This window comes from Lepeophtheirus salmonis, chromosome 6 (genome assembly GCF_016086655.4).
Source record: "Lepeophtheirus salmonis chromosome 6, UVic_Lsal_1.4, whole genome shotgun sequence".
Lineage (NCBI taxonomy): Eukaryota > Metazoa > Arthropoda > Copepoda > Siphonostomatoida > Caligidae > Lepeophtheirus > Lepeophtheirus salmonis.
Window position 1 is genome coordinate 649,527 of NC_052136.2, and position 72,089 is coordinate 721,615.

General features: G+C 32.7%; 5 protein-coding genes and 1 long non-coding RNA gene across 8 annotated transcripts in view; 1 reads left to right on the forward strand and 5 right to left on the reverse strand.

The window, feature by feature from the left end:
• Positions 1-8,320: 8,320 nt before the first annotated feature.
• LOC121119278 (uncharacterized) lies at positions 8,321-10,150 on the reverse strand. The gene is made up of 3 exons (XM_040713912.1): positions 9,921-10,150; positions 9,058-9,492; positions 8,321-8,825 (listed from the first exon to the last, which is right to left on the reverse strand). Exons 1-3 carry the CDS (start codon positions 10,148-10,150, stop codon positions 8,321-8,323), a joined length of 1,170 nt encoding a protein of 389 aa, XP_040569846.1.
• A 3,000-nt stretch (positions 10,151-13,150) lies between these two features.
• kin17 (kin17 DNA and RNA binding protein) lies at positions 13,151-14,614 on the reverse strand. The gene is made up of 2 exons (XM_040715015.2): positions 13,682-14,614; positions 13,151-13,612 (listed from the first exon to the last, which is right to left on the reverse strand). Exons 1-2 carry the CDS (start codon positions 14,484-14,486, stop codon positions 13,242-13,244), a joined length of 1,176 nt encoding a protein of 391 aa, XP_040570949.1. The 5' UTR covers positions 14,487-14,614; the 3' UTR covers positions 13,151-13,241.
• Positions 14,615-16,019: 1,405 nt separating this feature from the next.
• Positions 16,020-21,444, reverse strand: LOC121120747 (uncharacterized). Of its 3 annotated transcripts, XM_071889276.1 has the most exons (6): positions 21,006-21,369; positions 20,462-20,667; positions 18,453-19,117; positions 18,229-18,365; positions 17,108-17,488; positions 16,020-16,452 (listed from the first exon to the last, which is right to left on the reverse strand). In XM_071889276.1, exons 3-6 carry the CDS (start codon positions 18,922-18,924, stop codon positions 16,321-16,323), a joined length of 1,122 nt encoding a protein of 373 aa, XP_071745377.1. In that variant the 5' UTR covers positions 18,925-19,117; positions 20,462-20,667; positions 21,006-21,369; the 3' UTR covers positions 16,020-16,320. The 3 variants fall into 3 exon arrangements, with proteins under 3 accessions (XP_071745377.1, XP_040571534.1, XP_040571533.1); XM_040715600.2 differs by lacking the exon at positions 18,453-19,117 and having other exon boundaries at positions 21,006-21,444; XM_040715599.2 differs by lacking the exons at positions 20,462-20,667; positions 21,006-21,369 and having other exon boundaries at positions 18,453-19,402.
• Positions 21,445-21,928: 484 nt separating this feature from the next.
• Positions 21,929-23,269, forward strand: LOC121120748 (p21-activated protein kinase-interacting protein 1-like). Its single transcript, XM_040715601.2, has 2 exons — positions 21,929-22,216; positions 22,283-23,269. Exons 1-2 carry the CDS (start codon positions 22,004-22,006, stop codon positions 23,174-23,176), a joined length of 1,107 nt encoding a protein of 368 aa, XP_040571535.1. The 5' UTR covers positions 21,929-22,003; the 3' UTR covers positions 23,177-23,269.
• Positions 23,270-27,697: 4,428 nt separating this feature from the next.
• On the reverse strand, positions 27,698-40,866 carry LOC121120750 (uncharacterized). The gene is made up of 5 exons (XM_040715604.2): positions 40,462-40,866; positions 39,985-40,180; positions 31,935-32,124; positions 31,647-31,855; positions 27,698-27,794 (listed from the first exon to the last, which is right to left on the reverse strand). The coding sequence occupies exons 1-5, from the start codon at positions 40,626-40,628 to the stop codon at positions 27,786-27,788; spliced, it is 771 nt and encodes a 256-aa protein (XP_040571538.1). The 5' UTR covers positions 40,629-40,866; the 3' UTR covers positions 27,698-27,785.
• A 9,427-nt stretch (positions 40,867-50,293) lies between these two features.
• The window catches only part of LOC121120749 (uncharacterized), a 22,269-nt gene continuing 473 nt past the window's right edge, over positions 50,294-72,089 (reverse strand). The window contains exon 2 of the long non-coding RNA XR_011780691.1: positions 50,294-51,155. This is a non-coding gene — a long non-coding RNA (uncharacterized lncRNA). The remainder of the gene's footprint in view (positions 51,156-72,089) is intronic.

Sequence of the window (72,089 nt, forward strand, 5' to 3'; positions counted from 1 at the left end):
TAAATGAACCAACAACATTTTTAAGAAAAATACAAAAATTGACAGTCTTAAGGACTTATGGGTCAGTCTTAAAACTGACCAGAACCGAATAAATAAGGATCAACCCAAAAACACTACTCACCCCTAATATTAGAGTCGAGTAAAACTAACACATTAAATAATTATTCGAGTCGACACAACACTATAATGAAGTTTACAATTTTCTATTTTATTTTTGACGATAATAAATGAGAAAAAAATACATAATATTACCGTGAATTGCAGGAACTTTCATGGTTGGAAAAATCGATTTCTGCTTATCATGATTATTCTCTCTCTTTCCTAATAAATCAGATAAAAATATATTCATCAGTCCAATATACATATAGTGATACAATTCTTTTTATTTTGGGCATGTTAAAAAAAGAATCCCAAAAATAAATTGCTAATCCTAACAATTTGAAGAATGTTTTGAAGGGGATCTGCTTAGCCCTCATGACGTTTCATTAGATCAGCTCTGACAAGGAAGTATGGGAGAAGGAAATGAAAAAAGACAACGGCAAGAATTACTCCAATGTCTATCCCTAATTCTACTCAGAGTCTAACAAGGGCTTGCAATTATATAACTCCACAACAAATCCTTCAGGTGACTCTTCTTCTTTTATGAGTACACACGAATGTTTAATCAGTTTTTGAATATAATTGACTCCATTTAGGAAAGGATGGTCACTACTCAGGAATTAAATAATAATGACAACTGCTAAGGAAAGAAAATTCCTTCTTCAGATTACCAATTTAAAAAAAAACCAAATATTCAAATCAGATCATCAAATTTTCATAACTTTTATTTTGCTTAATAATAAATTTTGGAAGCAATGTCTTTTTATGGAACTCATTAGTTCTTATAGCAGTATAAGATTATTCCGTAGAAGATTTGGAGGAACTTATGTATTTTTAAGCATAGAGCAGTCACTTACGATGACACAAGTAACTATCACAGACCTTGATGGGAAGGGGGATCTACACAATGAACGATCCTTCCATTAAAGGAGACGAGTGAGGCACACAAAGACCAGATCCCTTGAAAAGAACATGAATTGAGTATCAAAAGGCGTGTGGCTAAGATATCAAAATGGAAAATATGAACTCCTAGGGAAAATGGATAGATACAGATCCAATGAATTGCAATACAGGCGGAGGAGGAATTTTTTTAAGGTAATGGAATAATAAAATTAATTATATTCAATATTGCACTAAGGTAAGCGGCAAATTATAGTCTTTAATAGAGGGAGATGTTGTAGCACAATTACTAATAAATATGAATAAAAAAATAAGATAGAAAACACATAACAACCGTTTTCCTTTTCTAATCTCAAAAAAGTAATTTATTTGACCAAACGACGTATATTTATACGCAGCAACAAATCCTTAATTTACTATTGATAATGAGTATTTCGTGTGGGTACAATTTATTTTTCTTGACAATGAAAAATAATTATTCTATTCTAATGTATCGCTTCAGAGAAGGAACTAAAATGAAACTTTTGAAATTCAAAAATATAACTATAAAATTGAAAATTTTGATCCTACAACATAACTTTAAAATTGAAACTTCTAAATCCCTTTACAAATAGAGAGTGTCGTTAAAAAAAATCATTTTCAAATGGCTGTACAAGTCAAAAAAGGCCTTTGAAATTAAAACTTTACAAACGTAACTTATTTATCAAAACACAACGGAATATCAAATTAACAGGTAACCCTAAAAATTGAAAGCCCTAGTACACACGCTAAAATAAAGTTTTTGAAGAATTTCACATTTCATATGACTTTAAACTTGACTTTATCAACTTATAATGTTATCTAACTATTGCTTCAAGCATAAAAAGAAATTAATGAACAAGACATTCGCAAGTTTCTTCTTATTAATGTGGGTTACCATATCTATCAAGATTTTATAAATATACGTGTATAAGTTTGGATTGGACCCAAGTGAGGAAAAGAAAGAGTTATCATCCTCCATTCATTGAAATTATGAAGTCCTTTTGTTTTTAAGTCAAATCTGCTTCGTCTCTTACTCTAAGAAAAATATTTCATTTATAAGAGTCCTCCAGTTTCCTTGATATATATAACGTAGAAATAACTTATCTCAATAACAATTCCATTTTTATGGTGGAGTTTTTGATGTATAATCTATATGGATAATTAACTATATAGCCTTGACCCTTAATTTCGTTATTAATTGTGTGCCTCTTTCGTCATTGGAACTAGTAAAAAATAATTCCAGACTCCTTAAGATAATTTGCCTTTCTTTTCTCGATAGTTTAGTTTACATTTTCAATGCATATTCTATTCTGCTAATAAGTATACTTATTTCTGTATAAACATGTCTCATTTCATTTTGTATATGTACTTAGTGTTTCCAAAATTAAACGCGGTAATTGAAAGCAAGCACCTCACCTGATGTCTCAAAGAAGATCAACTCGTGTAGATGAACACTACACTTCTCCCCTCCCTGTTCAAAACTACAAACTATAAATCTTTTCTAAAAAACATATAATTTTTTTTGCACTAAATAATCGTACTTAAAACTAGGACACAATAAATTTTAAAAAAATAATTAAAAGCTATGTATGTAGCTTTTATTCGATTAATTGACTGCTTAGTAGGTTTCCTTTGTCTACCAGAACTAAGTAGTCTTCATGTTTTCCAGAATTCTGTAGGGTCCCTCATACAGAGTATCAAGGGGCCCCTAATAGGAACGTTCGTGATTAAGGCATTTTCTGCAACGCGTAACTTTTTCTCCTCTGATGAGACTCCTCGACTAATACCCGAGTGATGATTAGCTTTAATATCATGATTAACTAACTTCTGCCTTCCCAATACGTCAGGGAGTGAAGTAGAACAAATATCCTCACCATACATCTTCTTTGTGAGAGTAACTCGACATCGAGGAGTTGTTCTCAAGTCCCATAATACCCTTAATATAGCCGTGATACAATTTTTTGTGATTTTCGGAAAGCCAAGATCTTAATGCCTCTGTTAGCGTTCTATCTGGCCTTTCGACCAATCCATTGGCCACTGGGTGGTAGGAGGTGGTATATTTGCAGTCAATTTTGAAATTCCTTCACATACGTTTCCAAAAGTGGGAGATGAACTGTCTGCCTAAATCTGAAGTTACGATAGAAGTTATCCCAAATCTCAATATCAATCCCACTTGAAATGCCTCGTCCACGACAGGAACTGTTATATTTTTCTGAGGCACTGCTCCTAAACATCGCATATTTCTATTGATCATGGTCAGTGAATACCCCAATTCATTAACTTGGGGAAAAAGACGAACTAAATCCACGTTAATGTTATAAAACTTTTTAACCGGCACATCCACAGGTGCAGACTTTTTGTTCACATGAGTCGTGATTTTTGCCATAACACATGTATTGCAACTCCCAACAAAAGCCTCACGTCATCCTTGAGACTTTTCCAATAGTTACAGGAGGCAATTTTTCTTGTTGTGGCTTGGACGCCTCTATTGCTCTCATTATGGACTTTCCTAATGATTTTCAGCATTAGTGATGATGGGACGACTGGTTGAGGGACTGGATTGCGCATATCACAATTTTTTTTGGAATCCATTCATATCTTGATGCTTGTCATTTTCATCCAGTGGCACACCTTCCTGCTCCTGAATCGTCAAGAATTCCTCCCAATCCATCACGTCGATTAGAATGTTATTTAGCCTGGAAAAGAAATATGCAGGAACATTTTCGTTACCACTTATATGCTGAAATTTAGCACCATATTCAAAAATGTCAGCAAATATCAATAAACTTTGTTTGACCAAGTAGGATTCTTAGAATTAATAGCATCGACTAAGGGCCTATGGTCCGTAAACACAGTAATTATACATCCTTCAATGAAAAATCTAAAGTGTGGAAGGACCTCTCTAACCTACAGGAGAGCTGTTCGACCTTCGAGAGGGAAGGTCGAATATCGAGTCTGCGTTGTACTTAAAGCTTTACTAAATAATCATAATTGGAGGAAATTGCCTATATCATCTTGCTGTTCCAGCACTCCGCCAATAGCTTTTGTCTGACTCGTCGACAATCAGAAAAAGGTCCCTCTTAGGGGAATAATGCCCAAGGGTAGCAACACTGGAAAGAGTGTCCCGTAATTTGAGGAACGATGAGTTGCCACTCTTTTTTTAACTTGGGTAACAATTTATACAATGTCCCCAACAGTGCCCCCAGGTTAGGAACAAATCTTCTATAATAATTAACCATCCCAATTAACTTATGCAAGTATTTAACTTTTCTAGGTCGATCAAGCAATCTCATCTGATAGAGTTTTTCTTGGATGGGACGAATACCATTTCCACTGATGACATGTCCCAAAAAAATTAATCCTTGCTTTGCAAAACTCACTTTTCTCTACACTATAAGCAAGATCATTAAACCTTCAAAACTTGAAGAACCTGCTTGATGTGATTGTGATGCTCTCTTTCTGACATCGAAGCCACCATTATATCGTCGATGTAAGCAGATACGAACTCCATCTGTCCAAATAACGAATCAATCAATGGTTGGAATGTACCAGAGGCATGATGTTGTCCAAAGGGCATCAGCGTAAACTGGTACGATCCGGCTCATGTAGTAATAGCCGTTTTCTTAGCGTCTTCGCTCGACTTATGAACCTAATAGTAGGTGCGCTTGAGGTCCAATTTGGTGAAGTATTTGCGACCTGAATTTGTAGAATTGGGGATCAACATCGGAGTAATTCTTGAATATGTCCTTGATTATTTCCTTATTCTTTCTCTTCTCCAAAACATTCTTCAAATTGTCAGGGAACCATGGTAATTTTTGGTTGTTGTTTTTTTAACATGCCCATTATACACACGATTTTCATCACTCTATATGAGGGTAAAAGCAGTGATTTAAATCGTCTGTATTTTTTATTTCGCCCCTTTCTTTGGAATTGGTAGTCTGAAGAATTGATTTTCTCTTCCTTAGCAGTTTTCATTATTATTTAACGCCTGAGTAGTGAACTTCCTTTCCTACTAGATTCAATTATACTCCAAGCCTGATTGAAATTGTAAGTATTTGTTGGAGTCAGAGTAGAATTGGGGATCGCCATTGGAGTAATTTTTGCCGATTTCCTTCCCTTCCTCCTCTCTTGTCACAGCTGATTGTTGCTTATCTCATCTAAAAGTAAAACATTCCTCAAATTGTCAGAGCTACCATTTTTAACATGCCCTTTACACACGCAAATTTCATCACTACCAATAATTTATGGTAGTAAGATGCACATAGTACAGCTAGTTCTCAACATTAACTCCAAAGCAGAGCTGTGGACTTGAGCCAAATATTCTCGAGTATATTTATCTTTTTTTAACCCAAGTCACATGACTTTGATTTTAGCCTGATTCAATTGAGTATAATTAATACTTGTGATTAATGTCCATGTTGATATATTTATCACGTCTAAGAATATTTACGTGACTAATAAACAAACTAGCACTCCTGGGTATTTAAAAAAAATAAACTCTTGCTTCCTAAAAAGATGTTCCGTTAAGGGAATTATCAATTAGGACATTTCATTACGTTACCATGAGATACAATTTGAATCAATTGAGAAACAACACCTCTCCTTTTGCAAAAAAAATCTTGCTATAAAAAATGTCTATAAAAAAGAGTTTGGTGTCGTTCACCTTTTTAATCGTTTAGTTCACTTTAATTGTTTCCTAAATCCGATGCAATACCCTTTTTGAGTTCGTAATACGTCAACTGCTTAAAGGATACAAGAGTCAACTTATGAAAATTAATAAATTAATAGCTAAAAGGATAATACAAAAAAAAAAAAAAAAAAGGAAATATACTCTTTCACAATGAGCTTTTTTATCAAACGGGAAAATTTGAAGAAGCAAAACATATGGTAGACAGTCTTTTGTATTTTTCTTGTTGCCAACTGTTAATTATTATTTAGAGAATACTTAATAATTATTATGTAAGTGAATTGATAATCTTACCAATGAAAGAGTATGAACTGACAGGAATTCTAAACGAAAGTCTTAGATTAATAAAAGTTAATTTAAAAATCAATATCCTTTTTTGAGTTGATAATACGTAAAGTTTACTGCTTTAAATCATACAAGAGTCAACTTATGAAAATTAATGAAAACAGCTTAAAGGACCTTCATCTTTGTTTATCTAAAAAAGTGAGACACTTCTTTATTTCATAAAATGAATCGTTTCACAGATTAAATACATGAAATTTAGGAAAAATAAAAAACACTCTTCCAATTATAAACTAGAAAAAAACTCTCGCACACTCTAAGGTCAAATTTTATAAAACTCTAATATAATACCCTGGGTTTACCACTTTAACCCCTGCTCGACGGTTTGGTAGAGCAAATTTTGAGTCACCATATCTTCGATATATGCATAGAAATACATTTTCTTTTATTCAAAATGCATATGAAATTATGCACGTTCTTTAGAATACACTTTTACCATGAAACGACATCTGAACCGTTTGGTAGAGGCCTATTAAAAAGAAAAATAGAGTGTGTGTGTATGTGTTTTTTTGGTGAGGACGTTAGAGGTATCTCGGTAGTGACGAGTAGTGTTGTGACGGTCCTTATTTAGATCTAAAGACTATAGTGCCGTTCAGTTCAGTCCTAAAACTTATAAAGTTCGGTCCTTGGTGACGTAACTCAAATGCACATCGGAGAATCTACAAAATATAGTCTTTCCCAGAAATAATAAAAATAATGGATAGCGAAATTTCTGTATAATAGTTTATCAACTTATTTTTTTAAAGTTATGTCTACAAAAGTATACAAATCTAATTGGAGATATGTACAGAATGAAGAAAACCAGAGTATACTTATTCCAAAAGTAGAACCCAGATTGATTAAATCTGCGAGTAATTAAGTTTCTTTTTTATGCGTTAAGTAATGTATCTTAGTTAGAAATTTATAAGTTCCTGTTGTTGGATCGAGATAATTAATAGCAAATATATTGTGTGGAATTAAACGAACGGACCACCTCTTCTTCTGACACATTCTGGATCATAACGAAGTGGAAATCGCTGCTCTTGCCTAGTATTTTGCAAATGATTCTCCTTCAATCCAAGAGTCTTGTCCAATATGAAGAGTCCATCATGTCTAATGATATTGTAATTAATAACGGAGAATTAAGTGATTAGCACTCCTTCTCTTGGAACCACTGTCGTGTTTGTTTATTTTTCTTTTCTCTTATTATATATTATATTGGTGATAGATATTATATCAGTTTAAAAGAAGCTAAAACGATTTACTATAAATTTTTATTAAATAATAGGTAAATTTATTTTGTAAAACCTACTTATATACAACATTTTTTGTTTATGCCTGTCCATTTTATATAAACATAATCAAACCTGCACACCCTTTTGACACTCTTGAAAATGCATCATATAATTGACCATTAAAAAATACTGATTTTGGTAAATGTAAAGCAATTTTTTCGAATGTTAGACCCTGTGAAATATTTATTGTCATCGTCGATACTAACTTGTCACGTTCCTTCTTCAACCCTAATGAAGATACGTACTAAGATTACCTCGCTCATTCTCTTCCTAATTCCCTTTTTTAATTTGTATTTATTACATGTTCTACCAATTTCTTTTATTACAATAATGGGTTTTTGGATTTTTTTTTTTTTTTTGTGCATTTCCGAATCAACAATCCAACGCTTAAAAAAAATTTTGAGGCACGGGGAATCGTTCAATTTTTATGAAAAAATCAACTTATTAGCGAAAGATCAAACTTGCCCTCCAGAGCCCAGGAATATGTTCTGATAAGAATTTAAGATAGCCTTACGGACGTAACTTGAAATTCTGAACAACTTTTCTTTATGTTACAAGTCTGTATTTGTCTCCGTATTTAAATAAATGCGTTTTTTGAGGAGTAGTTCTCAGATCCAATAAGATCCTGTTCAGTGCCTTTATCCAATTTTCCTCATTCTCCGAAAGACGAACCCTCAAAGCCTCCTTCAACGTCCTGTGTGCTCTTTCCACCAAACCATTGGATTGCAGATGATATAGTGTGGTATATTTATTTTCTACTCCCATATTACTACACATGTACCTCCTTACTTCAGAGATGAATTGTCTTCCCAAGTCTGAGGTAATTATAGATGGCATCTAAGATGGGACACCGAATCGGGACACCCACGCTACTTGAAATGCATCTCCACTGGAGCAGTAGTACAGGTGTGAGCGTCTAAAACTGAACAATCCTTTAAATTTTACGGCTTGAGGGCTTGAGGAGGGGTTCCCCTGTAAATCTTAAGGACAAGATCTTTCAGAGCACATCTGTATTCGAAAGAGGCACTGCTTCTAGCCATCTAGTCCTTCTGTCATTTATAGTAAGCAGATATCTCATTCCATTTACTTGAGTGAAGGAGCCAAATAAATTGACATGAACATCGTATAATTTCTTGTTAGAAATATCAACCACTGACGGCTTTTTGTTCACATGGGCTGTGATCTTCGTCTTGGCACAAGTATTAAAATCATACACGAACTTTCTTACATCTTCTTTTAAATTCTCCCAAATATCGCAGGAAGCTATTTTCCCTGTTGTGGATTGTGCCCCTCTGTGACTTTCACAGTGAACTCTAGCTATAATTTTAGTTACCAACGAGGGTGGTACAACTGGACAAGGGACTGGATTACAAATATCACAAATTACGTTGAATCCATTCACATCACGATCTTGACGGTGTTCATCTAAGGTCACATCTTCTCGCCCCTGAAGTGACGAAAATTCTTCCCAATCCACCACGTCGATTAGGATATTGTTGAGTCTAGAGAGAAAATATGCAGGTATATTGTCTTTGCCACTGATGTGATGTAACGTGGCTCCATACGAAACATCGATGTACTTTTGATAGGCCACGTAGGATTTTTAGGGCTTGATGGCGTCGATGAGTGGCTTATGGTCCCTATAGACAGTTACAGCACGTCCTTTGGTAAAATATTTGAAAATGACGCAGGGATTCTCTAACACCAAAGAGCTCTCTTTCAAATGTAAAGTACCTCCTCTGTGTAGGGTTCAGAGCTCTACTAAAGAACCCTAATGGGAGGAAGTCTCCTTGGCCATCTTGCTGCTCGAGAACGCCTCCAATCGCTTGATAAGAATCATCAACCGTTTGTAAAAGCTCCCTTTCCGAAGAATAATGCTTCAAAGTGGTAATACGGGAGAGGGTGCTTTGCAATTTGAGGAAAGCCTTGTTGCACTCTTCAGTCCACTCAATCTTGGAACTTTTAACTTTAGGGATTAATTTATATAGAGGACCTAACAACTCCCCCAGACTAGGAATAAATCTACGATAATAATTGTCCATTCCAATTAACTTGTGAAGGTCCTTGTCCCTACCAGGTCGATCAAGCATCTCGATTTTCTTAAGCTTTTCTTCAATGGAACGGATACCCTGTTGACTAATTTGGTGCTCAAGGAACTGGATCTCCGGTCTGCAAAACTTGTTTTTTCCATATTGTACACTATTATCTTTTAAAATTGAAAGTATGTTTTCGATGTGTTCATGATGTTCCTTTTTGGAATGAGAAGCTATCATGACGTCGTCGATATAGGCAAAAACATAGTCCAAACAAAGAAGGAATCCATCAATCTTTGGAAAGTATTGCAGGCGTTGCGTAGTCCAAAGGCATTCTTGTGAATTCATAAAGCCCTGAGCACGTGATTATTACAGTTTTCTTGAAGGGTTCGCTTGACATTGGTACCTGATAGTAAGCACGCTTTAAATCCAATTTAGTAAAGAATATCCCAACCTCCGATATTTCTAATAAAATCATGAATATCAGGCATCGTATTACGGTCTGGAAGGATCAGGGTGTTCAACTGCCGGTAGTCACCAACCATGAGCCATGCACCATCCTACTTTGGTACCAAGTGAATTGGGAAAGACCAATTGGATTTTGACTTGCGTATAACTCCAGCCGACAATAGTTTAGAAATTTCTTTCCTCACTATAGTCTCTTTCTCAGGAATTAGACGGCGAGTACATGAAAAGCATGGATTCCATGTTATGAAAATTTCGTGCTGAACTGCATGACGTGGCTCCTGACAGAATTCTTTCTCAGACTGAGGAGTGGGATATCGAGCTAGCATTTTCCTGGCAATGACATACCTTTCTTATATCACCAAAGAAATAAATTTGTTCTGTTGCACTGAACATAGTTCCATGTTAAAAGACAGTTTAAAATGGCTCAAGAAATCGGCACCAACGACACGATACACAATATCCGCCACGACAAACTCCCGCCGGACATTTCCCACGGGATCGATTTCGACCCATAATTTCCTGGAAACATGTGTTCTCACAGGAGTTCCATTCGCGGCAACGACCTTGAATTACGTCTCCCAGAGAAGAGGTTCCTCGGAACGTTGGACCGCTGGGATCCAGTATCGACGAGGAACTATAAATAAATAAAAGAACATTTCTAAAAGGTGAGTCCATGCAAGGTGAATTTATGCTTAACGTCGGGATGAGGACCCGACGATTGGTTAATTTTTTGGAGTGATGAGCTTTGAACAGGTTTCAGGAGTTTCAAACTTTGTGACCTTTTCGCTCCATTTCCTATAGTAGAAGCATTCCTTTTTCTTATTAATTAGGTCATGGAGACTTAAATTCTTGATAGTATGAAGTACGCCTGGACCTTCAACCATAGTTGTTTGATATTTGACGTTCCTAATGAAATCCGCCAAGCTAAGATGCGAGAACTGGACCGATATTCCAGCCCTTCTGCTTTCGGGGAGACTCCTCACGAGTATTTGTTTGATTATAGCCCCGCGGACATCGGGAACATTTGAGAGGTAATCCCTTGCCAGGCTCACGATTTCATCAATCGAGTGGATATGAGGCGCTTCAATGAGCTGGAAGAGCCTTTCAATTTTATCCTGGGTGGCTATTTTGTGCTCATCCAAGACTTTTGCCTTCAGATCGGAGTTAGGGGTTGTGCTTAATGCGTCTTCGCTCTCATCATCATAAGGGTCCATGACTTTGTCATCGATGGCATACAATAAATGATGATACTTCTCCCATTCTTCCTGTACTTGGTATAATTGAAACTGAGCTTCGATGCGACGGAACCAAGCTCTAGGTTTGGTCGGCCAGAGTAGGTAGACTTTGAACTGCCCTACATGGTGTATACACCCTATCTAAAGAAGATGGAAAAATACTCATAAATGACTTAAATGCATTCGTTCAAAGTTACAAGGCAACTAATAGTTGACTTTGTCTACCCAATGAATACTTAAACAACTAAGATATTATTGCATAATTATAATATGTTGAGAATAAAAAATATGAATTAGTAAAGGATGTAGGAGGAAAAGGAAACTTTCAAAAATGATCCCTGTTTCTGTTTAATCAGTTATTTTAAAGGTAATCTAATTTTTTTTTTTTTTTTTGTTTTTTTAGTTATAAGAAATGTAAATAATATAATCAATAAAATTTGCCTAATTATCAACTATATTTAAATCAAGTCCATGAACATATTTACACCTAAACCAATTATTATCAAATAATAATTTAATGAAAAATTATAATTTTTTTATTAATTTATACATATATTATAAACCTCCATAATATTGAAGTCAAATTTTAGCAAAACATGTAGAACATAATACAACTCTTGGCCATAGTCAATGTGTGGGTCCTCCACCTAATAATTTTTTCACTACTACATGGAGCAAAAGTATTTCTCATTTGTTGCAGGATTCAAAGGGGATTATTCAACAGTTAATTTTGCGCCTTCTCATTCCTGTAATTGACTGTTGTCGAATCTGGCTCCCTCACATATTCTATCATGTAATCACAACTCTGATTTCACCATATACATATTTTTACCTCCAAAAAGAGCCTAATGAAGGAGGGTTTGTCCCTGGAAAAATATCATCATAGAATTCTCAGAAGCAGTTTTGTAACCTATTTGGAACCTAAATTTTATGTATTCATTTCATTCGAATTTAGAAAAATCAGCAATTTTCACACAAACCTTGGCAAAATGAGCAGTTTTTCCCAAGAAGGCCAAAGTGAACATTTTTTGAGCGATTACTCACAAATCCTAAGCTTAATATGTAATAAATAATTTATAACATATTTCATACTTATAAAATTCTAATTTATAATTTTATGGCCAAGTTATTCAACAATTTTTTAACAAATTCTTATTTTAACAGCAAAGCTAGTAATTCTTCTTCAAACCGTTAAGATATATTAATAATATGTTGGAGAAAAAGTAATTTCGTATTTTTTGCTTCATTTCAATGTTTTATAAGAAGTGTTACAATCATTAGATTTAAGACAAGTATGTCCTGTTCGATAACTTGTTATCAAAGAGAATCGAACTTCATAATGCCCTTTTCCTAAAAGCCCTTGTCCCTATAGGCAAAGAAATTTGGAAAAATCAATTTTCAAAGGCCTTTATTGAGGACAAATTTATAGCTGCAAGCGCGTTGGTCATAGACAGGAACATGTAGTAGTAACTTGGTGTCAGGTCCGGACTGTAGGGTGGATGCAAAAGAGCTTCCCATCCGAGCTCCCAGAGCTTCTTGTGTGTCATTAAATATGCGTGCGGCCTGGCGTTGTCTTGTCTCCTATTCACTTCTGCTCGATTGCCAGTTTCAAACAGTCGAGTTGTTCACAGTGAAAGGCAAAATTGACCGGGGGGAAAAACTGCTCTAACCACTGTTGTGCAACACGAACCGAAAGAGTATCGGGCCTGTGTACATCGCAAATTTTCTTGGTCGTTTTCGACAAATTTTCCCTCTTCATGTAGTAAAAATGTAAAATATGGCCAATGTCTTCCTTTGAGACCTCCATACACCCCGCACGATAATTCACGACTAAACAGGCCAAGCGCAATACTATTCAAAAGCACTCACAACTTTTCAACACTTTATCGTATGATCCGATGTGCCCAATAATAAACAAGATATACTTAGTTTAGAAAAGGGGCTGGAAATACGAAATTATTTTTCCCCAACCTAATAATATTTTGGAAGAAATTCAAATTGTATGAGGGTATTGAATCATAAAATAAAGTAATAGTTTAATTATTATCCTGGTTTACATAGCAAAATACGAACTAGTATTGACTCTTAGCATTTCTTACTCATACAATTTTCAAAAATAGAAAATATATTTTTAATAGACTTGATATAGTCCTTTGCAGACCATTAATTATAGATTCAACATTTAGGGATCATACATTTTACTGAAATGTTCATAGGGTATTTTAGCAATCGTAGAGTCTTTTAATTCAATTTTAGCGGCAAATTCCTCAACAATGATAGATTTAAGGGTTCCTGTTTCCCCCCGATAGAAGCCATTTAGAACGATTACTTTCCGTCCGGGAGATGGAACAACAGTTTCTAAATGTTCTTGATCTAATTTAATCTTTGAATTTCCATTTATCAAGGACACAACGGCTCCATACTTGTCAATCACACTTTTTACATATCCTTTTTCCTTATAATATTTATCACCAAGGGATTTCGTTATAATTTTTACGACAATCCCTTCCTTTAACCAATATTTTTTGTCAAATGCATCACTTTTGATTCGTGCTAAAAAAGTAAGAAAAGGATTGATTAGAAATTATAATCATGCTACACGTAATGGTTAAAATTATAAACCTTTTAATTTCTGTTCTTCAACTCTTTTTTTCGCCTCAATTTCCTCTTTGATTTCGTCGAGAGCAGAGTGCTTCCGTTTCATATGATTGTCTTTTTTTATGGAAAGTTTTTCAGTGGATGGCTTCTTAAATATATTAATTGACGGCAAAACTTTAGGCTCTTCAACTTTTTTCAAAAGTTTTAAGTCCAATTGAAGCACTTCATCTTCACTCTCTCTTTGAAGTTCACTAAACTGTGGCTCAGAAGAGGATTCCTCATTCTTAGCCCTTTCAACCTGTTTGCTAATAAAGTCCAAGAGCTTTTCTTCATCATCCTTTACCATTTTGTCCTTTTTCGCCATTGCTTCCTGTCGTGCAATGGTGTCTGGATCCCTATCAATCCATGCAATGTACCAACCTTTCTCGGTATCATCCACCTTGGCTTTACCCGTACGACCCAAGTGTAGAATAAAGCCAGTGAGAGAGGACCAGCGAGTACCATTCATATGCACATGATCCTTGTCACGAATATACTCCTGGTACACTTGGTTTGCATGGACTCGCTTCGTGCCAAAGCGACGTTTTAAAAGATTGATAAACCCCCCTTCAAATTCATGGGAGAATTCTCCAAGGAACTGGTTGGGCTTCTCAGCAAAGAGAAGTAATTGCCGCTGATGGGATTCGGACATGGTGTGACATTTGAAGCCATTTTCGTCTCGACACTGTTTTTGACACATTTGACAGTACCAACGAAGCTTCTGAAGACCTTTACTCTTCATTTTATTCGCAAGGTACTTTGGAGTACCCACTTCAGCCTTCTTGCCCATTTCCGAGTCTTGGATTAATCAAACTGAGGAAAGGATAGAACTAGAAGTCAACCAGGATTCCAAGGTTAATATGAATTATTTTAATAATAAATAAAAGGTTTGTACTAAATAAACACTAAATACCCACGCAACCTCTTTTGTTGTTTGTTGTATTTATTGATGGACCCTTTAATAATTTTAATAACAATGAATAAAACAAGGGAAGATAAATTATAATTTATCTTTCAGCGCAAAATCCAAAACGGATCTCAGTTTTTCTCTGGGTCGTAAGGTTACAGAAATATTTGAGATTATAGTAATTATCGTTCAGAGACATTTTTCATCGTTGAGACTTATTTAAAGTACGATGAATAAAACTGATGTAAAAAGGTATTTTATGATTATTTTATAAAAATATTTGCATTGATTCTGTACCCTATTCTGAACTCGACATATTTTCATTTTAAGGCTGAAAAATGAGACAAACAACACTCTTCTTGATACCAATATAACTTATTCATAATTCATAGTGATAAATAAGATCATAACTCATATTATAGAAAAATAGTCCATCTTTTATTAAAGAAAATGCCTATTTTAGAAATATGAATCTCCAAGGACTTAAGTTCGATTTTTTATTTTTTTGAGTGATTCAATTTTTTAGAGGGGTGAACTAGCAAATAGACTGCATTATCTTAATATTATTTACGTTTTAAAATGTCTCATTACTACATGAAATTGAGAAATTACCAATAAATACCGATGAGACTTCATCAAAGGGCTTTAAAAATATAAAAAAAGAAGAAGACTTAATGCTTACATTGAATACTACTTGATGCCTATGATAAACAGTGATATTTGAATTAAATTAAATTAACATGTATTGAAAATAGCTAAAAATCGTTTAGGTATGAGATAAGTTAGATACTTGGATAAAAATATCTTATTATTTACAATGTAGTAGTTAATTTATTGTCTGGAATATGGAAATAAGATTGTATTATGATATAATAGCATATTTGTAATACATTTTAGAATCAGTTATATAATAAAATTTGGCATAGAGGGATATACTTTTGATAGACAGTAGGGTTGAAGTGTGTTGGTCCCATTTTGACATTCAAAAGTTTACTATTTTCCTTAATATTAATGAAAAAAGGGTTTTCATTCTTGTAATACTTGGTTATTTAGGCACTTACTTTAAAACGCTTTATAGTACCGTTTTAAATATATCCCAATAATTTTTTTGAGTAGTAGAAATTATTAAATTAAACTTTTTTTAAGTGTACGCTTAACCTTGAAGCTTTTTTAATGCTATGTATTATTCGTGAGATTTCTGATGACTTTCTGTAGTCTGGGCTAATTTAAGTATAGATTGCTTGAAGGTGTTGGTGTCTCATCTATGTGATGATCATCATTCAGGGAGTTGTATTATTTTGTCGCAATAGTGTACCACTCTCTGTTGCTTTATTAAAAAACTAATATAAGTAAATAACGCTCATTGGATAAAGTAAGTTAATGTTTACCATAAGAGAGCAATTAATTAACAACCCATTTTCCCATATATATTTGTATATATTTAACTCAAAAACATCAAAAAAATGAAATTAAATAGTCGTAAGCTTAAAAAAAATGATTGTTATCTAACACATGAATGGCTACACGCTTAAAAATATACTTTGTTAAACAAACGGATTTCTTTAACACGCGTAATTAAGAAATAATTATGTAACACGTATATAAAGTTTTATGCCACTATACTAAATCTAAAATTATTTAACAATAAAGCAAGAAGGAAAATGTTCACAATCATTAGCAACAGCTATTCAAAGAAAAGCGGTATAATGAGGAATTTTCATGGAACTTTTGTTGTTCTTTTCTCTTCAAAATTTTGCAGTTTCTGAAAAATATTTCTATAGCTTTCTTCATTTTTCCGATTCGCTTGTGTTACATTCTTCATATTATCTTCAAGCTCGTTCATTATTTTCTAAATGGAAGAAAAATAATTAAAATTTGAATTCAAAATGTATAATACATAAGTCAACAAAAGCTATACTTCTTCACAAATCTAGCCGTACCTAATTATATTACTGAAACAATTATTACGAATCTCTAATTACTCATTTCAATGTTAATTATCTCCACCAACGAAGTTGACAGGAGTTTATGTTTTTGTCTCTGTTTCTTATTTAGTCACTAGGATTACGACAAAAACTAGGGATTAATTTTGATCAAACTTGGCACGAAGATTATCTGTTGTCATAGTAAGATCCCATTAAATTTGGAGGGGTCCAGCTATAACAAAACGTAAAAAATGTATAATCCAAACCATAACATTGGAACAAATTGAGATGCATAACTCAATTTGATTTGTAGGGGTATGTCAACATATGTATTTTTATCTCAGAGGAGAGAGAAGGGTTTAAATAATATGAGATGAGGGGGCCCACAAGCCAAAGTTTAACCTGGCCCCACAATACTGTCTCAAAAAAATAAAAAGCGTAATTAAATCAAAAATTAGATTTTATACAAAAAAATTAATTGGATTCGTGATCAGTATGTATAGTACTACTAAAATTATGTTTGGAACCTACACAGATTTAAAAAAAAGACAAGCTTTACAAACTTCAATTAAAACTTACTAAATTTTGAGCAAAATTAATTTCTTGGCTCTTTAGTTGCTCAGTGATATTCGTTGCAAATATTCGTCTCACTTCATCTAAATGTTTGATATCCTCTTCAATAGGATTGATCTTTTTTTGAACCAGTTCATGGACTAAGGATTCAAAGGACTGCTCATCTCTTTTATGGAGTGACTTATTCACACTATGTGCAATCTTTGCCACATCCGCTGTTAGTTTTGTTTCCAACTCGATAACTCGTCTATCTAAATCCGTTAAGTGGGATCCAAATTTGGCCAAATTCTTTTTAGCATCTTGCATGTCTTTAGGAAGATTTTTCAATTCTGGTGCAGATTCAAGACTTTTCATTAAATAGCTCACACTCGTTTCCAAATTCGTCATCTAAGTAAATCGAAAAAAAGGGATTTATTAATGTTATTATGAATGCAAATTAGAGTGTTCTTTTTTTGGATTAATATCCCCCCTATACAAAGACCTTTTCTGCTGGGGACAATTTTGCTATGTTAACGTACGTTTAATAAAACGGGAAAACCGCAAATCATTCAGCACATCATAAGAAACAATAAATGATTGAAAACAAGGTGTACTATATTTTTTACCCGTTGAGAAAATTGCCGTAGCGCCCTACAGAAAATTCGACGTCTTTTATTTAATATAAATACTAAGATTTTAGAAAAATATGAATATATATATTCTGATATACTAATACTCATCTGGGGGATTATTTAGTGGGTAGTAGAATAATACTTGTAAACAAATTTGTGAAATATTTTCCACGCGATAAGTAATCCCATGGTAAATTTTACCATGGTAAACTTTCCTTTATCCATCTTTTACTGGTAAACTTATTACTAAAAAAATATATTAAGTACAATTTTTGACTCATAGTTTCATAGTTGGGACGGTACAAGAGGGCTAAAAATGGCGAATTTCGACTTAAAATCCTATTTTTTTCAAATTAATATGACCTGTATCACGCCAAAAATGGTCTGACTGGCTTGACATTTTGCCAAAGTCAGTTTTTTTTGTTGTCGCTACCAGAAAAAGTTTTAGTGCAAGGGAAACAATATTAACCAGGCAGTGTAATGAGTATTTTTAGAGAATAATTGCATTGTGCATACCTGACTAGAGTAATTATGGAGTAAATTATACAAAATTGTAATATTGTTTGTTAGCTGGGACTGATTAGCCATAAGGTCTTGTATTTGATTGTGATAACGGTGATGATTGTCGGTAACTAATTTTCTTTCTTCAACGACTAGAAAAAAAGGGTAATTCATTCAGTACTTTATTATTATTTATAATTAATTAATCAAAAGGAAATGAAGAAACAAAAAAAACTTACCGCTATCTAATTGTAATCTAAACCGATCAACAGTCATTTTCATTTGTATATGCAACCAAATAACAGTGATTATTGCCACAAGAGACGCAAGTATTGTAGTCAGTAGACAAAATCCATGACAGCAATTCCTACGACATGTCAATACAGAAGTCCCCCCTCCCTTACCTTCAGAACCACCAGAAGACCCGGATTTGCCTCCCCTGCCCCCACTACGAAAAAGCCCAGTGTCATCGGAAGTGGTGTCGTCAGAGCAACAGTCTCTTAAGAGTTCATGATGACGAATGCTCCCAGCTGGACTCCTCCTAATACCATTCACATTATTTTGTTTATTCCTTACGATCAACATAGCATCTAATTCCTTACGCTTTCGAAGTTTTTTCTCAGTGGACCGAGAGGATGACGAATTATTGTTATTATTAATTTGACGAGTATATGATGAAGAGTTAATACATTTTGAAGATTCTATATCCATGCTCGAACACAACACCGTTGCAATTATGATTAATTATAGTATAACTCTTTTTAACAGCTTCCTCTTCGGCCGCACTTGTGTTTTCTTATCTCTCTTCTTTGGAGGAGGACAGGATGTTGTTATGTACAACCAAAGTGCAAGGCCAATGATAAGAGCAGTGATCCCCAAGTTTTTACCAGGATCCTCAAGTGGTCTTAAATTAGAATCAAGTAAAGGGTATGAGTGAAACAAAGATGATGGCGAAGAGGATGATAAACAACTTAGAGTAGATCCATTACAACAACGTAATGTTAAGGAAGGCATATTATTATATAGGCTATAATGAATCAGGAGCCATTATTATTAATATCAAATATGATAGCATTCACACATTTTTGGAGAAGGAGCTGAGAGAAAGAAAACGAACTGACACATTGGCTCTATGAGTTATAAAAATAGAAAGGGGAATATCGATAGTCGCGTAAGGAGGAAAGAGAATAAAGAGGCGGAGGAGAAACTGAGCTGCTTAGGAAAAACACTTTATTTAGCCAAATAGAAAGGCCTCTTGGAGAAAAACAGTATGAACTTAAAGAGTCAATAGCATATATATATATATGCTATATTTCTTATTAGGGTTACTTAAAGGGAAATATACATGAATGTGATCGTATTGAGCTAAAGAGTGTTCATCCTATTAGTTTTAATATTAATTCATAAACAAAATTGACGCACAATGCCTCACATCTCATTTTCATAAATGTAAATGCTTTCCCTATTCCACAAATTGCGATCGAAGAGGAATAATTAAACTTTCCTCCATATAAGCTAGAACAGGGATTCATTAGATGTTATTTAGGTTTTACATTTAGTAAAACTGCAACTAATATATTAATTGCTATGTTCATTATTCAATATTGGGGTTTTTGTCTCGGGATTCTAGGATTTTACACCAACGACAAATCCTGATAATATTTCTTAATATAAACTACATTTACCAAATCATATAGTACATTAAATACATATTGAAGAATATATTGGTATAAGTTCCAATTAAGATAACTGAGAAATCGACAGATTCAGAGATACAGGTGCTTGAATCTACAAAAACACAATATTCCATGCACCATAACAAATACTTTACTTATCAGATATTTAATACAAAAGAATGAAGATATATATATAAGAAACCAAACATTATTTAATTGTGCTTATTGAAATCCTATGCAGGCCTCATTATATGTGTGATAAATACCAACAAACGGATATTACAGAAAGAAAGTTGCATTACAATTAATGCAGGTAGAGGAAAATTGTTTTGTATTTATTCATCTAAGGAAAGAAGAGATGTGGATAGTCTCCAGAGGTGTTGGGGATTGGCACTCGAAAGCTTAACTCGAGAAAAGTATTAATGCTATGGAGCCTATATTAACTTTAAACGAACTCACTCAACTTGGACTTTCAGTATAAGGACATTTTCCCACCTCTGATCTAGTTTATCGACAAATGATAACTACGGTTTGATATATGATACAGATTAATAAAGTAAATTATTACTCACGAGTTTTTTTAATGTTGTATATTTGACTATGTAAATGGACGGCGAATATAACGAAGAAAATCACAAGGAGAAGGAAGGACATTAATACTAAATTGAGGCGAAGGCCATTCAAATCTTCGAACCAGCACAGGTACATGGGGGTTTTTTTTAATCCACAGCATTCTTCTGATGAATTGGAACTTATTAGTCGATTGTTTCGATGGGATCTATCAAATAAAATAATATATGAGAGCAAGTTGATTTGAATAGTCGTTTACTTTGACTACATTTAAAAACTCAAATAGCATTCAGGGGTTAACTCTAATTATTAAGATTCTTTGATGAATCAAGCACAAATTGAAAAAGGATTTGTAATCCGTAATATAACTTTATTTTTGTTTCGATTAAGATTATTATGAAATGACTTAAATGCTCTGAAATGGTAGAAAAGCCCAATTTAATGTGAGGTGATTTAATATATTAATATTTGCTATTGGATCAATAGTTATTATTTTGTTTTACAACATATAAATAGTCGAATCGAGTTCCTATTAAGAAAGATCACCTTTTTAATCTAACTTTTTTCTTTTTTCGCAGTTTTTCAGGGGTGACTTTAGCTAAAAGAAACTTTTTCCGAGAAATATCCAAATCATCCTCATCGGTAGAAGTCCATTGAAGTAGGTTAAACTCCTCTTTATCCGAAGTTTCTTTCCGGCTCATGCTCAAAGCACATTAATTGTTAAAATCCAATCCGAGCAAGATAAGAATCAAACATATTACATTAACACCCTAGTTAATGGAGTTACTTAATAGCCGTGAGCCGAGATAATGAATTGATGATGAATCAGAATATTTATTTATTATTGTCTATTGATGATGGAAGAGCTGACAGACAAAACCAGGTCTCAGCTGTCAGCACCTACGTTAAATAAATGACACTTCTTAGTTCTTACAATTGGACTTGATAGAAAGAAATATTAACGTGACAAAGTATGCCAAAGACTGTTGTATTGCTGTCAACTGTTAACTTTGGTATACTTAAGAGATAATATTTCATCAAAATAGCCATCAATAAAATAGGCTCATTTTTTACCTACGGATTTTAACATAATATCTACTCATAGACCAAGCACAACAGCTGCTTTAAACTTATACGGATCAGAATATTTATCCTATATCTGCCTCACTTAGCCAAGCGACCAACTCAAAATTCTTGTCACTTCTATATTTGTCTTTCTTTATGACTTCAAGCTTTCATTTATTACCCATAGGTAACGCTGCAGTCGTATATTTATCAGTGTAGTTAATTAGTAATAGTAATAATAACATCATATAGACACAAGTTTTAAAATGTCTCCGAACGATACCTTAGGTTAAGGAGAGAGAAGAATATCTCCAATGGTTTTATCTTATTAGAAGGTTTTTGGATCCGTCATTCCATTGTTTATTTTTTGGTATGAATTCTCAGACACGCAACCTCTCCTAGCATAACAATAATATTAAATCACAACAAACAAAATTCATTTATTTACGTTGTGAATTGCACGTGTTTGATAGTTAATTATGGACTGGATAGACGAATACAATTTCATTGTTGGAACTTACGAGTCCTTCATCATTGGATATAAGTTCAATCATGAAACTCGAGAATTCACTTTGGCTTTTACAGATGAGGCTCATAGTGGAAGTGTTCGCGCTCTTGCCACTGGGGGCAAGTACTTGCTGTCTTCTGGTTCCGACGAAAACATTAAAATATATAATCTAAGGAATAACAAGGTTTGTTATAATTATTAATTAATTATAACTATATTCTTTTAATGTTGTCTACTATTATTATTATAGGAATTTGGAAGTCTTCACCATAGTGAAGGACTTGTACGATCCATGGTATTCTTCGACTCTCGCTATCTCTTTACTGCTTCAGACGATCATAATTTATATGTGCTTAAAACAGGTTCATGGAAGCTCGAAAAAACGTTATTCAAACACCAATCTCCTGTCACAGATGTATCTATTCATCCTTCTGGAAAATTAGCTCTCTCCATTGGGGATGATCAAAAACTCGTCACATGGAACTTAATAAAGGGTCGCTCTGCCTACATTACAAACCTACGAGAACGACCGGACCTAGTAAAGTGGTCTCCAAAAGGGGATCATTATTTTGTTGGGTTTTGTAAACATATTGATATCTATTCTGTCGAAACAACGGAAATATTATACTCTCTTCAAGTAAGTGGAAGGTCCAACGCAGTCGCTTTCCTCGATGATGACATCTTCCTTGTTGCTACAGAAAATCCTAAAATTGAAGTTCATTCCCTTAAAGAACAGAAAATGCTCTTTGACTTTGAAGCTCACGAAAAGAGAGTTCGTTGTCTTGAGGTTCTTCAGAACAATGAGGATAAGGTTATTGTTTCAGTATCTAATGATGGATGGATGAAGCTTTGGGAATTATCGAAGGATATGAAAGAGTTTACATTATTGGGTCAAGTTGATACACATTGTAGGATCACTTGCTTGAAGGCTCATCTCATCCCTGTCATTGCAGAAGCTAAAGAGGTAAAAAAGACATCCCTAACTCAAGATCTCTTAGAAGAGGTCAAAATAAGAAGTTCTACAATTGATGAAGAAATCAAGAGTGTTAAGGAAAAAAGGAAAGCAACTGAGGTTGTAAACACCAAAGCGGAGGATCGAACTGCATCAAAAAAGAGAAAGAGAAAAGTAAAGAAAACTAATTGATAAATTTTATCAAGTATTAAATTAAAAATTCATCCATTTAGTTTATTTTTTGCCTTTCAAATAAAATAATTTCTGTTTTATGATTTAAACATACTGACCGTTAACATAAATGATTTATTTAACTTATATCTTTGGGATCTAGCATTCACGTTGGCATAACATCCACGTTGTTAAAATCATTACAATTGTTTATATTAAAAAAGAGTGCCAATGATATTTTCCCCATATAAATTTGAATTCTTTCATGCTTGAGCGTGACTGGCAATTTCGTTTTCCGAGACTTACTTCCCCGGGTCTTTGCCTTTTCATGATTTGTTTCTAAAACTTAGGAGCAAGTATTTTTTTTTCTCGTTGGGAATCATTGTAATTTTGAATTTAACATAACAAAAAGTGCCCATGGTTAAATTTTCAACTTTAGGGGTTCATGAGATATAGCTAGTTATTTTTTCTTAAAAAATCAATTATGGGGATAGTGCAATAAAACAATAATCAGACCCTTATAACTTTGGTATTGAAATTTTGATTATCTCATATGAAAAGGGGCAAGACAAAAGAGGGGCCTTTACAATTGTTTTGCCTCTAAACATTTTGTCTCAAGGATATTTCGCCTTAATATATAAATAAATTAGATTTTTATGTCGTTTTTGTTATTTTTGGTTAAAATTGATGTTCCCTTTGATTTTTTCCATAAAAATATGTAATTTGTATCACTATAAAATGCATTAAATAGTTGTTTTCTCTTGGAATTATACCCCAAAAATCTCACAAAATAAGTAATAAAATTTTTATGATAAGAAAAACAAAAATAAATAAACACGGCAAAAATTCGACTAGAAGAATTGCTGATCACTTCTACGTTAGTAATTATCATTAGACATGATGGATTATTCATCCTAGAAAAGACTTTTGGATTGACAAACAAGCATAATATGAGACAAGAGCTTAATTCCAACTTTAATCTAACAGAAAACAGGGGGGGGGGAGGTTAAATATTCCTAAATTGGTGAAATTTAAGTTTAAATTTTGATTTCTATTTATTACACTAGGTTTGTTTAAGTTAGGGATCGGGTAACTTTTTTAGCGTTATCCCAAAAGAACTTGTAAAATTAATTTTCCCCAAGCTAGTGCCATGATATTTATTTCATTTTTCTTTCCCTCACTTAAAATATCCACTCCCATTACCCCAAAATGTTCTAATTTACCCCTGTGGGCCAAAAATTAATTTAAATAAAAAATTAATTTGATTTATACCTTTTAATCATTTTTAAATTAACTTGTTTGTATTTTTTATTATTACAAAATACCTATTGGGCTCTGGACAGAATGCAAAAAGAGTAAATGTCCGTGCAAATGAGGCAGTTACCCAAAATATAGCAAAAAAAAATTTTTTTTTTTAAATTAAGTGCTATATAAATAGTATGTATACCCATATTTCTTAAAAAGTGACTCCCTTTTCCTCTTAAAAACTTAGTATTCTTGTTAAGTTTTGTGATGGAGATTTAAACTAGGATGTTACAAAAATAATTGTTTGGAAGGAGAGCAGCTTTGCTGTCATGACGTTTCATTTAATTAGCTGGGAGCAGTTGTGAGATGAAAGAAATAAACACTAGTCCATGGATGTAAGATATCCATGACTTTTCCCACTTCGTATCATAAAATAAAATAAATTATACTAATTGCAATTTTTTGGTCGTAAAATGCATTATTTAGTTACAAGATTGATCATTTTAATTAACAATTATAATTTGATACAATCATGTTATTTTGATTTATTAAAATAACGTCGTATTATGTATTAATGTTCTTAAAAAAAAACTCAGTGGGTATTTGAACTTTATAATGTTCCATAGAATACTTATATTTTAATAATTGTTATTTAAATAATGAAAAATTAATAATTCGAACATCTAAAGAGTATTCAATTATTGCATTATTTTCATCTCAAGGACCGTAAAATTATTCATCTCCTGTTTTATATATCCGTATGATTTGGTTAAATTTGATTTTTTTTTTTTTGGGGGGGAACTATTGAGAAAGAAAAGTTGGATATTGGATGACAATATCATGTTCAAGATTGTTTAAATCTCTTTAATACACATCAGGGTCTGATATATAATAAAATTAGGCATAGAGGGTTACATTTTAGATAGACAGTAAGGTTTAAGTAACTTTATTTGTTAATCTCATTTTGAAATAAAATTGTTCACTATTTTCCTTGATATGCACGAAAAAAGGATTTTTATTGTTATAAAAATTTGGTTCTAAGTCAATTTTCGACGGACATTTAGCTGAATGACAATTTGCCAAAGGGACATAGCGCTGACGGACCATTTGGGACATTTGGCTGAACAATGATATTTAATACATTAATATATGCTATTGAATATTTTATTTCATTTTCTTTATAGTCGTTTCTTTAATCATTAAATTTATACAATACATCGTTAAATAAGTTCCAAGGCAGACTAAGTAGAACTCAATATTTTAGCAAAATTCAACTTTATTCATCAACATAGTCTCCTTTAAGCATGATTTTTTTTTTTTAAATAAAATGCTTCGTACATTGTGACATACCAATGCAAGAACTCCTGTTTTTATACGGCAAAACTGCTCCAAACAACGCTCCGAGTCCTCGACACGTTGCAGTTTTTGGTCGACTGTGAGCAAACCACTTTCAGAATACCTTTTTCATACACAATTTTTCATGCAAAATAGTAAACTCATGACCATTTGATATCTTTAGGATGTTAGCTATCTGGTGCACCTTTTTTACGATCGGACAAATCATTTTGTGGACTTTTTGTATGTTTTCCGGAAGAACTGCATAATTTTGGATACCAGAGCGTTCAGCATCATCGGTATCTGTACGGTCACATTTAAATTCAGAGCAAACCAACGTTACTCAGTTGCTTTCGATAGAGCAGAGTTCAGATAATATTTCTCAAGCCAAACTTTTACCTTTACGGTATTTTTTACCTTTAAGAAGCATTGACAAATCAATACACGAAATTGGTTTGAATCCATTTTTTTTACAAATACCAGAAGTAGCGTCACTTCAAGTACTGCAACTTGAAAAAGAAATAGACCGATTGTCATATAAATTTGATATGTTTCGTTTGAAGGCGGGTACTACGTAAAAAAAATAGCAAGAGAAAGCCTCGGGACTTATTGAACGATTTAATATACATTTATTCAACGATTTCAGGTAAAGATTCAAACTACATTCGAATCACATGTTACTGTGTTGTGTTTACATAATGATCATTAATAAAAAAAATATTTTTCTGCAAAATATCACTAATTACCTATACGACATATATAGCATATGAAAAATACCAATTTATCATAATATCATTTTAAATTGAATTAAAATATGCAATCGCAGTTCTAGGAAAAGTGCCCTGGGGAAAATTGTCATTGGGAATTTTTTTTGTCATTTACACAGAAGGACAAAATATCTCACCCCAAAATTGTTTTTGTGCAATTACAGGACCGCCACTTCACAAAGAATTTAATACCTCAAAATTAACCTCGAGACCATGGGTCTTTTAAGACTACTGCAAGGACACAATGCAGGGTAAAACGACTACCGTGACTTCACAGAGTATTTTGGCCCCCTAAAAATACTTTAAAACGAACTGCAGACCCATGGATTGATTAAGGCTACGGCAAAGACACCAAGCAAGTTAAAAATTACCTCTGCGCTGCTTCACAAATCATATAGTACCTTTCCAAATGATAAAATGTAAACCCCAGGCTTTTAGTTTGTTTAAGGCTACGATAGGTCCACCAAACATGTTAGAAACCACTGCCAACACTTCACTAAGTATATCGGCTCCCTCTGAATGCTTTAAAATGAACCCATATTAATGCATTGATTAAGACTACGGCTGGGACATGAGGCAGGTTAAAAAAATAATTTTGAAGTATTTGGGCCATGGTATTCTGAGTTTTTTTAAGTAAATGATGGGGAAATTTCCACACTACCAATTTTCTCAAGGAAATTTTCCACTGGCAAATTTCTCCCAGGTAATTTTTTGTGCACAGCAATCGCATTTATTCATAAATTAAATATCATTTTTCGGCCAAGATGGTCCTTCGGCGATATGTCCGTTCAGAAAATTGTCCTTTAGCTAAATAATCGTTCAGTAAATTGAACCTTGGTAAAAATGTTTCCGTTCCATAGTCCGACAGGATAAAAATGGTTTGTTTAGGACTAAAAAATGCCCGACATCATCAATGCTGACGCCACATGAAACCATGTCTTAAACAAGGTTTATATAACCTTGGTCCTAGAACCATAAAACTTCATTGTTTAACTATTTATATTTGGATTGAATTTTATTTTTGCTTTATTTCATTAAATAAATGCCTATAATGTAATATATATTATTCATAAATAATTAATAGGTAATAAATACTTAACATTTTTTAAATACTAATTAAATAAATTTTGTAGTTATAATAAATTTATATAGATAAATATATATAGCTATATAACACAATTAATGCCAATGATCCTTTTCATAATATAGTGTAATCTTTGAAGAATTGGTATCTTCATGATGAGACTAGGACAGAGTTATACGAAATAATCATATGTTACACCTCATGGACTCTGAAAGAAAAAGAAAAGCAAAGATTAGTTTGGACTAATAAAAAAAAAAAAAAAAAAAACCCAAGGACTCCTGAGAAAGAGTTTTTATCATCTGCATCATATGTTGAGTGTGGCCGTTGCCACGGAAGAGTGAACGATTCCCTAGTGATGAAAATCGTGTATATTTTGGTAATGTTAAAAAAACAGGAACCGTAAATTAAGATGGTAACACTGACAATTTGAAGAATGTTTTGGAGAAGATCAACTCCAATCAGCTGTGACAAGGGAGGAGGGGATAAGGAATTAAACAAGGACTTTGGCAATAATTACTCCAATGTCGATCCTCAGTTCCACTCCGAGTCCAACACGGATTATAACTCCGCAACAAATCCTCAAGATTACTTTCCGTCTTTTAAGAGCACACGTGAATATTCAATCAGGTTTTATATATAATTGAATGTAGTAGGAAGGGAAGTTTACTAAGTGGGAGTTAAATAGTAAGGACAACAGCTAAAGAAAAGAAAATTCATTTTTCAGATTACCAATTAAAAAACAACAACTGGCCAGTTAGAAAATATACACAATTTACATCAGTATAACTCCCTCTGGACTATTTGAAGTTGGAAAACATACGATGCCAGTCCAGTGGCTCTGGAACTATATGTGTCAAGAGCCTCCTCACTTTTGCGAAATTTCTATAGCTATCACGATAAAAAGAAATCCTTACGTCTAAAAAATTTAAAATATCATAATTTTTTTGGAAAACCAAAAATGTAATTTCATAACTCCTTGGAACTAATCGAATAAAAATTTCATGACACCTAAACTGCTCTTTTATTAAATTAGTTATTTTTCGGTTTCTATATTTTTTACATACTGCCAGTTCATATTTTTATAACTCTAGATATAGCTCTTTACTCGCTAATTCGTTACAGACTTCAAAAGGAGAGGGATAATTTATTAGCGTGATCGGTAATTTTGCCTCATGAGATATTCACCGCCTTTTTATATAATCGGTTCGAACTTTACTGTTGTATCTCGATCATATTAACTATATTTCTAGGAGAAGAAGAAAAAGAAAAAAAACGATAAAATAAGTTATTATTTTTACTGAAAAATTCTTGTTGGTCAACTTATATTAACTTTGTACAATTATGAAGCAATAATATTTGTCTTAGTTGTAATTTTATATCATGATCACGTGGTATTTTAATTAACTCTTCCATTTTGAGATAACATTTAAAATTCAAAAAAATAATGGATTGACTGATTAGACACAGTTCAAAATCAAAAAAGAGTAGGGCTGACTATAAAATTAATCCGATCCAAGGTTGATAGAAATACAAGGTTATACCATAACTCTTGTACAACTAATGTTTGACTTCATAGTGATATCATAGACTATGAGGGGTTGTGTGTTTAGTAAAAATCAGCCTTTCTTGCCAGTAGTTGATACGATACATCAAATTGAAAATTCTTGCGAGCCCGATCAGATGATGATCTAACCTTGTATGTTTATTAATCTTGATCTAATCGAGATTAATGTTCAAACCGATCATATAATAAAATAAAAAGATCTAGATATGTCATGCTACAAAATCTCCTCAGGCCAAAATTAGCGGCGGCAAATTTACCGACGGTGAAAATATTCACGGCAAAATTACTGAGGGCGAAAATGTTTGCAGCAGAATTACCTGGAACCAATAGTTCGAGTCCACTAATATCTTGCAGTTTGGCAAAATAAACTTTTATTTAAATTTATGTTCTCGAGGATTTCGAAAGTTTTCATGTTTCTTATGTTTTATCTATTTATACGGCGATCCTTCACTAACACAAAAATATACATTGTATTTTGTTGTCAGCTGTAGAGGTTTCTCCTTCTTTCTTCCCAATCAGTGTTATGAACGTTGATTGTTCGAATTCGAATTAGCTCTAGTTAAGCTAGGAACAATCACCAACAATTATTAAATAATAATTCAGTAGTTGAGAAGAATTGACCCCTCATTGACAAACTAACAACTGATTTTGGGGGTTCTCTCTCTCTATTGATGATGTATAAAAGGTTGCTGGATACAACAAAGGTGGAAAAGGGTTTACTAGTGTCCAGACTCGGTGTAGCACCAAATTCTTTCTTGGTTCGGTTCTAAGTGATTTTTTTACACCGATTTTTTTGTTTTGACCGCTGTCTCAGGCCGTTGACCGATATATTTTGGTCTCACGCTATGAGCACAATATGCTGTAGAAAAAGTATTGTGTGCATCTAACATTCAGAATAATTCAAAATCTATCCATCCATGCAATACAGTGGTCAGGGAACATATGTAAATTATCCGAAATGGAGTAATTTAGAAAATTGTTGGGGTAATGGGAGTACTACTTCCTAGTGTTAAATGAAATAAAAAAAGTGCAACTACAGGGCTGTCTGCAGGGATTGGGCTGAAGGAGGTGAAACCTGCCCCCTCCCAAAAAAGTGATTTTTTACTAGAAACTTTTTTGGTGAGGATAAATTTCTTTTACGAGATCAGGGTTAAAAATTTAATTTTTTATGAATAGCTATGGATTTTTGAAATTTTTGTTCCAAAAAATGTAATAGTTGTATTTTTTTCACCAAATTTTTTATTTTTGTGAGTAGCTGTTGATTTTTGACATTTATAATTGGAATTAAATTCAATATATTGCAAGTTCAAGTGAACCGTACAAATTATGACAACCATACATTACCTATTTGCAATAGCTTATAATAGTCCAAATGATTTTTCCTAGAAATTTTTATTTGTTTTTTTGGGATGTCTTGGGCACAAAAAGTTTGGGAAGCACTCTCTTGGGGGACATGTATTTATGAGGTTTCGCGGAATATCATTCAGTTAAGCCTTATAGTTAGCTTGATATTGTGTAAAGGTTTCTCTAGTTTTTGAAATTATACATCCGTTAAATTTTGAGGTCTTATGTCAATTTACTACATGAAAATATAAGGAATCGTATTTCCGTTGGGAAAATTCCTTTACAAATAATAAAAATTTATCTTCCAACGAAGGAGCTGACGTTGTCTCTCGGGGAACAGATATCTGAGTCTTTTTAATGTGGGCATCTACATGAGAGGCAAACTCATCAATCGAAAACAACAGAGAGTCACAGATGGAGCTTGGAAACAAAAATTCTATTTTATCTTGAGATATAACTTCTATTCTTGCAATCTTTGAAAATTATTCTTAATCTCTTTAATTTTTTGATTTTATCTCATAAGATGTAGAAACCGAAAAAATTAATACAAACTTATATAAACGAGCAAAAATTCAAGCGATTTTATTGCTCTTCTAAAATAATGATCGCACTCCCGTATTTAAAAAAAATGAGCGCGCTCCCGTTCTGGCTTGATATTGAAAAAAAAATGAGCGTGCTTTCGCTCAAGAATTTTGAATGTCGTTCAGAGCTCCGCTCACTAATGCTTTGGCCATTTGTTAAACATATTTTTATGAAAAAAAAAAAAAAATGAATTTATTACATTTCAATAGTATACCTATATCTAAAAAAGAGGCCTGTGATAGTAGGATTGATACTGGAGTTGAATAATTTCATCAAAGCTGTGATTTATGGATTTTACCCCTGTGATTTTTTTATATAGTTACACTATGTTTGACTATTTAAGTCTAATAAATACTTTTTTTTCTATTAAAAGTTGGCAAATGTTCCACAAATGGTCTTTTGAACTTATGTCATGCCATTGAAATAATTTTTCAGTTCTTTTACAACTTTTGTAACGGGCGCGCTTTATTGTATTATCTGCTTTTTATCAAGGACTAATAACTTTTAGACCAAGTTGGACGCTAAATCTCTGATGTCCCCTCTTTCCCTAAAGTTCTTTAAGAAACTTACCGGCTCCGACTTCTTTAAAAGTCTTTGAGTACATGAGGCATTGTTTTGAGAGGTTTGCATCGCAGTGTCATAGTCAGGAGGTGATTCATCTGTTTCATCCTCAAGTTGAAGTTTCAAGTCGGATTTTTTCTCTGTTTTTGAGACTTCTTCATAGGTAGGAGGAGCGGATGGTGGGGAGGTTGAGTAACATCTTTGTGTATGACTCTCAGCTGATGGAGCAATATAATGATATAAAAAAAATGATGTGTCTTAAAATCAATATTCATGGGTTAAATCAATTAATCTTACCGTCAGCGGAGGGGATATTTGCCATAATTCGATTTTCTTCAACCGTATTTTTACGAAATTGGAATACCACAAAACAAGAAAATAAATGACAAGCTCCTATAAATCCAAGGGCAATGAGACATGATATATATTCGCTTTTGTTCATAGACATTTGTACGTAGCCAAAGAAGAGGAGGAAGGTTATAAGGACCTATGAAGTAAGATTAAAATTAGAATAAACCTAAATGTTAATAAAGAAAGCTTAAACAAAACAAAAATAGTTGTACCATTGGAGGAAAATGCTGTTTTGGGCGTCTCAAACATAACTAGAGTAGGTTTGTATTGGGTTGCCCGGAACATTAAGAAATTAAAATATAAGGTTTAGAGAGGAATATTATTGTCAAAAATCCTTTGTCTTATTCACTCTTCTTTTTTTCTTCTCTAAATGTTATAACCTCAATTAAAAAAGTGTGCAAAGATACATATCAACATGCAGCAAGAATAATTCTTAAAATTATACGTTTTTTTTTGTTTTATGTGAAACAGTTGTTTTTTAGTCATAAAGTTGGTTTTTAACGTAAATCTTAAGGATGCGTCCGAATCAGGCTCATAAGCCATCCCATAGAACAATCTTTACTTAATGTCGTCATCATAGATAGCTTCAAGTGATTTGTCATTATCATTTTATTTTGAGTCCTTGTTTAAAGTAATATTTAGTACTATAAATAAGTCTAAATTAAGAAGAGTGACAAACTATTTACTTAAAATTTTACTCAACTATTTTAATTTGATAAGCAGACGTAGTGTTGTGACGGTCCCTATTGATTAGGCCCAGTACAGTCTTTGGACAGGTCCTATCCGTCATCAGTAATTGTGTTATCAGTCCTAAGGACAATTCCTTAAGATTGTCAGTACTGATTAAAACAAGAAGAAATAAATTTGAGTGACGTGATCAAGGACCTAAGTTAATAAGTTTTTAGAACTGAACTGGAACGGACCAAGACTATACTGGACGGGACTGTAGTCTTTAGTCCAAAATAAGGACTAACACAACACTTAATAGACGTAATTTACTAAATCATTTGTAAAAAGAAACCTTGTGGGTGGCGCTTTCAAATTTGGTACTTTTGTAGGACCGATAATAGGCATTGGACTTTTGAAACTATCGACTCAGTTTCACACGACTCGAGACATTAATTTTTCGACTCGACTACAATTGTGAGTAGATTTACAAATTTTAAATAAACTATCAATATTTAATTTCTGATCCTATATAATTCAATATTAAGATCCCATTTCTTGATTTAAAATTAGCCAATACATCATGATTGATTTTTACTTTGTTTACGAATCAATTATAAGGATAAACATTTTTAAATTAAGGATTTACAGTACTTGGGATAACGTTAATGTTATAATTGAATATTCCATGGATGATCGATACAAATAACTAAAATTTAAGTATTCTGTGGTGGTACATTATAAAGCTATAGTATAATGTCAACAATTACAGGGCGAGGACTCAAAACTTGGAATCTTCTTATAGGCCGTTTAGCCTCACTTCTAAAAGTCTGAAGTTTTGTAGCATTCAAAAGAGCTGCCAAAAAGCTACAATTTGATGTTTGTTTTGTTTTCGTGTAATCAAAAATGTCAGAGCAAAACCACAAAGGTGTGTGATCTCCTCCACGCACAAGTCGACAAGTGGACGCTGTTCTGAATAGAAGAAATGATAGCTTCTTGGCTGAATCAAGATTTTGGTCGAGGGAACCTTCAGGACCAAACATCCACTTCAGGTCACGGGTCTCAGCATCGCGGTGTCGAACGTGAGCAAGATGTCTCCATATTTCTTCAAGGCCAAGGAGGAAGTCAATATGGACAACAAGTACCATGGCTAAGGGCACGTTCCCCAGGGAAAACTTTGTGTTTACCCAAGAAGGCGCCTTGGCACACACGTCCAAGAAGGTGCTGCATTTCTGCAGGGAGAACATGGCTCCCTTCTGGCCTTCGTCCTAACCCGACATGAATCCTCTGTACTTTGCTCTTTGGTGTGTCTTGAAGGGCAAGCCTTCTAACTTCTAACCCGAATGTCGATGCCCTGAATGCCATAATCACGGAGGAGTGGAACAACTTGTCCTAGACTTCCTCAAGGGTAGCTGTGCTTTTGTTCATTCCTTTATTGAGACCATCATTCGGAATGGAGGGGGCATAATGAATAAAAGGTGTAGACAATTGTTGAATTACCAACTTTTGATTCCAAAGTTTGCCACAATATTGGCACAAAATAAAAATATAAAGAAGTGAAAACGGCTCTTAAAATTTTCTAATTTTTGAGTCCTCAGTGTATATTGCTCATAAATATAAAATAACCATATAATTTTAATAGACCCAAATGAAATGATAGTATCAATTAATAGTTGGTAATTATAATCTCGTACAATTCGTTTATACAAGTTTCAAATTGAACAGACATTGCAACTTGTACGCAACATACACACAAATATATCCAAAGTCAACCCATGTCTAAGCCACCTGTTTTAAGGTTGTCGCCGTATTTTGCGGTCATATCTAGTTTCCATATTCAAAATGGTTACAAAATAAGAAACAAATGTAAAGGAGATCACTTGCACTAAGCGGTCAATTTTTCAGTTTCCCTAAGAATATCAGCACAATACAAGTAAGTTTCCACATCTATTATGCCTGTACAGTCGACAGTCCTATTTTATCGAATTTTGATTCAAAATTCCACAAGGGACGAGGGGAGAAGAATTCATCCAAAGAAAACTACCAAACGTCATAAGGGAGTAGACTGAACTCCCTCCTTGGGAATGAGATACCAGGATCGAAACAATAAAGCGATCTATGTATGTTGAGTAGATAATTTTAATATTTCAAAACGGGAACACTTTCAAAATAAAAAAATCCATGGAGATGCATATTTTAAAATATAGTTATCTTTTTTTAAATTATACATTAAATATTTTTCTATAATATAAGTCATTGATTCTTAACCTGGGTTCGATCGAAATCTATTCGGTGAGTTAGTCTCTAGAGTTCGGCGGAGAAAAAAACACACATGATATGTGATGACACACTCTACTTGACCAATTCAAAAAGGGTAATAACAACAATTAGCTACAAAAATGCTGTTTAAGGAGGATCCACTGAACTAATTATGTTTCCAAAACTTGGTAAATGTTCTCAGGGGTCACACACCCGAAAGGAATAGAATATTTTCTGTATAAACTGTAAGTCTATCTTTGTATCGTTGATGAACATACCCCTGTTCATGTTTAGTTATTAATGCTATAGGAGGTTGACAGTTTAAACGGTTCTAGATACATTTGCCGCCTACATTTTTGCAGCTAGCTAATTTTGCCTCTTGGATATAGTGTCACCTAACATATTCCCCGCTTTTTTATATTTTATATTATCAGTTCGAACTTTTCAGATTTTCCACGTTCTGTCTCGCTGATAATTAGTTCAATAAATACACCCTTCACAATTTTTTTTTGTAGAATATTAGCCCAGTATCATCTGGATTCAAATTTGACTACAACGGAAAATGTGCATTTGTCGAAGGTGTATGAGTTTGCTGCTACTTCTACAACAAATATGTTCATTAAAGATATCTCCATCAATGAAGTGACGTCATACAAGTCAAAACTTTGTTATTGTAATGTTTTATTTAGAAATGCGCGGTTAAAAAAGTTATGTTATGCAAAATCCTTGTTTAGTAACATCGTCACTAGTTATCTCCAAAAATGCGATGAAAGAGGATTTAATTCACTAATTTTGTTTCCTTGGGTTTTATGCTAACTTGGCAAATGTTATCAAGAGGCCCAGAAATGTTGGGAAGCGCTGCTCTATGTATATATTATCTCCATAATTCTAAGCCCAGTAAATAAACAATCAAGTAAACAAAGCTCATATTCTATTATCCCATATAAAATCATGGTTATTTCCTTTCCACGCGTGCGGGATGTACATGTACTATTACCTAGCTACGACATTAAGGAGCACGAGAAACAAGACTGTCTAAGAAAGTGCTCTCTCCTCATACACACTCACACAAAAGTAGTTACTATGAACTCATCTTATATTGAAAATAAGTAATGATGACTCATAGAAAGTCGTCTGTCTTGATTGTCTTCTTAGTTTATAAGAACTTGTTGTTATTGATAATAGAGTCAAACCTGCATTAAGAACTCAGGCAAGGGAAAATGAAAAAAGTTAGAGCCTAGTACAGGTTTTATTTTTTGTATCAATTTAAAAGTTGTAAATGGGGATGAAATAATACAATCAAGGATAAAATATATACTCCGGGGCATCAGTAATGGATAAGGATGATATTTTGGTAAAAAGAAACACACAGTTTAGCGATTAGAAAAGGAAAGAAAATGGTATTGAGGGTACTCTTTTTTTTTTTTCATTATTAGGGCTGGGCATATTGATGAGCCTAAGGAGAGGATAGGAGCAATATATATGCTGTGATGAAAATCCAGTGTATTTTTTTAGCTAGCCTATTTCTTGTGTTTGGAATTGGTAATCTGAAGAATGAATTTTCTTATCATTAGTAGTGTCATTATTTTTTTAATTGCTGAGTAGTGAACATCCCTTCCTAAATATATTCAGTTATATTCAAAACCTGATTGAACATTCATGTGTGCTCATAAAAGACGCAGCGTATCCCTGAGTATTTGTTGCGGAATTATAATTGTAAGTCCTTGTTGGACTCAGAGTAGAATTGGGGATTAAAATCCGAGTAATTCTAGCCACTGTCCTTGTTTATATCCTTTTCTCCTTCCTCTCTTGTCAGAGCTGATTGTAGGTAATCTAATGAAACGTCACGAGCATTATTCTTTCTCTCCTCCAAAACATTCTTCAAATTGTCAGGGTTACCACGTTGATTTTCGTTGTTTTTTTTTTTTTTAAACATGCCCATTGTACACAGGATTTTCATCATTATATATATCGTATTATTGATTAAAGTTTAAAAAAAAAGCAGATGCTTATTATGATATGATTTAGGACCTTATACTATTGTTTTATAAAAGTTTTTAATTGAAGTATTCGGATTTTATTAGTAAATTACCAGTTTTATCCAAGGAAATTTTTCGTGCTCTCTAAAAATGCCTGCTTAAGTTGTCAGAGTCAACTAGATATAGAATTAGTTTAAAAATAATTGTTTTGAGGTATGAACACTTTGATGAAGGGAGACCAATGGATGTATTTGTATGTTTCATATTATTTAGTGGGTGATTGTTTTAATGACTATTTGGTTGATGGAATGTTTAATTGTATTTATGTGTAGGTCTTGGCTAGGAGTACTCATTTTAAGCTAAAATGATTATATATGTTAATACAACGTAATTCCTCGTAGAAATTTCATATTATAATATTTTATGTTTTGTATATATTTCTACATATATGATATAAATAAAGTTAAGAAAAAATCTTTATATCTTCTCACTATCTAGTTTTTACCTTCCTTACATAATTTGATAGAGATGTGCAAGCTAAAGATGATCCCGTAGGACAATGCAATTTTTCATCGGTAATATTTATATTTAATCACAACTTTTCTTTACTGGCCATAATAAAAAATATTAAAAAACAAACCGCTGGATGCATATTTTACTTATTAACTCGTTAATGGAGGGTCTATATGTCTATAGCCGTGTTTTTTAAAGTTTTTGTACTATAGAGTCATCTATAAACCTATGCAAATACGTCATAATTTGTCTGACCAATGACAAGAAGATCGGCGCTTAATACAGTTCTTTTTATGTTATAAAATTCCTGTGCGGGATCTAGATATAGCCGCTTAGTGCTGTGACATACTTATATCAGGTGACCATTAGACTAGGTTTGAGTGTAATTATCTTAATGTGTTACACACACAGTAAAATATATAATTGGGTCAGTTGAAAAACATTAAATCTGATTGACAATGAAATACTATACTATACTTCATTTTTGTGACATTTTTGAGACATTCTTGATTATATTTTTCTTTAAAAAAATAAATAGACCTTTCATGATAGTATGTATCTCACAGAATCAGGGGTATGATGACTTAAAAGTAAATAAGCTGAGGGGTAGTATAAAGAATTACGCTTGGGATTTTCCCTATATGTACGTAAATAAAAAATTATGTTACATTCTTTGTAATTCCTGATTTAGACGATATAAATCTTGAAAATGTAATAGTTGAAAAAAAAAAAAAAAGGCTTTCTTTTAAATTTAATACAAAAGCGAGCTAAAAGGATTTTTCTCAGAGTTAGGAATAGTTTACATTTGTACTCTTCGACGAGTTATCGTCAATTTTTTAAAATCAATCACTCTAATTAATCCTTTGGAGGCTCAGGTTTTTATTTTGTTTTGTAAATAATTGTTTATGCTTTCATATATCGAAGCATGAAATAGTTGTAATCACTCAAGCTTTATTAATTATTAAAATGACAATATTTTTTTTCAAAATATATGTTTTTAGTTAAAAATTTGTATTTTAATCATTAAATATAACACTTATAGGACGTATAAAGGTGTTTGAAGAAAGAAATGCCGCATTTGAAGCTTCTTTTTAGAGAGAGAATTATAGCGAGAAAAGGCTTAAAATGACCATTCAGTCATGAAATATAGTACTTTAATAATGCAGTGTTTGAGCAAAGAAAGCATCACAAATTAAACTACATGAAGTAGGAAAAAATTCATCGTTAGAGTGAGATTATTAGAAGTTGATAGATTTTATTTGAAAGGGATCATTTAAAGGAGGCATTGATTTCAATGATTGTCTTGAACTTGTATATTTTTATAAAATTAAAGACTTTTTATTTCATTCTATGTTTAAATATAATTTGTCGAATGTTACATAGAAAATAATAATTATATTACTTTATCCGAGATACTTTTTCTAGTTTCTCTGGATTTATAAAGGCTTGTATGAAAAAACAACAACATATTTTTAATCCAAAAAATAATATTTTAGTCATATTGATGTGATTTAGAAATAGTTTTGCATGTAGGATTGAGCGTGTATACAGGATAAACTGTATGTAGTGCTCCTTGTTGTATATTCTATTCATATTTTTTATCTAAGAAATAACCATGTAGTCGTATTAATAAAATTTTGCAAGTGTTTTTCAGGTAGAATCTAGGGGGAGCTGTTTTTGTTATAGAAAATAAAAAATACCGCATGTGAAATGTAAGTGAGTTTAAGCAACGAGCGTGTGTAAGTGTGCCTATGAAAAACGTCGAGTAATAGAGAGGATTTCTTGGGATTTGTTCTATACTATTAAAGCAAGATTTTTAGTTTAACCGTCGGGAAAAATTACTAGGGGGTAAAGCCGGTTACTAAAACAATTTGACGTCTGAAATAAAAGAAGAGGAATTGTTTTCATGGTAAACTTTGTGCAAGGCGGCAAATTTTCTAGACGGGGAATCATCTCATAACAAATTTTCCTAGATCCATAATATAGTATACGCCCATGCGGGAGGAGTTTAAGGCCAAAAAATTGGGTATGTACTTGTTACATGGCCCCAAACCTTCGATTATTTATCCTAGTTTACAATAAAATATAAGAAAACTTTTTCTCATATTCTAAGTCAAAGTAAGTTGCTCTTTCCAAGCGTTTCAATGACCTATTTAAGAATTTAATGTCTACTGCTTTTATAAAGAGAAACTACATAAAAGTCAGTTAAGGCATTATCCTTTTGAAAAAGTAATAATATATAGTAGAATTAGGGGTATGATTAAATTGTAAGGAGAAAGCAGAAAGGAATCATGGCTCTTATCTGTCCTCATCTACATAATATTATTAGCTTCACACGATAATTGACATTGATGAAAAACAGGAAGGTTATTCTTCTAAGTGCAGCCTTAGCTACAAGGATTTACTAAAAGTGTATTGAACTTGCAGTTGGGGGAGGGGGGAAAGTCTATGAATATTCTTACATGTTAGTTTTGAATCATAAATATAAATGTTTCCACCCCCTTCCCCCATAATGAAAGCTGCAAGACAACAAACAAAACTAATAAAGTAACATCAAGAGTAGTCTAACTGTCTCTTACCAATAGAATTACCATAATGAGTGAATTGATGCAAAGCCAAGGCACTGTATAGTTAGGAATACGATTAAAGGCTCCATATATGAGCACTATGTTCACAATCAGCTGAATGAGTGAGAGGGTAAAGATACTCATATCCACATTTGCAGAAGAATGAAAATTTAAGTCTTCCTTATCACTAAGAGGAGTAATAGTGTACCTGAAAGACAAAAGTATGTCAGTTTTTTTATTCCATTGACCTTTAGATACATACAATTGTGCAAAGCTATAATAAAGCATCAATTAGGCTTAATATTAATAAATAAAGTATTTATAATCCTTCCTTTATTGGGAGAACAAAGAGTTTGAGACCCGCAGGTAATGAAGAAAAAAAGGGCTACGGTTTGCGTCTCAAGGTCATAAACCTAACTGTACATCATAAGCTTTCCTCCAGTGTAGTATGAAGGATAAATGCAACTAAAAAGCAAGTAATCCCCTTACCCTGTAAATAGAAAGAGATCGAAAAAGCTGTTGAGGAGTCCAATGATTATTACACCGATTCGGAGTGTGAGACAGGAGCAGCAAGCATTGTTAGGTCCATTAGGAACACCATTATCATTCACCCAGGAATGACGAACCTCAGAAGATGAGGAGGATGAGAGGACCATGTTTGAAGTATGAGGTCTTAACCTTTCTACTGGCTTTCTTTTTTCCTTCCCTTCTCGTGGAATAGCAGGATCAAAACTTCACTTCTTCTTCTCCGGAGAGACTTTCATAGACACATTAATTCTTTGAAAGTCAAGGTTGAGTTATATTCTCCACCACTGCGGACGCCGTCTACTCCAAGCTATATGTATTCTATTATGTCTATAGAGAACCTCCTCCCACAAAAACTAAGACGAGACTAAGAATCTTCCCTGTTTATTTTTCTCTTCTTCTTTCATAGAAAAGAGGTATTTTGGGCGGTAGGATCGTATTTAGGCATGTCAATACATGCCTAATTCAGGAGACTGCAAAAATCCCCCTCATCCCCCCCCCCTTTACCCCTTCTTTCCTACTTGTTAGATGCAGAGAGAGACGAACGAATGAGTGTCCTCCTTTGTAAGACGTTCAATTGTACCTACAAGAAGGAAAGTACACAGAAATTAGCTTTCAATATATTTTCCCCCGGTCTCTCCTAAGGCCTGCCATCGGCCTTATTGAATAATATTATACATGTTGACATTGAATATAATTTCTTGGAAGAGAAAATAAATTATGCAACCAACATACACACACAAAAGCAATATGGAAAAGAAGAGACGAGAAAAGAAAAGAATAGAGTGGTAATTGAGGCAAAGAAGACAACATGTTGCACGTTGCCATTCATGCAAAAGGATGGGCGTACTATGACAAGACTCCTGAAGATCTCACCAGCTTCAAATTTCATTCAAATACTAATGTGGACGTCTCTTAGTATGTTTAAAACTACCCATACTGATCGATGGCAAAAATTAACGTAACGACAATCTTTTTAAAATATTGATTTGTCAAAATAGGATAGCAAAATCTATAATATGAATAAATATAAAAAAACACTACATAAATATTTTCAATTATTTTTATAAAACTCTATTTTTCTTTATATACAAATTGTTCAATTTTGATATTATGGATGCTGTTTTTTCAAAATTTTGTCGCTCTTTTATTCGCTCATTCTTGCCAAAAAAAATCTCTCAAAATCCTAAGTCTACTCATACGCATCAAAAATTCCGTATGAAGCGCTGTAGGAATTTTCTTAATGATCTCAAACATCATGGCGGCGAATGGGTAATTTCTTCCTCAATGAAGAATTCTGGGAATGTATTGTTACTTCACAAATAAATAATATATGATATTCATAATTGCAATATATAGCAGTTTTTTGTACAAAGAAATGACTCTACATACATACAAGACATTTTAAGAATGGGGTCATTTCCTGATTCTTTATTCTAAAATGGGTCGCTATATTTGAAAGGTGGGGAACCACTGGTGTAGTGGTATGTGTAGGAAATTTTATTTTTAGAGTGGTAAATTCTAAGTATTAACTCATGACTATAACTATTTTACACGCTGGCCATATAAATCTTATTTTATATTTATTATAGTTGTAAATCGTATGCCTTTTTGCCATGTAGAAAAATAAAGCTCAAATTCACATTCTCACTCTGTCAATTTGAATAATGTTTGGAATGAGATGAGCTTAGCTGTCATGAAGTTTTATTGGATTAGCTACAATCCGTTATGACCCGAAGGAACTTCGTATCAAACAGGAATATTGCTAGGAAGGGATTGGTTTTCGATCCTCAATTCTACTGAAAGTTTAAAAGTGAGTTACAATTATAACTTTCAAAAAAATTTGCAGCGTGACTCTCCGTTATTCATATGCACACAAACACACACGGGGTGACACTTTATACTTACATGTTCTCTCCAAAACAATTAAAGACTAATGATATCAGGTTCATTATATAGGAAATAGAGTTGAGGTTCCCAATTACAAAAAAAAACTTAAAATATTAATAAATGTTTACGATTTACAATCCCAATTAGAGTTGTATAAAAATTGAACTTAGACGAGCCCGTTATTTTTTGTAGCTACAACCTGAACAACGTTTTATTATTTTACAAAGCTGTTATCATTATTCCTTAAATATTGAAGAGAAAAAATCTAAGTATTAAGTAATCACTAGTCGAGTGCTCATAAAAGTAAGCTAGTAACACTGAGGAGGATTTGTTGCGTAGTTATACCGGGTGGATCATTGAAATCTGAACACTTATTAATTCAATAATTAATGAAGGTTCCGTGATTGGAATTAATTCATAATTCGATATAATAAAGAAAACAGGCCTGTTCAATTCCCTTCAGTCCATGGGGCCCTCATGAAAGAGGTCTTGGAGTTTCACACCAGATTGAGCTATCAAAAAAGTGGTTAGAAAGAGCCATACAAGGGTGCACCCGCAATGAAAGAAACTCATCTCCTCCGTTGCAAGTCTCTTTTGAATGAATCTTTTGACCTCCCTTTTTAACACTTTTGCCCGCCCGCCCCTCAACTGCCCTTATGCCAACCCCTTCACCTACATCCTTTTGGGTGGTTGTCAAGAGGAAGGGCTGCAATGTCTGTCATCCAAGCACTGAGTCCCCCAATGCCACTGTCAGCCAGCACTGGAAGGCCATGACAGATGACTACATCTGCAGTGTGTGCCAGGCTTTCCACCACCGCCTGGAAGCCATAGTTGGCGCTAAGGGTAGCTACATTAATGATTAAAAGAGCTTAGACACACATCTATTTAGTGTATTCATTTTTTTTTTAGAAATGCAATTGTTAATCAATAAATATGATATCTGGTTGAAGTTATAAATGCAAATTACTCATATTTTAATGGACCACTTGCTACCTAACAATACTATTGCTAACTAGTACACAATAATTATAACCTTAGTGAAAAACTTTCAATTTTCCAAATTGACGTTTATAAATATCTTTCTTTTTGAGAAATATAAAACTGTAATAAGCTCTTAGGGTACAATGTTCTATTTAAAGTGTTAAAACTTTTTTGATACATTCTATAAATAGATTTGACCAAAGAAGAAAAATGTACGAGGGTGGTCTGAAAATTTCATACGTAACAAAGATACAATACATTTTTTTTAAATCTTATTTTTCAAGAAAGCCTCCTTGGAACTCTACAAACTTCTCCCAAAAATGTTCACATCTCTGTAACACATCCAACTTGTACTCGGCGTTTACTCGGTGTAAAATAATTATTCACGAGACACATTTTGTTTATGTCATAATTATTCCGAGTTGGATTGACTTAGACATCTCGAATTTTAACACATAGTCTTAACATGTCTGCTATTATTTGAATCTATTTAAATGTTACACCTTATGAAAAAAAAAAAAATTAGTGACAGCTTCATACTCCATTTTGTCAATTTTCAAAAATATATTCACACCAACTCACTCAAACGACTGCTACATAACTACTGCACGTCCAAAACGGCTCAAACCTTTGGTGAGTTACTTTCAACAAACGCTAGATAGAATTGACTACTTTTATTTATGAGTGTTGCCACACGTTTAGGTCGGAAACTTTGTTTATGACCACACTCGTATATATTTATCAGTGTATACGAGGAATATACTCTCTAATTTACCGTTCCTTTAAAAAGCATTACTTTTATATTTATTATTTTATTGTAGTCATTGTTAGGCTAGAAACAAATTGCGTAGAGCAGATCAAGGTCAACGATAGTGAACAGAGCCAAAAGTGGAACGATTCATAGAAAAAAGAAAAATTATTGAGAAGAAATAAAAGAATATGCCGTGATTTGTAAGTAAATAAAAATAATGGTGATGCGACGATTAGTGTTGTGCCTGTCCTTATTTAGGACTGAAGACTGCTATCCCGTCCTGTTCTATAACTTTTAAAGTTCGGTCCTTGATGACGTCAATTATTTTTATTTAAAATCAATACAATTACTGAAAGTCCGAAGGATCGGTCCCGAGGACGGATAGGATCGCTCCAAAGACTGGAACGAATAATGATGACTGACACAACCATAGCGACGATTTCCAAAATGTGTCCTGAATCATTTGTACTCAAAAGTCATCTTATACTGTGACGATGATGGTACCCTTAACCTGTTCTATAATTATATATGTTAGAGCCCCTTAAAATTTGGAGATCCACCAAGTTAGACAAAATTTAGAAAGTTATTATCCACCAAAAATATTCGAAATTTCTTCTTTAAAAAAAAAGAAGAAAACAAGAATCGAATTTTTTTATTAAAAAAAAAAATAGGGGGGTAAAAAATGGATGTAGGAAAATTTGCTGTGGGATAACTTGCCGTGGAAAATTCACCTGGAATAAAGTTCGCCGGGAGAAAGAATCGCCTCTTTCTTATTTGATCTTAATAATATAATCTCACTACGTAGGTTAACAGTTTCCTTCACTTAAGTTTCTCATTTCCTTTTGATCTCCTACGACCCGACTTTCTGAGTACCTCCCCGAATCTTCTTAGTGATTGGCCTCACGACATCAATCTGCCTCTTCTTCTGAGACATAATGGGTCATACGAAGTGGAAATTACTGATCTTCCCTAATCTTATATTATGCTTGTTCCTCCATCCATGAGTCTTTTCCAACATGAATAATTCATCATGTTTACAGTCTAATAATAATTGATAACAGATAATTAAGTGATTAGCCCTTCTTCCATTCGAATTGATGTATTGTTTTTTATTTTATTTTATCGTTTATTCATTACTAATTAATGTTACCTATTTTGTACCTGGTTTGAACTTATTAGTTATTTCATAAGTGAGATTATAATTTACATAAAATAAAGAAAAACGATTCTTCCACCCGGTGAGCCTTTCCCAAAAGCAAATTTTCCCAGGGCAATTAATCCCATGACAAACTTTCATCACATTCCCAATCATAGCCTATGACGTCACTATTGCTATAATTTTCAGTTTGATGTATCGTACCGACTGCTGGGCAAGCAAGACAAATTTGACAAAACACGCAAACATCCATTTCAAAAATTGGAAAAGGGCTTTAAGGCCAAATGTCCTCAGGCAAAATAGTTTAAAGCAACTTTTTTGGGTACCATTCTTCTTTATGGAAAATGTAGGATGATTCAAGGTTAGTAGTAATATAATGTTAGACCATCATGTAATCGGCCTTACTAGAATTTTCAATCTGATGTATTGTAGTGACTGCAGGGAAAGACGGGCAGATTTTGACAAAACACGCAACCATTCATAGTCTATGAAGTCACTATTGCTAGACTTTTCAATTTAAGTTAAAATAAATACGCTTATAGTCAGCATTCTATCAGATAAATAAAATACTTTGCATACAAGAGACCCAAAGTATTATTACAAGAAAATTTAATATTTGAAATATTGATTTTTTTGAAATTTAACCAATTTTTTTTCCAATAAATTAAATTCTCTGGAAATAGATTTAGATTTTTAAAAATTTTATAACAAAAATTATAAGATATTTTTCTTTGAAATTTAATTTTCAAATGTTTTTTTTCCAAGAAATTTGATATTTTGAGAATAGTTATGGATTTGTGAAATTTTGTTTCACATTTTTTTTTTTTTTTTTTGAAGAGCCTATGAATTGTTGAAATATTTTTTTTTTTTAAATTAATTTTTCGTCTACAGCTATGGAGTTTTGAAATTTTTTTCGATCAAATTTATTTTTTTGAGAATGGCTATAGGTTTCTGAATTTTTTTTTATAAAATTTTTTTGAAATTTCTATTCAAAACAATCTATATTTTCAATTTAGTCAATTATTTAATTTTTTTTCCTAAAAAATTAAATTTTCTGCAAATAAATTGAGATTTTTGAAATTTTTGACAAAAAATTTAGTATTCGAAATTTTTTTACAAAAGTTTTATATTTGAAATTTAATTTTTTGATTTTTTTTCCAAAAAATTGGATTTTTTGAGAATAAATATGGATCTGTGAAATTTTTTTCGAAAAAATTTCATTTTCCCTGTATTCCCTGTTCATTTTCAACTGTGGATTTTGGAGTTTTTTTTCATAAAAATTTATTTTTTAGAGAATGGTTATGGATCGGATTCAAAAAATTCCAAAAAACAAATCAGACAACAAATCACCCCCCCCCAAATAAAATAAAAATAATAATAATATATAATCCTGCGACACTCCTCTATATAGTCAACTTTTCTTCTCTTTTTTGATATCATCTGAGGATGAGGATCATAGGAATTCACAAGAAGGAAGAATTTCCATGAGGATTTTCCCCCATTGTAGGTACAAGTCGTAATATGGCCCCAACATTTTTCTTCTGTATGTTTTTTTTTTGCAATGTATCATTTCATATTGCTTTTCAATCACTACGGGTACATATCACGAAGTCCTCCCGAAAGCCACCTTCCCTCAAAGATATACTAAAAATCCTCAAGGATCTGTCAAATAACTGGATCAAATCAAACATCCAGTTCCCTCAATATGAGGAGTTTCAAAATTACTTATTTACGTAAGTATACCAAAATTGGGCGTTTTATATACTACTTCGGATACTGGAAATAACCGGATATAGTGAATTTTTCATCTGACTAATTGCAGTTTCCTACTCTCGGATTTGACAGTATATTCAAAATGAGAGTATGAAACATAACTACATAAATATATAAAACTGGTGTCCGCAGGTAGGAGGGAGAGGCTTTTGTCCATGTGAGCATTAATTAATTTATCAAAGTAAGGAAAAACATAGGAAAAAATATAAATGTAAACGAAACATTAACGACAATTTTGTTCACGCAACCTTTCCCATTTTCCCTGTAGTTATTAAATAATATTTATATTATATTGTAGTGTTGTACTTGTATCAGTCTTTATTCTGGACTGAAAACTGCAGTCCCATTCAGTTCAGTATCAGTCCAGCCCAGGTCAGCCTTGCCTATCCAGGGGCGTCTGCAGGATTATCTATTGCTTTTAGGACTGGATTTATTTTTGAAAAGAACTCGAAAAATTAAAATGTTTTAGAAAAAAATTTGAAATATTAAAATTTTTAAATGTTATTAATGGAAAATTAGAAAAAATTTGAGAAAAGATTCTGAAATCCATGGCCCTTCTCAAAAAATTTACAAAATAAAAAGTTTTTGGAAACAAAATTCAGAATTACATAGTTATTTACATAAAAATTAAATTGTTTGGAAAATAATGTGAAAAATTAAATTGTTTGGAAAATAATTTGAAAAATTAAATTGTTTGGAAAATAATTTGAAAAATTAAATTTTTTGAAAAAAAAAATTCAAATATTAAATATTTTTGAGGAAAATTTCACAAAAAGAAAGATATTACGAAAAATTGAATTTGTTGTACAAAAATTTCAAATATGAAATATTTTGGAGGAATATTTCATGAAAAAAAAAATTACAAATTTTTTCATCTGAAATCCACAGCTATTTTCTTCAAATGAAGGTCATAAACAGGTTACACAAGTCAAGGTTATGGAAATAGCTTTTGCCCTTCGAAACTCTGCACGTTTTTAGCAAATTGAGCCTCATTAAGAGCTAATTGATCAAGATTCTGGTTCATAACTTTATCTGTACCGATTCAAATAAACACAGGTTTTTGATTTGATACTTAAAAATATATATATTTTGTTTAGTACATCGTTGCCCTTTGAATGTCATTTTTACATCAAAAAGACTCCCATCAAATTTATTTTCTTAAACATTTTTATTTTACCAATTTTATTGACTTATCTTTGTAATAAAATTCACTCACCTGTATAGGTACTTTTCTTCAAATATATGTATTAAAGAAGGCATCAAGGTCATCCAAATTTAAACTTTTGCTTATGTAAGTAAAAAATATGCGTACTTGCAAATTTTGGTATGTATCAGTTGAATTGTTTGGCTTTGATACGCTAAAGAACAGACGGATTGGCGAAATGCTACAATTCATGTCAATACTGTTTTGTATTGTACTTTTGGAAACTTTATTACGGAATTATGATAAAAACTTATATAATATTTTTTGATAGACATTTTGTTTATCTAAATTTGGTATTTCACACAAAAATCTGTAGTGTGTACTTTACAGATTATTTATAAGCGAAAACAAATTTGCATATAAAAAATGTAAAATTTCAAAACTAATCTATAGACTAAAAGGAACATTTTGAGATCCTAAGGACCTCATATTTCTAACATTTAAAAAATAAGCTCCACCCTAGTCTACATAAACAGATGATTTTATTAAATCAGGATTAGTGTAAAAACCCAAAATTATATTTGTTTTAACGGGACATCCTGCATACCACATTGTTACCTTTATAGTAACACAACTAAAGATATGATGAATCCACATTTTCTCAGATCTTTACACGTAAATATTCGAGTAAATTTGGTGTACCCAAATTACAAATTAGACAGATGCTTGACACAAATTTTTTGAGTATTTTACCCTAAGTTCAGACCTGAATAAAATAGGTGCAGGATTGAGGTTACATTATCATTGATTACTCATCCCCAAACAATAAATTACCCAATATTAGAAAATACGTATTAGAAAATAATTATTTATTATTATTGAAATCGTATACTGTGTATGGCAACCTCTCATCCAAAAAGAAGCAGAAAAAATGCCCATATTCAGTTGATAGTAGTTAGCGAATTTCTATTAACTCAGGGATCAGGGATTTAGTGCAACGTATTTTCATATATTAGTAAATTTTTTTAACTCGCTGGACGGTTCTTAATTTGAATCAATGTTACTTTTTAAATACTTTTTCACAACAATTAGCAATTGTTTTTGTAAAAGAACAGAGGTTTTGCTCAATTCAGTCAAACTGTATCATCTTACCCAATACTCAAATTGTATATCATACTCACATTTAATAAAATGCCCTAATTTCCTTGATAGAACATCCTTTTAGACTGAAAAAAGCAAGAGTTTGATGTTATTATAAATACCCAAGAGTGCCGTTTTGTCATATAAATCCATTAATTTTAATTAAAAATGAGGATATTATGTCTATTATGTAGTTATGTATATTTGTGTGGCTACATTTTTAATGAATATTACACTACAATATTACAAAATCCTAAAATAATTTTCTCTAGTTGTCCCACAATTTAAGTGCCTATTACCAAACTGAGCCCGTATAAAAAAGAACCAAGACTGATAAAGATGAACTGTTGAAATGAAAGAACCAAGACCAATAGAACCGCTGAACCTGAACCGAGCACAACCTTGAAGATAGGACGGATCTTTGATCCAGATCCGAAGTATACGAACTTTTATAGGTCATATTTATAGTATAATAGTTGAAAAAGTACTCATGAAATTTGTGCCAAACACTTTAGAGACAGGTGATCTAATTGTTTCTTCAGTGAAACAACAACAAACGACCAACCATATTCTGTGGGATTGTAAAATCTTAGATGACACTGATAACGAAATTCGAAACCTCTTAGAAGAAATTTATAAATGTCAACTACATAAACAAGACTTTTTATAGACTTCGAAGAATGAATGACCAAGGTGCCATATTATCTATACGTTACAAACTGTCAACGAAAATAATATTACTGTAACAATGCCCATTTTGAAGTTGTATTATAATGTGTGAAACAAATTAGGTTGATTTTTAGTCCTTCAATATGGTTGTTTTAAACGTTGTATAATAATTTTTTTTTTTTACTAGGTTTTTTTAACTGATGATTTTAATTGTTTTCAGAACCTATTGTGTTCTTGAATTGTTGAATGTTAAATAAAATCGCATGCCTTATGCCCAAGAAAAAAAAAAAAATAACAAATGACCATATAATTTTATTATGTTTTACTGGAAATTATAATAATCAATTTTACTTTTTGCAAACACATTCACAATTTGGATAAGATATTAACTCATCAAGAGTATTCTTTTTATGAATTTCCTCGGAAGTCAATGAATTTGGTGTATATGTTCTTAGAAGATTTGCATTTCGTGTTTTTGTTTTAAATTTTCTATTGGATTGAGGCTTTATCAAGGGAGTGGTAGATTGTTCAGGAATAACAAAGGATAATTCTGGCTTGGATATTATAGGGATTGTAGACTTAGAATAGGATTTAGATCGAAGGAATGGATTTTTGATATTTTTGTTCACAATTGGAGATTTTGAGCTGATTGATGTTGAATCTGTTGGTTTGTTTAGTAGCAAAGGAATATTATCTATTCTGTCCAGTGTTTGAAATGTATTCGAAGAAGTGTATTGATTCGTGGATTCTGGAGTTGTGCTTTTTATTGATTTAATTAAAATTAAGGGACTGGGTTCTGGAGAAGTGTTATTTTTTGTAGAATCAACGTTCTTTTGTTTAGTAGATTTTTGATATTTATTGGATTGAAGGGATTTGTTTGGTAATTTATTTGAAATTGTATTTTGATTGTGTCCAAATATGACATTGGCAATCTCATTAAATCTTTTCTTGGGTGAAATATCGAATGAGTTATTGCAAAAGAAGCAAGTCTTTCCTTGTTTCGAGTATTTGAGAACATCTTGATGAAATTGTTGCTTTAGGACTCGAGACATTGATGACTCTTTCTGATGAGCTATTGTTCCTAATTCATTAAACATTGAGTGCTCCTTGGCCATTGTTACGAATAGTAAACATGGTACCATTAAAAAGATTACCTAGACAAAAGAAGCATAAAGAAAATGATCAGATATGTGGAAATGGTGAAAATCCTCAAGAAGGTAAAAAGTATAGGTTTGAAAACTTTTGAAAGATTTTGATTCTTCAAGATTTAGCATTTTGTAATACATAACTATTTTAGAAGTATAAGCAATCTTTCGAAACTTCTTTTAATTATTTCTCATAAATCAAATTTTTCTTTTAATTTTTTTGAATATTAGAAAATCTCGGAGAACATCAAAAAGTCGTCTAATATTTTATCTCCCATAAACAAATTAACAATTCAAAATAGCAGATATTGTCAACATACGTTGTGGACATGTATACCAAGAAAATCGTATGATAATTGAATTTGGAATGAGAAAATAATGGGTCCTTTTTTTTTGCTCAAAATATTACAAATTTATTTCCTCTCTGAAAAACATATTTTTGAAATAAAAGTTTGTTGTTTGAAAATTATTTAGAATATATATATCTAATTTATATATCAAATACGAATTTTAAGATGAATTCGAGTAGTTCAAAGAAGATCAATATCCGATTAGGGGAGTATATTAACAATATTTCCACCTTTTCAAAGTGGTCCTTAATGTTGTGTCGGTCCTTATTTAGGATTGAATACAACAGTCCCATCTAGGATCAGTCTTTTGTCCGGCCCAGTTCAGTCCTGCTTATCAGTTTTCAAACTGATAGAGTTCGGTTCTTAATGACATCAATCAACTATAATTCTTGTTTTGGAATCAGTTCTAATACTGACAGTCTTAAGGAGCAGTACCAAGGAATGATAGTACCAGTGCTAAGACGGGACTGGCATGATACAGCACTAAATTGAATTAAAAGTAAAGATAATTTTGGGACGGTTAATTAAAATTGAGTTTGAATTAGTATTGTGTGGGTCATCATTTAGGACTGAAGACTGCAGTCCCGTCTAAGGTCAGTTTCTGTCCGGCCAAGTTCAGTTCTGCATATCAGTTCAAGTACTGCTGACATTCTTAAAGAGGAGTACCAAGGACTGATGGGACCAGTCCGAAGACTGGACTGGGCCCCATAATTAAATACTAACACAACACTAGTTTGAATTAGAAGTAAAGATAATATTGGGACGGTTGTAAAAGTTAGTTAAAATGGAGTTTAAAATAGGTGTGTGTTAGTCCTTATTTAGGACTGAAGACTGCAGTCCCGTCTAGGTTCCGTCTCGGTCCGGTTCAGTTCAGTTCTACATATCAGTTCTTGTACTGAGAGTCCGAAGAACTTTCAGTCTTATGGAGAAATCCCAAGGACTGAGTTGACCGGCTATAAGACTATATATACACCGAATATACAAGGACTGAAGCAACACTAGTTTGAATTCGAAGTGAATATAAGTGCAGAACAGTTGGAACAGTTAATTAAAATCCAGGTTGAAATAGGGGCGTGTTAGTCCGTATTTAACACTGAAGACGGCAGTCCCGTCTAGTCCATTTTAAGTTTAGTATACTTCAGTGTCCTGTATATCATTTCTAAAACAAACTTATATAGTGTACACCTTGATGATGTTACTCAATTATATTGTTTGTTTGTTTGTTTTTAAATCAGTTTCAGTATTTAGAGTCCGAAGGACTGACTTACTTAAGGAGCAGTTCCAAGGACTGATGGCCTTAAGAAGCAGCTCCAATGACTGATAGGACCGGTTCTGAGACTGGAATGGACTGAGTAAGTAAGGACTGGCACAAAACAAGTGTTCTTTCTCACTAATACGTCTGAATGGTCAAAATACGGAGGAATAACTAAGGATAGCAGATTTCAACCAGTTTTATATCTCTATCATACTTGAACAAACCTTTAACATTGTTTCAATCCAACCAAACTCACTTACACTTAAAATACGACTAATTTACTTTTAAACTTGGCGGTTAAAAGATGTACTTAAAGGATTTCCACACTTGGCTGACTCGAAAACATAAAAAATAATACGTGTCATCTTTTCATAAAAAAATTGTTTATTTTTACTCTTTTTAAACCATGAATAATAATATACAATACATATTTTAAATTTTACTTATTTGTGTCCTAGTAGAAATCACATAGTGACGTATTTCTTAATAACCATTAAGTAATTACGATATAGAAATTGTAATTTGTGTTATTTTTTAATTTATGTTTTCATAGTTGAACTATAAAAAGACAAACTTGTACGTATGCATTTAAGGGTTATAGGAAAATTGCCCTCGAGAAAATTTCCAGTCATTTAATACTACTTTAAAACACATTTTATAAAATAAAATCCCATATGAAACATCAAAATTTTAGGCTTTTGTTGGAGAAACTAGACTATTTTTAGGCTATTTTGTTTAAACCATTGGTTCCCAACGAAGGGCGCACGCCCCACCAGTAGGGCATGGCAATATTTTGGCGGGGCATGCACAGGACGTGCTTTTTGAGATTACTATACTAAACCACATAAATCAATAAACTAACAAAAATGATAATGTGAACTTTAGTTTTGATTATCATGTTTATCAGAGAAAAGTTCCGATGACTTAAATAAATTTTGGTCCAGTTATGGAGCTAATAGATTTCTCTACGTAATATTTGTTTAATTGCTACATAATTTTACTCTGCAGTGACGTCATCACTACGATAATATACTACATACAAAGTGTAAAATATTCCGGGAAACATTTTTATCAGAGTTTTTGTATTATTATAGAAATAGCAATCCAACTCGGCAATTATGTAAATTCAATTATAACTATGAATAGCCTACTTTATTAATTAACTAATGATTTTATTTATTTCAGTAACAAACCCTATGCATAAAACGAGTATTACAAGTAAAAAAAAGTTCGTCAATATTCAGAAGAATATTTAAAATTTGGATTAATCCCTGCTATATATGATGATCAGTCACCTTTCTGCCTCTTATGCCAACAATGATTGACCAACGAATCAATGAAACCAGGTATTGTGTATGTAAATTCAGATTTAAATTACATTAAGTCTTTAAAGGAGAAGTTTACAAAAAAAAATCGACAACAAAGTCCTCTGTTAACTAAACAAACTGTTAGCGCCGGTCGTACTCTTGAGGCTAGTTATGAGATATCTTTACTCATTGCTAAATGTAGAAAAATTATACTAGAGGAGAGGATTTAATAAAACTATCAATATCAGTATTTCTCAAAACAGTCATGGAAAAAGATGGCAACGTTGTTAAAGACATGCCACTCAGTAACAATACTGTTACTAGAAGAATAGATGAAATGAGCGAAGATATTGAAACTTGTCGAAAAATTAAAATTTAGATATTTCTCACTCCAAATATATGAATCTACCCTGAGAGACAGGGAAGTTGCATTGTTAGCATATGCTAGATATATTGATGAAGGCGAATTTGCTAAAGAAATGCTATTCTGCAAATCATTAGAAACCACCACTTCTGCTGCTAATATATATGGTAAACTAGCTAATTACTTAGACGCCAATAATACACCTATGGAAAACATAATATCTTGTGCGACAGATAGTGCTCCTGTTATGATGGGAAAGAAAAAGGCTGTCTTAAATGGATGAAAGATGATAATTCAGAAATTATTCTTGTTCACTGTGTTATTCATAGAGAGAACTTGGTGGCCAAAAATATTACTCCTCCTCTTAATGAGGTACTACGCTCAGTTATAAAATGTATTAATGCTATCAAAGCTAATGCAAAATGTGAGTGTCGATTCTAGCTATTTTGTGGAAATGAAAATGCGGACTATTTGAGACTTTTACTTCACACTGAAAGGCATTCAAAGGGGAATTGCTTGAAAAGATTCATGGTTTTTATATGAAATTATTAGTGTCTGTTTAAGCGACAAGCCTGAAATGAACCAGCTGCTAACCGTTGATGGTAAATCATTTGTGAGTTATTTGACTGATATTTTTGAGAAATTGAATATGTTGAATAAACAACTTCAAGGATCAAATAGAACTCTTGTGGATGCAAAGAAAAATATATTTAGTTTTGTTACATTTATTGAGGTATGTCAAGAAAAAATTTATCACAAACTTTTTGACCAGTTTCATCGGCTAAAAAAATGTGAAGTGATTGAAAATGCTTTACTTTTCATTTTGAATCATTTGAAAATAATTGCCTCTGATTTTAAACAACGATTTTCTGATTTAAAACAAATTGAATTTCCATCATAGGTGATGCAGCCAATGCTAGTGAATATATCTGATGTTTCGATGCAGTACCAAGAAGAACTCTTGGAAATACAGAATGACGAATCAGTTAAAACTTTATTTAATATAAAAAGAGAGATGACATGGCTTTGTCATGAGACAGAAACCAAATACCCACATTCAACCAACTTTGCAAGAAAATTGTTGTTACCCTGTCCATCTTCATATTTAGCTGAATGTGGCTTTAGTGCTGTCAATGATTTGCTATTGAAAAAAATCAACTGGGTATCACTAAACCAGGAAACTTGAGAATTAAGTTAACTAAATTGGAGCCTGATATAAAATATCTCTCTCGTAGACATGATGCACAAGGATTTCACTAACCTAACCTACATCTTTAGGTGGGCTCAATTTTTGTTTTTTATTAGTTCAATAATTAAAATGACCATAGTATTATACAATAAATTTCAGTCAAATATTTCTCTACTTCTGATTTCAGTTCTTTATTATATGTTTGGAATCTTTATTTATTTAACCGCTCTATCGTTTTATATTTTTCTCTTCATGGATGCTTATTCTTTGGAATTTTCTTTAGAAACAAGTTAATGGTTTTTTTAAGCTTCCTTCCCGTGAATAACAGTTAATTTTTAAACACCGTAAATCAACATTTCAGAAATGCATTGGCGGGGGCATGGGTTAAAATCGGTTAGGAAAGGTTGCGATAACGACGTGTTCACTATATAAATATATTTCTTCAATCAACAATTTGAACAATGCCTGTTTGTTAAATGATGTAATCACACATATCCTTGATTGAAACTTTATTTTCCCCAATCTAAATCAGGGGTCAGCAACCTATGGCAATAGTGGCATTGCACGCACGCAGATGCATATTGACTGGAAAGCGCAATTTTTTACATATTTCCGTAGTTTGTGTGTGTGTTTTTTTTTTTTTACAGTTATTGCTGATAGAGGCACACTTGCGATAACGACGTGTTCACTATACAAATATATTTCTTCAATCAACAATTTGAACAATGCCTGTTTGTTAAATAATGTAATCACACATATCCTTGATTGAAACTTTATTTTAATATATGAGACGGAAAAAAAATCGATTCATTGAGTTAGATTGAATAAAAATGGGTCTACAATCTAAGACCAGAAAAAAACGGTCCAGGTCTGAGTCCGTTGTCTGGACCGAAAAATCAGTCTAGAAAAATCACTTAAGACCAAATCAAAAAAATAAAAAAAAAAATTCGGTGCTGGACCTAGTTTCAACACTAATAAATATTATATTTCTTCATGAAATAATTTGAACAATGCATTAAAAAAAAAATAAAATGTAGCGTACGTTTGTTAAATAGTGTACATCACTCTTCAGCTTCAAAGCCATTTCATCATCCACAATCTGCATGATCCTTATTCTTTATTTGGGAATTTTACTCAGATAAGTAAGCATAAAATCGTACCTAGATCCTTGAATGGGATTCCATTTGAGTTGTTGTTTATTACGTAGAAAAAGGAATTATTTATTAAGATTCCCCGTTTCTCTGGAAGCGCGTCCACTCTGTATATTTCAATAAATGACGCAATAAATAACTATCTACTTATGAGAATCGCGTACTCAAGCAATATGTAATATGTGTTGTGTACAAGTTATAACTGGAATAAGCAAATTGTATAAGTTACAATTTCTTCGTCTTAATTGATTAATGATTTAATTACATCATTGATCATTCTAATTGTCAGTGACGTCATTAAATTTTTTTTTTATTACGGGGCGAGGGGCCGAAAGTTTATGAAGCCCCTAAATTTTTTTGTCATATCTTATGGTTCTAGGACAATTGGCAATTTTTTTTTTTGATGAAGGTCTATTTGCCTAATGGTATTTCGGCGAATGACAATTTGCAGATCGACATTTCGCCGAAGGACCAATTGGAACATTTGAACGAAAAATGAAAAAAAAAAAAACTATATACAATGATGTAAATCCTGTCTGTGTTTTTAGCAGGCCCGTTAATTTGTAATTGGTAATATAAAAAAGGATTTTTATCTTCTGTAACAGTTGTCATTATTATTTGATTCCTGAGTAGTGTACATCCTTTCCTAAATAGATTCAATTATATTCAACCCCTATTTGAACGTTCGTGTGTGCTCATAAAAGACCCAGAGGAACCCTGAGGATTTGTTGCAGATTATAATAGCAAGTTTTTTTTGGACTTAGAGTAGAATTGGGGATCGACGTTAGAGTACTTTTAGTGCCTCTCCCCCCTCACAAGACTATTTCCAACAACTTTTTAGATAACTCTCTGGACAGTATGGTATGAATTACCGAGATCTTTTGCATGGACCCTTATGGACTTGACGGGATTGACCTGGGATGTTTTCTTTAACTCCTCCGGGTCCAGTTTGGCCTATGGTTCCTTCTTCCTCTCCAACGTTTCGAAGTTGCTGACGTCGTAGACGGTGGTCCCATCTACTTGGAGGGCACAACTTTTATTCAAGTTTTTTATAATACTTAATAATTTCCTCAATACAAGCCCTACAGCCTTGCAGGCCTTGACTATGCATTCATACTCGAGCTTGGTTAACTCCTTCTTGATGGAAGCCTCTAGAGACTAGACACTCCTGTGCTGAGTAGCCCAAATCCTCTACTCCAGACGTGACTAGATAGAGTAGTTCGCGTCTGGAGAGGAGAGTGACTAGATTTTGAGATCCCAAAGGTCTAGAAATTTGTCTCTCAGGAAGGTCTGGGTCTTTTCTGGAGTGAAAACAAAGCTGTCCCCGAACTTTTCGCTGCCCCAAGATAGCACCTTCTTATTCGACGTAAGCATCTGAATTCCGTTCCTTCATCTCCACAAAAATGGGATGGCAGGCTTTGGCTGTGTTCCCACTACGCCCAAGACCATATTTGGGGCAAATAGGTCCCTCACACGATAAACAGTGCTACGGATGCAACTGATCTCCTTGGATATGGCCATGGGGCACACACGGCTTAAGAGAAGCTTTAAAATTTAACTCCTTTGTTGCTCCATTTTATTATTTCGCGTTTGTTTTATTTTTAATTGAGTCAAAATTTTACATAAGGAATTTTGAGTCACAAAAACTACCTTTCACCAAGTTTGAAGACAATCAATGAATTAATTTCCAATTTCTTAAAGATTAAATTGAGTCTACCTCTATATAGCATCAACTCTGTAGTAATTTTGTAGGGATTTCGACTACATATTTCTTTGATTTAATTCAAATATTACTTCAAATCATTGGCATTAAATTAGTATTCAATTCATGGGTTAAGATTTTTTTATTTCTTAAAGCCAATTGTTAAAGTTTCATCAAGGTCTATGGGGAAATGTTCCTTTTTATGTTGTAAAATTAACGACCTTGAGCAACCAAGATGCCGATTTCTTGAATTAGTATGGAATATATGATGTCAGTAAAAGCGCTCTGTTGAAAAAAAAAAAGGTTCTCAACGCAGAATGTATGTACTAAGATAAAAAACAAATTAAATGCGTAAATCATGACTCACAACTCAATTACATATTAAGCGTTTTCATTGACGTCACAAATGAACAAAATGATATATTTTTCTAAATTCGTCCTACTTTTCTCTTTTCTAATAGATTTAAAACAAAGCTAATTGTAATTACCTATTCATTTAATTTCATAGGGATTTTTATTAACTATTCCATTAATTTTATTCAAGAGGTAATAGTCACATCTATCTAGCATCTGTTGGTAGTTACTTACTAAAGTTACACCCATTTTGAACGCGCTGTTTTTACGTTACAGTCGTTTGGGTGAGTTGATGTATGTTTAAGTTATTAACAATTTAGCGTTGTGGATAACTTTTTGTAGTTGCAATCTGAACAATGTTTATCTATCATTGTTCTTTAATTATTAAGGAGAGAACATTTTACATGTACAGTGTGCGGCAGCGAATCGTGCAGTATTTGATTCCCGTGTACAATTTCACCCAGATTTTTGAAAATAAAAGAGGCAGGTAATTGAAATTTTTATTTGTTTATATGGATGTCATTAGCTATATCAGTTCTCAAAATGGCCTCCCTTGGCCACCAGATCCTGGGGCAGAAGACCAAGCAAGTCTTTCTCACAAAGTCCTTGTTCATGTTATTTCCCTACTTCACCACGAAGACGAGCCTCTCCGAGTAGCCGACGATCCTGACAATTTCTGCCACCTTGATATAGGCGTCGAGCAAGTCGGACATCCTTTTTCTTTGAACCTCCATCGTCGCTCTCGATCGTCATACGAATGTTGTTTTAAAAAAATGTTGTAATTAGATTATAGAATTAGTTCATGTAACTTAAAATAGTTTAAAATAAGGGATAGGAACTCTAAACAAGTTTAAATCCTACTGCATGATTCGTTACCGGACACTATATAAAGTACATTTGCTCATGAATGAAGGATTTGTTGAGGAGGTGTAAATCCTTGTTGGAGTAAGAAGTAATCCTTGGCATTGTCCTTGCTTGATACGGAGTGGGATTCCCGTTTATTTACGTTCCCCCATAACTACTTGTGGCTAATCTAATGAAGCATCCTCACAGCTAAGCTGCTCTGCTCCCAAACCCACTTTCAAATTGTCAAAGTTAATACGTCATTTTTTTTATTTTTTAGGGCATAACAGTAGATCATATTGTCGACAACTCTATGTATGTATATTGTCTATATATTATTTTTTATGACTTATTTCTAGACACATTTTGGATGTTTTTCATTATTTTTGTAGTATAAAAGAGATAATAATACACATTATTTATACTTTAGAATGCATTTTCAAATTCCGTACTTACGAGTCTGATTGTCTACATTTTTAGCACAAGGTCTTCCCTATTGAATGACAAATTGATAAATTATGACCTTTCCTCATTATATATCACGGTGTTACCTCGCTAACACAGAAATACTCTATGTATTTTGTTGTCAGCTGTCGATTCCCTCTTCTCCCTTGATACGTCATGGCTATTTCATAATGTATTCTTCTTCTTAAATACACTAAGTAAAAAGTTATTCGATACTTTTCCAAATTTACAAATGAACAGAAATACAATTTCTTGTTGATCCCTCGTCGTTTATATAATACAGGTGTGTGTGTCTAAAACCGAACACTCCTAAATTTTACGCCATGCACATATTCGTTATTTTATTGAGTTGAAACCGGTTTATAATTCGAGACAAGAGTCTTGACTAGTTATAAACAAAACTCTAGCAAAATCTAAATAGCTACAGTAAACAAGAGGCGATAATATGGAGATGGTTGGATGAAATGGTTGCATCCGTGAAAAAGTATGTCGAGGACAAGAGGTAAGGTCACCGTCAGCGGCCTCTCCAGGGAATTCAACGACAGCAGAAGGACCATGGACCGGCCAGTTAAGAAAGATCTTGGCCTTAAGGTCTACAAGAGAACCCCTCGTCAAGCCTGCAATCCTGTAGACAAAGAAAAACGCATAAAAATGCTCAAAAACAAAACAAATGTACACTGAATGTGATTGTATGCTCTTTCTTCTTTTTTTTCTCTAACCAGTAGTCTTAAAATAGATTTGTTGGATACGAATTAGTTTTTATGAAGCCGAGAACAGTGATAAACTATTATTCAAACAATTCCATAGTTGAAAGAATTGACCAACTACCAACTGATTTTGCCCTTACACTGTTTGTTTTTTTAATAAGAGGTCCTAAGTTGGATTGCCAACCCTCCCTAGAAAAACAGAATCGTCCTATATTTAGGGAAAAAAGCACTTGTCCCGTATTGAGCTGAAACCGGACACACTTTGTCCTTTAATACAATTAGTTTTAAGAAAATGGTCAGTAATATGACACTTGAAAATGAATGAATTGAGTCACAAATACGTTTATTATTTGGCATGACTTATCAGTAAAAATGTAACCCTAATCCTGAGTCTGTTTTATTAAGGTCTGAACTTAGGGTAAAATACTTATAAATTTGAGAGAAGTATCCGTGTAATTTGAGTTTTTGATTTGGATGCAATAGTATGGTTAACCATAATTTACCAGAGTATTTTGGTCTAAAGATACGAACCCATCTGGATCCTAGTATATAGTGTCAGATGATTTTGATGGTAAAAACTTGTCTAAATACTCATTTTTCGAGGTTATGCGTAAGTTAGAATGTATTGTCGTGTTGTTTTTTTTTTCAGCAATTGTCATTTAATAAACAATTCTTTATTTTCAACTCTTTGACCACAATGGATGCTGAAAGCAAAAGTATGGCCATTATAAACATAGTTAATTCTCGAATAAATATCAAAACCATCATGAACACCCCAAAGGAGGGCAAAAAAATTGTTCAAGGAGACGGGCACTTTGTCCAGGAAGCCATGTTAGGGAAGAAACAGAAGTGTGAGGATGTGTCTCTCATCAAGGCATTGTCTAACAAGATACGGAAGAAATCTTGCCACTCCATTAGGAAGATGGTCAAGGAGTAATTTTGAAAGGGAGAACTCAAAGAGAGATTGTCAAATGAAAGCCTAGAACTCTATTATGTACTTTATAATCTATAGCCTTATAAATTACAGCAAAAACAGCTCTTGTCTGAGGTCATAAAAAAGAAGGAAATTAAAATAATGAGAATATTAATTGACTGGTTCTTGAGTAACCAGGATATCATTATCCTTTTCTCTTACGGGAAATTTTGTGATGTCAGCAGAAAATTGAACAGCCAAAATGAGAGGAAACTCTGAAAGAGTGCATCTGACGTCAATCCAAGCGACAAGGTGAACCAGTCAGTCTTTATTGAGGTCTGAAGACTGCATTTTCAGTCTCATTCTGGTGTAGGTGAGTACTGCATGATGACACACAGTTTTATTTATTATTTTTTAAATCAGTTCTACTACTGATAGTCCAAAGGACGGACATTCTTAAGGGCCTGCCCCAAGAACGATAGGATAGTTCCTAGGACTAAACTTTACTGACACAACACTAGAAATCAGAGCCAAGCCTCAATTTTGATCTGGCTACGGTTGCATCAAATGGGTCGATTCTCAAGTTTTTTCGGATTCCTAATGGAGTAAAGATCAACAGCAAAGTTTATTTTGACTTTCTAAATACTTAAGTGAAGCCCTGGATCGAATCTGCATACCAAAAATCAGGGCTATTACTATTGTTTATTATTATTTTATTTTTTTGAGCTTTTTAACAATTTTTGGACAATTTTTACAGAAGGTTTTTGGATGACTTTTATTCGAGATGCCAAATTTGATTTTATCCTTCAAAAACAGAAAATATCATGGATTTATAAAAAGTCACGGGACACGATCACGATAGTATTATAACCCTTTTTAAAGATACTAGAGTAGGTTTCCCCAGCGTTTTTATGTGTATGAGTATACTAATATATAATAGGCATGATATAGGCAACCTTCTTTCATGGGATGAAGAAGTAGTAGCTTTATTCTGGGTCAAACGCCGAACTTGCAATCTTACAGCCGCTTCTCTGAGCATCAAGAAAACCCCCTAATATCCCAAAATACACACCAGTTCTCAGGCTGTACAGGTGAGGTACTTGGCCAAAATATAGTTTAAACTCTACTGCTTCCGAGTTTCTAGGCACCAAAGAACACTTTTAATATGCTGTAATATACCCCCAGCCCATGGGTTGTGCAAGTGAAGTACTGGGACGGTGGCAAGTTAAATTTCTCCGTCGCCCATTCCTGAGTATGAAGGAACCCTTATAATATCCCAAAATACACTCCGACTCTCAGATTGTGCAGGTGAAGTACTGGGCCTCAAAGCAGTTTAAACTGCACCCCTACCGCATTTCTAAGCACCTAGAACCACTTTTAGTTTCCCAGAATACACCCCCACTCACGGGTTGTGAGCTGCTGATCCCTCATGTAGATTATATTTTCCCCCACCGGTTCCCTGAGCATCAAAGATCCCTTATCATATCAAAATACACTCCGGCCCATAGGTTGTACAGGTGAAGTCTATTTAAAGGCTGCCATGTCCTTGAAGACCAAAAAATTGTGACCGGAATCATTCCTAGAGCCTTAAGAACTTACATGAAAAATTTTAGGAAAATCCACTCCTTTCACACACTCAAAAATACACAAACACACACCAGCATTCACATTTACACTCTAAAAATATGTTTTTATATTTCCTAAACCAATGAAGGAGGTCTTGCAGACGTCATTTGGTAAAATATGACTTAATAGCAATAATAATTTCATCATTATTATATGCAGTTCATCAAGTGTGTTTCATTTTAACAGATCACGTATTGATTTGTTCTACGTACATCAATAGTCCATACACTGGGTTTATGATAGACTTTAAAGGTTCAAAGTTGAATATTATTTTTGAACCTTTTTATATTATCTGAACATTTAAAAAAAAAAATGTGTATCTATTTTTATACTAATGAATTCTTTGACGTCTGATACAATAGAAAACACACCCCTACGAAAACTGGATCTCAGTTATATAACAAACGTTTAAAATAGGAAGACCCCTATTAACTCTAATTTTAATATTTACATAACAAAATCGCTTTCATGTTAATCCGTTCAGTGTCTTATCGCTATCTTTGGAGTCATTCTAAACATTTATGTGACAGAGTCCTTGATTCATTTATATAATAATATAGATTATGAATCTGTAAATTGTCAAACACGTCTACAGGATTATATTTTTGGAGAAAAGGCGTAATTTTTGGAATTTTATTACAAAAAAATCAATTTTTTTTGGAAAAATGTTTCAAATATCAATTTTTTTAGGAAAAAAGTTTCGTTCATCCATTGCTATTTACAAAAAAAATCCGAAATCCACAGCTATACACAAAAAAATTCAAATATTAATTTTTCCGGAAAAAGTTTCAAAATCTATTGCTATTTACAAAAAAAAAAAAAAAATTGGAAAAAAAAATTCGAATATTAATTAGTTTCAAAAATCTATTGCTATTTACAACAAAAATAATTTTTGAAAAAAACTTTAAAAAATCCATACCTATCCGCAAAAAAATTAAATTTTTTAGAAAAAATTTCAAATATTCAATTTTTTGGAAAAAAATTTCGTTCATCTATTGCTATTTACAAAAAAATTCCGAAATCCACAGCTATACACAAAAAATTTCAAATATTAATTTTTGACACAAAAATTTCCCAAAAATCATAGCTATTTACTAAGAAATACATTTTTTGAAAAAAATGTAATAAATCGACAGCTATTCACAAAAAATTGGGGGGGCAGCTACAGCACCTCAAGCCGAACCCCTGCGGACGCCCCTGATTGTAGACATTTAAAAAATTCCCAAATGATGAGTATAGATATGAATGTGAAATATGAATGTTACAGTCAGACCTGGTTTAACGGCCACATGTTTTAAGTGTCTCATGGCACTAAGGAGCCATATCCAGGTTCCAGATTTAGAATAGATATTAAATAGGTCAACTACACTAAGGTGTTTTTTTTTTTTTTTTTTTTTTTCCAAATTCCCTTGCTTGACAGCTTAATACAGGTTCGACTGTGATATATATTTTTTAACATCTTATACTGCAAATTCAAGTCGAGCCTCAAGTCTTTTTTCACAAGTTCAAGTCCATAAATATTTTTATGGTGTCTTCAGATTTCTTTAGAGTTTATTTTAAGTCAATAATTTCAAAAATACATAACTATTCGCAAAAAATAATTAAAAAAATATATATGTTAAATATTGATGTATTGGCCCTTATTTAAGATGGAGAACCGTAGTCCCATCCAGTCCAGTCAAACATATTGAACTTTAAAAAAGGAAAAATGAATCCCTCATGATTTCATTGATGGTTTTTTTTCTCTCTTTTTAAATTATTTTGGTATATAACATAATACATTATATAAATAATTAAAAATTTAATATTTGTTCGTTTAATCATATGTACATCATAATGAAAAAATGAATACTTTTGAAAGATAAGTGCAATGCTCTTAATCGTAATATAATACAGGGTTGATGCCACTGTAAATAAGCAGAACAGCAACGACATTTGCAAAAGCAAAAGAAAGTTACACACATTACACGGGCAAACGATAAAGTAGCGTCTTGAAAAAATATTAATAAAACAAGACATCTACTCAAGGCAACAGATGCGTTTTGCCGTTTTGGTTTAATAGTTTTGTAGTGGGATACGGTCCCCTAATACCCTCCCGTAGTCACGGCACAGATTGTTTATAATGATAGACATGTGATTTGATTAGTTTGAAGACTTTGTTCTCAATTGTTCCATGTATAACAACCATTGTCAGATTGTGAAAGAAACATTTTCACAATATTTGTTTTTTATTTAGAATACATTTATCAATTTGTCACGTCCAGTCTTAAAATAACATTTTATTTGAAACCTCAATTGAATAGTGCGTGTTCTGTTCCTAATCTCGTACCTATTAAGATGAGGATTCTTTTTTTTTTTTAAATTGAGTAATAATTGTGGTTTATATATTACTTGACTTCCTTTTTATAATCAGAGAGATAAAGATTTGATCAACTGAATAGTGTAGTCCATGCATATAATGTAATTTATTGTAGCTTTTTGAAGGTTTTCATCGTCCATATCACGTTGAGAATTAAGATCTCATGCGTGGATAAAATACTATGCAGTCTTCCAACAAACTAAGTGATGTTTGCTACGGAAGTCTTGCATACCCCGTAGAGTATTCCATATTTGCTAGGGTTAATTAAGCGTTGTTTTTTTTAATAATCTAAGTTATATCCTATGCTGACAAATATTCTTGTTTATTCGTCAATTTCAATTGAGAAAACGAATATGTTCGTCGAATCTATCTAAAAATTTTAAAAATTTAATTTCAAATGTAACATTTTTATGGAAAAAATTTCCAAATTGTATTTCAAATACTAATTTTTTTGGAAAAAAAAAACAATCATCATAGTTTTTCAATTATACTTTTTTTATGAAAAATATTCAAAAATTATTTTTTTTTGTGATTAGGTAAGGATTTTTTAAAATCATTTATAAAAAAATAATTTTTTTGTCAATAGCTAATGATTTTTGAAAATTTCTAAAATTTAGTTTCACATTTTAAATTTTTTTAGAATTTTATTGGAAAAAAAAATTCCAAAATTCATAGCTATTCACAAAAAAACTCAAAAATCCATAGCTATACAAAAAAAATTATTTATATTTGGAAAAAAATTTCAAATATTAAATTTTTCCCTAATGACCATTTAATGAGAAAGGAGATCTTAATTGTCATCCGGACCATAAATTTTTTTAGTAAAAAGCAAAAATTCCTGGAAATGAGGGAGCTACAGCCCCTCCAGCCCACCCCCTGTTTAGTCTTCCAAAATGCCTAACATGAGTAATGCTGATGTCACGTGAACAACGCTCTTTAATAAAGAATTTGCACAAAGCTTACATTTGAATATATATTATGTACAAATGTGCAATGAGAAAATGAAGGAACCCTACCAAGTATAATTGATTCTAGACCATGATTATTACAATATTTATTCCGTCAACAAGGATTCCCATTACGTAATTTATAAATAATTGTATTAACTTATTTATACAATATATCCTTAATCAAAAAGGAAAAGTAAAATGGTTTCTAATATAATTTCTTACGGAAAAATAAGACAAGCTCACATAACCTCGTAAGATTTTTAACAATAATTCTCTATCGATCAAACTTCAATATACATATTTTTACACAGATGTTTACAAATGAAAGGACATGCAAATAACAGTGATTAGCGTAAAATAAGTAAACAATTTTACAGCTGGCAACAAAATGAAGGGTTAATATTTAAGCTTCTGAGCTCACAACTGTGAGGTCTATCAAACTGTTATGTATATTTGTACATAAACAAAGATAGAAGATGAAATCCCCGCCCTCTTTGGGTCGTTCTGGAACCAAATATGTTCTTCATATCGATTTTTTTTTGTAACATCCGGACAAAACTCATTCATTCAGTCTAAGTTGAGCAAAATGAAAGAGCTATACTCGGAGCTACTGGAGATTCAGTTCGCAGAGGAGTAACGGGGATGCACCGTAGTTTTGTGTCTAATGAATAATCAAAGACAAATTAGCAACTGTGATATCTGTAACACCACTGGACCAACAATGCGTAACATCCAGGTAACCACCCTGGGTGTGGCTGCAAGACTTTGCACACTACCAGGTATTCAACAAGTCTCTTGCCTGGGCTGAGGAGAACTGTTACAACCTCGTGACGAAGGACCTGTGCCCTCCAGCAGCTCTGATCTTAATCTGATGGATTGTTTTGTAAGGGCTACCTTGAGGAACACACTAATAGACGTCCTCACACAACTAAGGCAAATCTGTGGCTACCATCAAAGTGCACATCGCATTTATGCCCAGTGACCTCAACATCAACGCTTTATCTCCCTTAAGAGCCTATATCAAAGCCTTGATTGAGAATGAGGGCAATTATATCAAGTAAGGCTCAACACATTACCTACAGTAACTTGATTTTTATTTGAAATAAAAATATATAAATTACGGATTTTATGTAGTTTTTTATAAATATGAGAGAGGGTGCGGAAAAAAAGGCCTAAAATCCCTTGTTAGTCGTTAGCCAATTTTTCCAAACATTGATATTTACTTTTCCAAAATTGATCACAGCTTAACAAGAGCTAATACTAATTTAACCAATCAACGTTCAGAACACTGATTAGGGGAAAGAAGCATACATATCAACAGCTGACAAAATATAAAGTGTGAGATAAGACCGTGTTGTATATCAAACTTTAATGTATGAAAGCACAGATGTTTGCAACTGAAAAAACATCATGTCCTTAACTTTAGTATATCTGGGTAACTTTCATCCCAAAAGAAACAAGGGAAAATAGTCCCAAAATCAGTTAGTAGAAGTAAGCCAATTCGTTTCCAACTATAGGTATAGTTTAATGAATGACGCCCTCATTTTATCTCAAATTTTAAACTCTATGAGAACGCCGAATTTATGTCAAACTATTAAAACAACTCTGTGACATATTTTTCTAGTGATATAAACTTTGCTTGAAGCTGGAATTTTGTACATTTCATAATTTTTTCAGTTATCATTATCGTTTCAATTCCAATTCATTTTTGCTAAGATACTAGCGCAGTGCACCTGCAGATAAGTCGTGTCGGGCGTTAAACAATCCCATAGTATTATTACTCAAATAATTGTTCATAACTGTTGTGTCTTGACGAGGTTGAGGAGACACAAGCTATTTAAAGGTGGAGAGATCTAGGACGACCGAGAGAAGTGAGGAGAAGGAAAGGGGTGGAGGAATAATACAACGGTTATTTATAAGAACATCTGTATTCTTATTAATACAATAACCTACTCTGGTACATAAATAAAATACACGACTATTTATACTTAAAACGAGGTAAAAGACTGCACTTTACATATATATATATATACAAGAAAATAAAAGAAGAGAACAAGGGGGAAAGAATCACGAATACATTACAACAACGTATCAAGAGCTAAGTCGAATTAAACCAGGCTTGGACCTGTTCATCTGTTCATTTCTGATGATTTCCATTTGATCTGGCGCTTTTTCTAAGCGAAGCGGTAACCATGTGATACATTTAGGAACACATTAAGTTGGCTAAGGCTAACTTTTTAGGTTTTAATACTTTAATTTTATAATACAACATAGAGGGCGCTTCAAAAATTGTTATTTTCGATCCTCAATGTATTTTACGTATGATTATTTTTTTTTCTATATGGAACTCTTCACTTTTTTTTAACAGTATAGGATTATTTTATACAAGATCTGGAGTGATTGATGTATAAATAACTATATTTCTTCTTGTTTTGGTCAACTAACTTTTAGCTATAAAAAATTTACCTAGCTTTTGCTCTGCGTAAGCACTCTATGTATTTTAATCTTTATGTTCAGAACACTGGTAAGTGGAAAAGAAACATAATTATAGACATGTGTCTATAATTTATATATTCGGTGCGTTATTTGAGCTTCAATTTGCTCTTAATTTATAGAATTATCTTGAAATAATGATATCATCGAGTGGTTTCTTTAAGAACTGGCTAAATAAAGAAGAATAGTATTACCCTGTTCCGAAATGATTGATTCAGGTTTGTTTGAAGGAAAAGGAGAAGAGTTAGCCACAAAATTCCACCAGCATCAATTTCCTTATGAATTTTATTGTGGAAAAACATTCCAAAGTTATTCAGAGACTAAATAGCTAATCCCTACATACCGCATGTTTCTCTATTCGTCGCTGAACATGGAGACTCCAAATTTTCGCTCCTACATTTTGATACACGTTCCCGGGAGACAAGGATGAACAACAACATCGCCCAGGTCAAGGACCTGGTAAAGAACAAACCCTGATTGAGCATTCAAGAGGTCTCAACGGACCTTTACCTACCACCAACAGCTGTTTTTAGAATCCTGAGTGATTATCTCCGCTTCAAAATCCTCCTCAGCATATGGGTACCCCATCATTCTCTCCCTCAAGCCAACAAGGATGAACGGGAGAAGTGCTACAGGCCCTAATTACGCTCTTCCAGGACGACGAGAAACATTTTTTGGAGTCCCACCTGTTTTTACAGGACAAGATCTGGTTCTTCTGGGACAAGACCTGGTTCTTCTGGGACAGGAGTGAACGGAGGGTTGTCTGGGGGGGGGACCCCAAGAAACAAGCAATCCTTCTACTGCTCGTTCAAAACAGACAACAAGAAAGACGATTACCTTGACATTTATTAAACTTACATAACTTCTTTTCTTACTGGGGTAGTTTCAATCATTTTGGAATAACCTAGAATGACAGAAATTGAGTACGGTCACCAATTTGCAGCTATCAAGTAATAGTCAAGGGTTTGATCCCAAACTGGAATCAAGCGTGAAGCTTTTGATGCTCAAGTTATAATCAACAGGTATATCATAGAGTTTGTGTGTGTTTGTGTCCTTTATGGGTGCCGACATTTTGCAAGGGTGCCTTTTTTAAACATGGTCAGGCTAAGACAGTTTCCCAATTTTCAAGGGCCGTCTCGTAAAACATAAACTGTTTTTTGGACCTCAAGGAGACTATATAAGAGGTTAAGTTATAAAGGAAAAAGTGGCTGCCGTCTGAAAATACAACTATACGAATAGAACAAAATTCTAGATTTACTCAAAATCAAAAAATTTTGGGCAAAAAAAATCAAATGGGTAAAAATGGCAGTCCCATTTTATTTTTTCAGGTTCCAAAAAAAGGATTTCCAAAAGAATATTAAATTAGTAGATAAAATAAAGTTTGTAGAAATTTGTCTGGTAATTCATTTCTATATAAGTTTGACACTTAAAAATTGATGTTTAACTGAAATATCTATCATTCTCTGAATAATTTTTAAATTTTTGTCATTTATTTTTTTCTCTTTTTTTTTTTTTTTTTCAAACGTCAATTTTCAATTTTTAGGGGAAAATGTCACAAAAAGATGCATTTTGTTCATCAAATTTTAAACTACGATTATCATATAGAGTTTTTTCAATTTCCAGAACATTTTCTAACATAACTTTTGCAATATTTGCAAAAATGAACTAGTTATCAAGGGTTATTTTGTCGACAACATATTCTCCATTACTTTTTTGTTTTTGCATGTACAAGATTTTTTTTGGTAGGTTTATGTTCTTCTTTATAATTCCAATAAATGCTACTTAATATTTTTGTTGTTGTAAAATTAGTACAAAAAGTTTTTGCAATTTTCTTCGCGAATTTTGATTTGGTAATTTTTTGGCAAAAATAAAAAATGGACTTCTCATCTACACAAACATTTTCATGCAAATACGTTGGTATGCAATTTGAAGTTTATAAAACCTTTTTTTTAATACATAATAATACATATCAACATGATATAATAATACATGAGTCAACTAGAAATGACGCTTGAAATACTTTTTCTCAAAAAAGTGTGGGATAGATTTGTATTTTTCAACTTATTATCTTCCATTTATTTTTATTAATTATTTTGATTAGCCCTACAGAGGCCCCGTTATTCCTTCTTAAAGATTGTAAAAATTTACGTTCACAATATAAAAAAAAACATATGGTGTCCCTGATTTAATTTTCTTGTAACATATTTGGTGCGTCAACATACAATCAATATTGAACATAAATGAAGATAAGGGAAAATAGTGGACATTAACTAGGTCTACTGTATTAATGTCATATTTTTGATAACGTAATAGTACTATCTTCGCAAGTCGATGCTAGGATTTAAAAATAAGGAGCCGCTAATCTTCTTATATTTACCAAATTTGGAAATCTTTACATATTTAAGGAACTTTTAGAGGGAATTTTTTTTTAAATATATTATTATAAAATAAAAATATTAAACACTGTCAATGTGATTTCCCACTCCCTCTTTAGCCCGAGCAACGCGGGTTAAACCTTTGCTAGTATATAAAGGTATATTACAAAAAATCAAATTCAATATTTTCCTTTTAAACTGAGTCAAGTTCCGATTATTTAAATTTTAAAGTATTGAAACCCGGATTAAAAATCAAGTAAATACACGATTAAGATTAAATTTTACAAGTATCTTACATTATAGGTATTTCCCATTCAATTTTTTCCTTTTAAACTTGTTTTATCTGATAGATAATAGTTAAAAAAACCTTTTGATACCAAAATAATATCTCTATCTTCAATATTAGGGAAGTTATTTCCAAGTTAACCTCGGAATATCATCGTTTTTTCCTATAGTATATGGATGTTATAACCTACAACAAGATCTAATATGATATTTGAATAAAACAACATAACTTTCTTAAACATCAAGAGAATTGAA

Bases quoted from the DNA above. Each gene is read 5' to 3' on its own strand.
- LOC121120750 (XM_040715604.2), bottom strand. From the start codon at position 40,628: ATGGTCCTCTCATCCTCCTCATCTTCTGAGGTTCGTCATTCCTGGGTG. The intron at 40,181-40,461 runs GTAAGGGGATTA...TTTGTCTTTCAG, and splicing joins GATCTCTTTCTATTTACAGG to GTACACTATTACTCCTCTTA. The intron at 31,856-31,934 runs GTAAGATTAATT...TTGCTCCATCAG, and splicing joins AAATATCCCCTCCGCTGACG to CTGAGAGTCATACACAAAGA.
- LOC121119278 (XM_040713912.1), bottom strand. From the start codon at position 10,150: ATGCTAGCTCGATATCCCACTCCTCAGTCTGAGAAAGAATTCTGTCAG. The intron at 9,493-9,920 runs GTAGGATGGTGC...CAAGTTTTGCAG, and splicing joins CCAATTCACTTGGTACCAAA to ACCGGAGATCCAGTTCCTTG. The intron at 8,826-9,057 runs GTACTTTACATT...TTTTCTCTCTAG, and splicing joins CTGAACCCTACACAGAGGAG to ACTCAACAATATCCTAATCG.
- LOC121120747 (XM_071889276.1), bottom strand. From the start codon at position 18,924: ATGGATATAGAATCTTCAAAATGTATTAACTCTTCATCATATACTCGT. The intron at 18,366-18,452 runs GTAAGTTTTTTT...CTTTTTTTCTAG, and splicing joins TAGATTACAATTAGATAGCG to TCGTTGAAGAAAGAAAATTA. The intron at 16,453-17,107 runs GTAAGTTTTAAT...TCTTCCATTTAG, and splicing joins TTAATTTTGCTCAAAATTTA to AAAATAATGAACGAGCTTGA.
- kin17 (XM_040715015.2), bottom strand. From the start codon at position 14,486: ATGGGCAAGAAGGCTGAAGTGGGTACTCCAAAGTACCTTGCGAATAAA. The intron at 13,613-13,681 runs GTTTATAATTTT...TTACTTTTTTAG, and splicing joins TGAAGAACAGAAATTAAAAG to CACGAATCAAAAGTGATGCA.
- LOC121120748 (XM_040715601.2), top strand. From the start codon at position 22,004: ATGGACTGGATAGACGAATACAATTTCATTGTTGGAACTTACGAGTCC. The intron at 22,217-22,282 runs GTTTGTTATAAT...TTATTATTATAG, and splicing joins ATAATCTAAGGAATAACAAG to GAATTTGGAAGTCTTCACCA.